At 37.4% G+C, this 65,156-nt stretch overlaps 1 protein-coding gene across 1 annotated transcript; it reads left to right on the top strand.

Annotated features, from left to right (window-relative positions):
* The first annotated feature begins 5,746 nt into the window (after positions 1-5,746).
* LOC141341248 (uncharacterized) lies at positions 5,747-33,712 on the top strand. Its single transcript, XM_073846397.1, has 24 exons — positions 5,747-7,101; positions 8,835-9,002; positions 10,290-10,427; positions 11,477-11,628; positions 12,279-12,382; positions 12,659-12,851; positions 21,161-21,292; positions 21,456-21,599; positions 21,927-22,065; positions 22,150-22,303; positions 22,432-22,568; positions 22,761-22,872; positions 23,915-23,978; positions 24,325-24,531; positions 24,669-24,814; positions 24,937-25,055; positions 25,896-26,020; positions 26,229-26,326; positions 27,052-27,188; positions 27,375-27,499; positions 27,659-27,804; positions 30,262-30,364; positions 30,557-30,693; positions 32,670-33,712. The coding sequence occupies exons 1-24, from the start codon at positions 6,972-6,974 to the stop codon at positions 32,785-32,787; spliced, it is 3,228 nt and encodes a 1,075-aa protein (XP_073702498.1). The 5' UTR covers positions 5,747-6,971; the 3' UTR covers positions 32,788-33,712.
* The last annotated feature ends 31,444 nt before the right edge of the window (positions 33,713-65,156 follow it).

Genomic DNA, 65,156 nt, shown 5'->3' with positions numbered 1-65,156 from the left:
GATGCTGCACACTGGTGATGGTTGAGGAGAGATCCCCATATGATTGTAAAGCGCTTTGGGTGTATGGCAATACACATTGAAAGCGCTATATAAATGCAACATTCATTCATTCATTCGAAGGAGGAGGGCGTAGGAAAGCCTCCAATCATTGGCTGTAATGTTATTCAGCAGCTGGTGACAAAGGGAATGGTCCCAGAAGTGGTAGGGGAAGCTTTCTCATTCGACCGGAAAAAAAACTGTACAGAACGGCGACCAAGTGGGAAAAGAGGGAATAGTGAAGGTTGGACGGATTACTACACTAGTGGGAGCAGGACAGACAAAAACGGTGAAGTGTAATGTGAGGGCTGGTCCGCTTGTTGCAAAACAGGAAGTCCTGTTTGAACCAGAAGATGTCCCACAGTGGCCGGAAGGACTGAATGTAGCTAGGATGGTAATTAGCCTCCAGAAGGGGAACTTTACAAAAGTCCACATCCCTGTGACCAACATCAGCAAGGTGGACATTATGCTTGCTCCCTGCACGATTCTAGGACGAGTACAGCATGTGAGAGCCATCTATCCAGCAGACACCCATCCGGCTAATGCAACATCAGACTGGAATTCTAGTAATGGTGGCGTGGTGGCAAGAATCGTGACCAAGGGGAATGGGGATGAGACTCATTTCTACAGCACTGATAATACAGGCCAGGAAGTTAACAAAAAGCTGTGGGACCCACCAGTGACAGTTGATCATCTTACACCCGAGCAGCAGAGGAGAGTGCAGCAAATGCTGAGGGAGGAGTGTGAGGCATTTGCGAAGGATGAGGATGATGTGGGGTGCATCCCATCACTCCAACTGAAGATCAGACTAAGCGACATGACTCCAGTAAAACGTACTTATGTCTCTGTGCCTAAACCACTACATAATGAGGTGAAAGGATATTTGGAAGACCTCCTGAATAAGGGATGGATTCAGAAGTCTCGTTCCCCTTATGCATCCCCAATAGTCTGTGTACGGAAGAAGGATGGCAGCTTACGCCTCTGCATAGACTATCGGGAGCTCAATCGCAAATCCATCCCAGACCGTCACCCCATCCCTCGGGTACAGGACATGCTGAACACTTTAAGTGGAAGTGCATGGTTCTCAGTACTGGATCAGGGTAAGGCGTATCATCAGGGGTTTGTGGAAGAGGGCAGCCGACCCTTTTCAGCTTTCATAACACCCTGGGGCCTTTATGAATGGGTCAGGATCCCCTTTGGGCTGTCCTCTGCCCCTGCTGAGTTCCAGCGCAGTATGGAAGAATTACTGGTACACAGTAAGACGTTTGAGGAACACCTCGCTGATGTTAGAGAAGTGCTACGCCGTTACCAGAGTCATGGAGTGAAGCTTACAGCCAAGAAATGTGAACTTTTCAAGGCCGAGGTGAAGTTCCTGGGAAAAATAGTCTCGAAAGGAGGCTACACGATGGACCCCAAGGAAATTGCACCTGTGTAAGCACTAAGGGACCGTAATCCTAAAACGGTGGGTGACCTGAGACAACTGCTGGGGTTCCTGTCATACTATCGCACATACATCCCTAGTTTTTCCCAGATGGCCAAACCTCTTTATGAACTTTTGTCAGTGGAAAAATCCCCAGAAAGGAGAGCAAGCCGTAAAATGGGCATCGGTAAGAAGGAAGAGGGAAAAGGGCGAAAAACTGCTCAACTTCATGCCAGGCAGCCTATATCATGGACAGAACAGCATCAAAAAGTCCTCAGCCAGTTACTTGAGTTCTTGCTACACCCTCCGATCCTAGGATACCCTGACTTTGAACAGGCCTTCATCTTGCAGTGTGATGCGTCACAAGATGGACTTGGTGCCGTACTATATCAAAGGCAGCAAGGGAAGTTGGTAGTCATTGGCTATGGGTCACGCACGTTAACAGCTCCAGAAAAGAATTATCATTTGCACTCTGGGAAACTGGAATTTCTGGCATTGAAATGGGCCATTTGTGAACGATTCCGTGAGTACTTGTATTACGCAACCTCCTTTGTGGTCTATACTGACAATAACCCTTTGACATATGTTTTGTCCACGACAAAGCTCAATGCCACCACTCACCGATGGATAGCAGAGTTGGCTGACTACAATTTTACCATCAAATACAGAGCAGGCCGCATACACCGGGATGCTGATGTACTATCAAGAATGCCTCTGGATATGGAGAGTTACAACATGCAGGCCTGTTCACAGGAGGCCAGTCCAAGAGTTATTACGGCCATCACGGATGCACTTCTCATGAAGCCGGAGGAAGGGGAGCCCTGGATGGGCCCTGTTACTTTAGCTACAATTTGTTCTGAAGCAGATCAGGGGCAAGGGGAACAACAGATGACAAAGGTAACATCTGAGGAACTGAAAGGGGCACAAGAAAGAGATCCAGTGCTTGGAAAAGTGCGTGAGTATGTGCTAGCCGATCGCTGGCCGAGGTTGGGGAGACGAGGCCGTAGCGATGAGGTGACTGTTCTGTACAGACAGAGACGAAAGTTATGTCTGGATGAGGAAGGAATCCTTTGTCGACAAGCAGCAGGACAAGCCCAGATAGTGCTGCCAAAAAAATACCTCCAGTTGGTGCTTAAAGAGCTCCATGAGGAAATGGGACACCAAGGAGTGGAGCACACCCTGAGCCTCATCCGGGAGAGGTTTTATTGGCCTTGCATGCGGGGAGATGTGGAACATTATGTTACCAAGGTGTGTAGCTGTCTGAAAAGGAAACGTCCAAACAAGATGACGAGAGCTCCCCTGGTAAACATAGTGACCTCTTACCCTTTCGCACTGGTGTCCATAGATTTTCTGCATCTGGAGGGCTGCAAGGGTGGCTACGAATACATTCTCGTATTAATGGACCACTTCACACGTTACGCCCAAGCGTAAGCCTGCAAAAATAAGTCTGCGAAAACCGCAGCAGAAAAGATCTTTGGCGACTTTGTTCTTAGGTATGGATTCCCTGCAAAACTCCACCATGATCAGGGAAAGGAATTTGAGAACAAGTTGTTCGCGCAGATAGAGGAACTGTGTGAAATCCAACGCTCCCACACAACTCCATATCACCCTTCTGGAAATGGGCAGGTGGAAAGATTTAATAGAACATTGCTGTCGATGCTCAGATCCCTGCCGAGTCAAGTCAAAGCAGACTGGAAAAATTCCCTAAACAAGGTAGTCCATGCATAACTGCACGCGGAGTGAAGTAACGGGATATGCTCCATACTACCTTTTGTATGGGAGACACCCAAGGCTGCCCATTGATTTAATGTTTGGCCTGAAGCCAAGGGAGTGTTGGACATCGTACAGTGATTATGTCGCCAAGTGGAAAAAGCGCATGGAGGAAGCATATGAATTGGCATCAAGAACAGTTCAAAAAGAGCAGAAAAGAGCAAAACAGGGCTATGATAAGAAATCGTACGGAGCAGATCTCCAGCCCGAAAACAGAGTGCTGGTAAAGAATTGTGGAGAAAGAGGTGGTCCAGGAAAACTCCGGTCATACTGGGAGGATCGAGTGTATGTCGTGACAGGAAGAAAGTATGAAGACGGCCCAGTGTATGTGGTAAAGCCGGAGCGTGGTCCAGGGGTAGCAAGGGTCTTACACAGAAACGTGTTACTGCCCTGTGACTTCCTACCCATAGACAACAGCTACCAGAAGGAGAGTAAAACGCAGTCAAAGCGGAAAAGGGACACATGTCAAGTGGACATAGTGACAGAAGAGGATTCAGAGGATGAGAATGACTGGAGAGGCCTGAAAACGCTGCCATCAAAAAAAAAACTTGCAGAGAGCACAAGCCAACTGAGACCAGAAGAGTATGATCTCCAGTTCGGAGTGGGGGATGAAGAATTCGACCAAGAACTGGATGACGACCAGGCATTGCCCACGGCGGAGACGTGATGGAGGTAAAGAAAACTCAGAAAAGGTAGCAGATGAAGCAGGGGATGAGAAAAAGATGGCGGAAGGGGGACAAGAGACATCATCAGATGAGGAAGATGATGGTAGCCCAGCAGTGACTCACCCGCCACAGAGAAAGTATCCTTTCAGACAAAAACATCCACCTACAATGCTTACATATGATACCTTAGGCAAACCTTCTATTGCACAGAGAGTTAGTTAATTTCATAGTTACTAGGTAAGGTAATGTGAACACAGTTCTTTGTTCATAAGTAAGAAACAGTTTATGAGGGACAGGAAAAAAAATGAACACGAAGGGTCGTGGAAGTTTGTTTTATTTAATATATAGTACCAGTAAACAGACATTGGCACATAGATGGCTGATATATGATGATACAGTCAGAACAGTTAATACGTGGGTCTGTGTTTAGTGCATGGAGCAAGTTGAAGGTTACTGCTTTTCAGTAGTTGATGTATGGTGGTGTCTACGACAGCGGATGACATGAAGTGGGAGATGGATGTTACGCGAAGACAGTTGCAAGACTAATTAGCATCAAGTATATAGACTGACTCCCTGACATGCTATTTTGCTCTAATGTTAAAGAACAGTGCTACTGGGAACTATGGGATGTCTAGGCTACGTTCGTTTTTGGAGGGGAGAGTGTGGGGCTTATAAGAACAGTATAAAAAGAGAACCCCCCCCCCCCTTAAGGGGTTTTATTTTAACAGTTCATTTTGATAGTTTGGTGTTCTAAAGTCATAATGGGTTTAATGTAATCTGATTTAAGGCAATGTTGGTGCAAATGCATAAAATTGCTTCATCTGCTGTGATTATTGCTCAAGAAGGCATGTTGTTTTGGCGATCTAACTGTAGGGGGCTCTAGCGGAAGAAATGTGCAAGCGTGGAAATGAAGCAGAAGCAGAAGTTGTTGTTGTTTTTTTGTGAAGTTGGTAAAACGGAGACAGAGCTTGATATATGTTGACAAATGAGCGCTCCTGTGTTGTAGTCAGAAAAAGAAACAGATTAAACAAACCCATCAAACTACGCACGCCTGGACTTTCATTCATTTAGGCATGCAACACATACATACATACATACACATACTCCCACATTATAAACATACCAATACATGTAAAGGTACATCTACCTCCAAACTTCTTACACATACACATTTTACATGTCCACACCAATCCCGTATACCCACAAATTCTTTAAGGCGTTGATTGTAAATGTGACTTTTAACCTATTATCATAACACTGTACAACTAAACAGCATGAGACACAATAGGGCACCAGTCCAGGTACAGTTGATAGACTGTGTCTCAACCATACCTCACTGACATACTCGCACGTTTCTCTAGATTATGAAAAGACCTTGCATTGCACAATGTCATAAAATATGTATATTTTTAGATCACACAGTAACGTTTGCAATGATATGTGTTAAGTTTAACAATCTTAAAAGAACAATACGATATTCATTGTGAAAGGGTCATGGTAAAATAAAAATCTCACCTTGGAAAAAAAAACTTTTGTCGATATCTGACACACAAATGTTCAATTTCCCAGGATTAAAGAGAACACTAATACCTGTGTGGAGCAAAAATCACGGCTCTGGATTTGCATGTTATTTAAGGTGTTTTAACTGTACACATGTCTCAAATGTAGTCTACCTATACTGTTCCAGTTCAAATTTGGTTTTGCTTTGCACCATCTAGTGATGTAGCCTACAGGAAAATAAAATACCCCCAAAACACCCCCCCCCCCCCATCTCTGATTAAATCTGTCAGGTTTTCTCTGTATTAGAGACATTTTAAAGGGGTCCTATTATGCTCTTTTACAAAGTCTTTATTTTGTTTTGGGGGTGCACTAGAACATGCTCTCATGCTTGGTGGTTTGAAAAAACGCATAATTTTTCACATAAATTACATTATTACTAAGGCTTTCTCCCCAGGCTAGCACAAATGGCTCGATTAGTTCCGGGTTCCACCTTCTGAAAAAACAAATGTATTGTGATTGGTTAGCAGTCCCACTGCGAACAGCTTAGCTGGGGTTTATTACATGTGAGGCACTTTTTATTATGGATCGACTTGTTTTGGACTGATGGAGAGAAACACTCATCTATGCCATTCAGTTCTAAAGCCAGGATTATTTTTAATATAACTACGATTGCATTCGTCTGAAAGAAGGAAGTTATATACACCTAGGATGCATAGAGGGTGAGTACATAATATGCTACAGTAGTATTGGTCCTACTGTCCATGCTACATCGCTAAAGTTAAGCGAATCTGGCACCCCGTCTACGATTCAAATTTCCGTAGGCAGGATTTACGTTGTGACCTCATAGCAAACGGAAAACAAACGCTGTCCAAATGAGCCATTCGTTGTAGTTCTTGAAATTTTAAACGAAATATGTCCCTTTGGAGTGGACTTTGAGTTTTGTAACTTTGTAGATGTTTTTTATACCCAAACATACACACCACACACTGGCTAAAATTCAAAAAGTGAAAAAGCATAATAGGACCTGTAAACTTACTATTTGAACACATTCGTTTACTGGATCCTTGGACTGTGAAGTTTACAGGGGTTCACTGATTTAAGAAATTTCTGATTGTAAAAACTTGCTTCTTTTTGTAAGGTATTGTTTTCGTTATTATGTACTAATTCAAATTACTGGGGTGCGGGAGACGGAGCGGACACAAGCACATCAGGCGCAATCATCAAATATATTTCAAAGCAAGTCGGCGCCACGGTCCTAACTGCATCATCACTGTATTTATTGGGTGTTTATATTTACATTACAGCGAATATTTACATTTATTCACATTTGACTGGATGTGGTGGACTGTCATGATTTTGGTTAATGCAGGACACTACTGAATGACAAAGCAGCCTGATAAAGAAGTGGGTATACACCGTATACCTGCGTATACCCTCCACTACACCACTGGCTATGACATTACATAATAATTCTTATGAAAACTGCTTATTTAGCCTATCCTTTTCACAAAAAGTTGTGAATGTTTTTGATATTTTGTAATTATAAATACTGATTTTTTTTTATATTTTGTGTTTTTCAGATGGAAAAAATATTCCAATTACTTAAGAAGTTCAGATTGGACAAGTACTACAAAAAATTCATTGATCTTGGGATTGAGGAAGAACTGGATTTTTTTGACAGCGTCAATGATAAGACCTTAAAAGACATGAGTATGAGTTTTATTCTTAAGTTTTTGTTTGGCTTATTAAAATCTGGGTCCCACTTTATATTTGGTGGCCTTAACTATGTACCTACATTAAAAAATAGGTACAATGTACTTATTGTGTTAATATTATATAGAAAATCACTTTTGCTGCTATTGAGGTATGATACAGGTAAGGTTAGGTCTAAGGGTGAGTTAAGGTGTAAGGGATACGGTGAGGAAAAAAATTATTTGCCCACTGACAAAGAAATTATCAGTCTATAATTTTAATGGTAGGTTTATTTTACCAGTGAGAGACAGAATAACAACAAAAAAAAATCCAGAAACACATTACAAAAAAGTTGCTGATGATGATTCAGAGAACTGGGTAAAAGTGTTGTGGTCAGATGGGACCAAAATGGAGCTCTTTGGCATCAACTTAACTCGCTGTGTTTGGAGAAGGAGGAATGATGCCTATGATCCCAAGAACACCATCCCCACTGTCAAACATGGAGGTGGAAACATTATGCTTTGGGGGTGTTTTTCTGCTAAGGGGACAGGACAACTGCACCGCATCAAAGGGACGACGGGCGGGGCAATGTACCGTTAAATCTTGGGTGAGAACCTTCCCTCGGCCAGGGCATTGAAAATGGGCCGTGGATGGGTATTCCAGCATGACAATGACCTAAAACACACAGCCAAGGCAAAAAGGAGTGGCTCAAGAATAATTGCAATAAGGTCCTGGAGTGGCCCAGCCAGTCTCCAGACTTTAACCCCATAGAAAATCTGTAGAGGGAGCTGAAGGTTCGAGTTTCCAAACGTCAGTCCTGCAGCATTAATGACTTGGAGAGGATCTGCAAAGAGGAGTTGGACAAAATCCCTCCTGAGATGTGTGCAACCCTGGTGGCCAACTACAAGAAACATCTGACCTCTGTGATTGCCAACAAGGGTTTTTACCACCAAGTACTAAGTCATGTTTTGTGAAGAGATCAAATACTTTAATTAATTTTATGGCAAATCAATTTATAATTTTTTTGAAATGTGTTTTTCTGGATTCTTTTGTTGTTATTCTGTCTCTCACTGTTCAAAAAACCTATTATTAAAATTATAGACTGGCAAACATGCAAAATCAGGAGGGGACCAAATAATTTTTTCCCTCACTGTAGGTCAACAGTGTAATTATAAATGTAATTACAGAAAGTAAATTACAGATGCAATTACATGCAGGTATTTTTTTAAATAAGTAAAATGTAAAAACTTGTATGTACACAATAAGTGCATTGTATCAAATGATAAATGTTAAAAGTACATATTTAAGGCCACCTAAAGTGGGACCAAAATCTGTTCTGCTAATATCTATTATTTTGATACCATACATCATAATGCTTAATGCAACAAAGACCATTTTATCATAGCACCAATGGCATATTAGGTGTATATTGCGGCCATGTCAATGGGTATGTTGAACCATCTGGGGTAAATGTAACAATTTGATTTTATCAAGGTAAAAAATGGAATAATTACAAATAAAGGGTTAAAACAATTATTTAAAAATGCACTATTCTATTCCTTTTTTTTTCAAAAAGTGAACAACATGAATCTTTCTTGCAGTATTGCGCAAAGTAGTATTTATGTCAAGGAGAATTACAGAGGGATTTATAGACAGTTAGCTAAATGGGAAGGTCCAACTTACAGTAGCAACTGGCATCTTAACCTGCATATTAAATACTAATAGTGATGTTCTTTTTATTCTGTTAAAAGATTTTTCACAAGCAGAGAGAAACCGGTATGACAAAATGATTGTTCACTTAAAAAGGATTGTCAGTCCACCGAATCCAGAGACACAAGGAATGCCTGTAACAAAGTCACTTAATTCATTCCATATATCCTACCGATTTCCAAAATGTCCTGGGATACAAAAGATCACAGGTAAATCTTTATAGTACACACTTTTTAAACAGTACAAATGTTTCATGCTTACAGACAGTTATGCAACCACAATAATAAGGCCACTGAGAGATGTCAATGTGAGATGCAAATACAGCTCTGGAAAAAGCTCCAGTTTTTCTACATCAGCATCTCCTCATTTATGGCAGCCATTCCAATCCGGTGTCTGTTGAATTTCAACACAGACACACCTCATTCTGCATAATGAAGTACTGATTAGGCGATCAATTCCATTTAATTCAGTTCAAGTTTATTTGTATAGCACTTTTCATGATGCAAATCGTTGTAAAGTGTCTACAACATATATTTAGTAGCTTACTAGTTGTGTCACGTTGATGTACATATGGCATAGATGTATGGTAAAATCAGTAATAACATAATCAAACAGACTATGAACACTATTAATGTCACATGTCTCCTTATGTTTCCTGTCTTTTGCCTTGTGTTTGCACTGTTGAGATTTGGTTTCTCCTTCTGTCTCCCCCTGTCAGTTTGTATGATTTGGTTTAGTCCTGTGATTAGTCCTTGTTAAGTCATTATCGTTTTCACCTGTGTAGCTTGATTTAGTTTGCCTTTAATAGTCAGTCTTTGAGTTCAGTCCTTGGTCGGTCATTTTTGATGTCAAATGTGTTCAGTGTGTGTGGAAATCCCCTGTCTCTTCCTTGGAAATCAAGATTAAAAGTATTCGTTATTTGACTTTGACTTTCGCCTCGTCAATCCGGCACTGGCCGTGACAATTAACAGTAATGGGATGTTAATCCATGTGGCAGAAACAGAGAAACAAACAGAGAAATAATTAGCATAGCTGCTGTTCCAACCAAGCAAAAATGATGTGTTCAGCCCAAGCTAAAGAATGTTAATGTGCATTTGATCAGATGTAACTGAAGTACAAGGTTATGAGATACATTATGTCAATGCTTGGCTAAAGAGATGCATCTTTAATCTGGATTTAAACATAGAGAGTGTGTCTGAACCCTGAACGTTATCAGGAAGGCTATTCCAGAGTTTGGTAGCCTCCGTTAGCTGATCTAAAATCATGGCTTCACAAAGCTTAAAGCATTAAGCATTTATAAAATGGTTACCACAGCACATATATCTTGTAAGTTTTCATAAAATAAACACAAGCAACAAGAAGTAATTTATTAATGTAATGGTATTACAGTTACATATTTATAGTATTTTACATGGCTTCAAATTCAGTTTAGCCAATCAAATTCACTGGCCAGATCTATCCATTTTGAAAACTTTTGTCCCATTATGATTGTACAGGTCTAGATTCCTCACAAAGTACAGTGGAGGATCTGATGCTGCGAATCTGCCATGAAAACAAGGTTGACAGAAACATGTCTGTATGCCTTTACACTGCTGATGGTATGCCTTTGACCGATGACCCCTTTTTCAACACATGTAAGTATTCCAATGTTTTTATCATATTAAAACATTGTTGTTTTTTGAAATCCAGAAACATTTCGTTCAAATGTAGTTTCCAGCTATTTTAATTCCAGCATATGGTATTTCAGAATATAGTGGCAAAAAATGTTTGTGAATCATTCGAAAATATCTGGATTTTTGTATTGATCACTAATGAAATTATTAGTCACAATTATTGACAAACAAAATATGACAATACTTTTGACATATAAACCATTGTTATCATTGCAGGGCAAGCTAGAAAAAGTAACTGAACCTCTCTGAACCAAAATAATTGCTAAAGAATTGTAGAGTCATGTGTTCATAAATCTACAAATGTAGAAAGGTGAGAAAGAATGGAGAAAGAACCCAAGGATCTCCAGTTATATAAAAACAAACTGTTCATGTGTCCACTATCAAAAAAGCACTGAACAAAATTAGGTGTGTATGAAAGGACAGCGCATAAGAAACCACTGCTGTTTTAAAAAGGTGAAGTTGATTGACCATCTGGAGGTTTCACAACAAAAGTTCAACTTTTTTGCCAGAAATGTGCAATGCTTTGTTTAGAAGTAAAAAGAAGCACTTCATACCAACATGAAAAACTCAACTTAACTGTTAAGGTGGATTGAGCATAATGGTTTAGTGCTGTTTTCCTGCCTCAGTTCCTGAAAACTTTGCAATCATTGAAGGAACAATGATTTCAAAGGTGTAGCAAGCCATTTTACAGGAAAATGTTATGAGAGCAGCTCTAAATTGAAGGGTTACTGCTACTGATTGATTAATTCAAATGACTAAATTCATAGGTTCACTTACTTTCTCCACTGTACTGTGGATGATTACATAATGTATAATATTCAATACAAATGTGAAAAAAAATATTTAGACAGATTGTGCTTGTCCATATAAGATCAGACCACCTTTAATTAGTAATCAGAGAAGAAAACCAGATCAAAGTGTTCACAAGCTTATTTTTGCCACTTTATGCCTTACTTGCATGTTTTCACTAAGTAAATGTATCTGCATGGTTTGTATCTTTATTTTAAAAGGGTCTTTGAATGACAGACATATTGCTAATGGGAGTGAACTGTATGCCATATTTACACCGAGTGAAAATTTGCCAGCATTAAAACAGACACAAGGGCAGGCTGACATCACAAATGAAGGATCAGGTGTTGTCCGTTGTCACATAATGTTACAGGTACTACTAATGTATGATACTTTAATATCTAATTAAGTCTACTGATAAAAAAATAGATTAGTTTCACATTTAGAAGGTAATATTGCTAGTATCAAATGTAATAAAATCCATTTTTGTTTAGCAGTGTAATATAACAAATTTAACCCTGTCATTTTCTGTCATTATTGACTAAATTAAAGATTTAGATTAAGCTGGAAATTTTCATTTTCAGGTCTATGCTCAAAAAATGGTTAACAGTTAATAAATGGATCATAACCATTCCATAAAACTAATTCAGTACCATAAAATAATAATATATAATATAATATACAAATTTAAAATATAGTACATTTATTTAATTGAAAAAGGGGTCATTTTTGACCGCCATGCAAACAGCACCAGAGGGTTAAACAGAAGAATCTATTTATCCATTTCTGTCATTTAATATGCATTAACTTGCTAAAAAATAATATCAAAGTCCTTTATATTTGTACAGACCTGAGAAGGATGGTGCTGCTTGTGTATGAAAGTAATTTCATCCTTGTGACTCATTTGCAAATGAGTTAACAATGTATCAAACTAACAGTGTTACAAATTATCCTGTGTTGCCAAAATCCCGTACTACTCTCCTCTATCAACATCAGACTTCTTTGTTTTTTCTTGTTCAATAGGGAGACTTTGAAATCAAAGTTGACTTTGAAAATGATACATTGAGAGATGTGAAACTTCGGCTTTCTGTGGAAAGTGGTATACCAGCACCAATTATTCAAATCAGGTCATTGAAACATAGCATGATTATGATTATGATTATGTGTGTGTGTGTGTGTGTGTGTGTGTGTGTGTGTGTGTGTGTGTGTGTGTGTGTGTGTGTGTGTGTGTGTGTGTGTGTGTGTGTGTGTGTGTGTGTGTGTGTGTGCATACAGTATATAGATACATAGATAATGTAATTCATTCTAATTATGTTTTCACTCATTATTTATTATATTGTTTTAAAGTACAGTGTTTTCCAAGACAACATAAGTACATTTTTATTATGTTTTTCTTTACACAGAAGTGAAGAGTATAATCATGTTGACAAACTAAGTAAACTTGGAATCACTGAGGATTCAGTTCTACAGTTCTTTCTGTCATCTCTTGATAGTGAGAAACCTAGTTCACAATTTTTCTTCCAAAAAGATTTCAGACCCTCAGTGATGCAAACCCCGAAAGGCCTAAGTGTTTTTCTGTCAACGCTGTATGCCATTGTATGTTAAAATATAATTTCTGTTTTTCATTGTTTGATGCTTGCTGGTCTAGAACCTGGGTCTCCTATAGCAGTGCAGACCCCTGCTCTGCACATTTTGCATGTCTCACTTATTTAACACACCTGATGGAGATCACCCGCTCATTAAGAGAGAGATCCATGAGCTGAACTAACGAGCTGATGATCTCAATCAGGTATGTTAAATAAGGGAGACATGCAAAATGCGCAGAGCGGGGTGGACCAGGATTGAGAGCCACTGTTCTATAGGGAAACACTTTAAGCATCATTAAGCGGACACTTTTATCCAAAGGGACTTACAAATGAGGACAATAGAAGCAATCAAAACCAACAAAAGAGCAATAATATGTAAGTGCTTTGACAAGTCTTGGTTAGCCTAATGTGCTACATGTAGCAAGTTTTTTTTTAATTAAAAAAAAATAGTAATAGAAAAAGAACAGGGAACGCTATTGTTACAGGCTCCATTTTAAATTAAAATAAAAAGTCAAAAGAATGGAAATGAAAAGAGAATGCAAGTGTTAGAGTCTAACAATGAAGAAGGCTCATAAGGCATCTACATCTGACAAAACACAGGAAAACAGGAAACACAGACATAGTATAATACATCCAACAATGACTGACAAACAAGGACTGAAACAGTCCTGAACACACTGAAACAGGGTGTGGTCAAGTTAGTGTCCTTGGCAAGGAAGCAGAGCAGCAGGGAAACATGAGGGAACTACAAACAAAAAGTCCAGTGGCTTCCAGATGCTCCTAAACAAGCATAGATTAAAGTCCAGGAGGGAGTTAGAGTTGAGGCAGAATGGGGGAGGGATGGAGGTCCAGGTCCATGTAAGGAAGGAGGACCTGGGGACTGAGCCAAGGCCAGCGGAGCAGGGAGCCAGGGTGAAGCAGGCAGTGCTGAAGAGCACCATGGCAGAATAGAAGACCACCAGGTGGAGCTGGAGACCACCATGGTGAAGCAGGAGACCACCACAGCTGAGCAGACATGTCCTGAGATCACCACAGTGGAACAGACGGCTCCAAAGATAGCAACGGTGGAGCAGACAACCACCAGGTTGGAGCTGATGCTGCAGGAGACCTTGGCAGATCTTGGGAAGAGGCTCTGAACTGGTGGGCATCTTGTGCAGAGGCCCTGGAATGGTGGTCATGATGGGACAAGACTCTGTAGTGGCGGCCATGTGGTGAACTGGCTCAGGTGAGGTAGTGAATTTAGGTAAAGGGGTGAAGAGCCAGTGGTGGGTTTGTAGGCAAACATCAATGCCTTGAATTTTATGCAAACAGCTATTGGTTGCCAGTGCAAACTGATGAACAGAGGTATGAAATGCATATTTGGCTCATTAAAGACCAATCTTGCAGTCACATGATGGATTAATTGTAGAGGTTTGATAGAAGACCTGCCAAGAGAGCATCGCAATAGTTCAGCCTGGACAAAACAAGAGCTTGAACAAGGAGCTGTGTAGCATGTTCCGAAAGAAGGGCTTGATATTCCTGATGTTAAAGCAAATCTGCAGGACCGGGCAGTTTTAGCAATGTGGTCTAAGAATTTCAGCTGATCATCAATCACAACTCCAAGGTTTCTGGCTGTCTTTGAAGGAGTTATGGTTGATGCTCCGAGCTGGATGGTGAATGAATTTGGATAGGTTTGTTGAAAGCACAAGCAGTTCTGTCTTGGCAAGGTTGAGTTGAAGGTGATGGTCCTTCATCCAGCAAGAAATATCTTTTAGCCATGCTGAGATGCAAGCAACTATCATTGGATCGTCAGGATGGAATGAGAGGTAGAGTCAAGTGTATTAGTATTATCAGTATAGAATTGACATGAAAAGTCATGTATTTGAATGACAGAACCTAGTGACCTAGTAATGTAGACAGAGAAGAGAAGTGGTCCGAGAACTGAGCCCTGAGGCACCCCAGTAGCAAAATGTTGCAACTTGGACACCTTACCCCTCCAAGATACCTTGAAGGACCTATTTGAGAGGTAAGACTCAAACCATTGGAGTACAGTTTCTGAGATGCCCTTTGCCAATAGGGTTGACAGGAAGATCTAAGGTGGCCGAGAGAGCTCAACACGCTGCAACTTAAGAAAACACATGCAAACAGATAAAAACGACAACAAATTAAAAAAAAAAACATCTTCATCAGTTTGACAACACAGGCGCTGCAAATCTTCGCAACGCAAACACAAATACGTAAACGCTACAAACACACAAAAAAAGCTGCAAACACAAAAAAAGCGCTGCAAATAGCACGGAGCACAACGGAAATGTTTCAGGGGACCTCAAAAAGTGACGAACCCATCTGGGATCTGATTATTTGTTCAGTGGCTGTTCCCCTCAACTGTATGGTAAAAAGGTTCATTACTCAAAGCTTTTCAACACGTTGCACACTAATGACATCTTGTGGTCAAAGGTGGAAAAAGTTGCTTTCGCGTCCCAGATCTCAAAGTGATTTTGGACAGTTTCATCAAATACATCAATTTGTGCTACGAAGCCATCAGAATAATAATAAAAAAAAGTGTCATTTTACTTGAATTACTTGCACCTTATGTATAGGCAGCTTGAAAAATCTACTTCAAAAAACAAACAAAAAAAAAAATTCTATTTATTCAATTCGGATAAATCCAACAAGATATAGTGTACAGTCTTTCCCATGTGAGTTCATTATCTGTAGCCGACCATTGTGCTTACACATAACCCAGAACATATATATATCTGAAGATATAATTTCACATGTAGGCTATATATATATATAAAAAAAAAATATATATATATATATATATATATATATATATATATATCAGACAAAGTATCAAGGCCACCCAGGCATAAACAAATATTCAAGCAATAAGCTCATTTGTTTTACCCACGAACAAAAATACGAAAAATCAAGCTATAATTTTCGTTTTTCTTCTCCTCAAACAAAGCGAAATAATAATAATAGGCTACTCTTATTGTTGTTGTTGTTGTTATTATTATTTATTATTATTATTGTTAGGCGTATTATTATTTTTTTTATAAAATCTCATTTAAGATGATCAAAACTATTAATTCTGAAAAATCGACTTTTGACTGATTTAACAGCAAATCGAAATACGAGCAGAAATAAATAAATAGATTTTACAATAAAACAATTTAATAATAGGCCCAATAATAATAATCATTATAATAATAGCTTGTTATTATTTCGTTTTGTTTGAGAAACGGAAAAACGAATATAAGCTAGATTAATTATAGGTTAGTTAATTTTTAAAATTTTCAAACAGAACAAAATCATCATCATCATCATAACAATCAAACCGCTTGTCATTTCTCTATTATTTCCTTCTGATCGTATTTCGATTTGCTGTAAATCAAATTTAAGTTATCCAAATAACATTCCAAGCCGATTATTAGGCTTTATTCCATGGAATGTCTGGATACTGGATTCTGATTGGCTGGCAGGTATGATGATGATGATTTTGTTCTGAAGGATTTAAAATGCACTTCGCGGAGGCAACCACCCTCCGCTTCACGTCGGACAGTTATTAGCCTCCACGTTGTGCATTTAAAATCCTTTAATGCACGGCAAACCGTTGATTTTATATATATATATATATATATATATATATATATATATATATATGTGTATGTATATATATCCTACATGTGAAATTATATCTTCAGAATCAAGCCGTCCATCGGGTGGTTGTTCTGGGTTATGTGTAAGCACAATGGTAGGCTACAGATAATGAACTCACTTGGGAAAGACTGTACACTACATCTTGTTGTATATATACGAACTGAATAAATACAATTTAGTTTTTGTTTTTTTTTGAAGTTGATTTTTCAAGCTGCCTATACATAAGGTGCGACAGCGCACCCTGTATTTTTACAAAAGCAATTTGTAACGTTTTGTTGTTATTGTGGAAATACAGAAAAATAAAGCAGACTTTTATATTTCTTTCCTCTGTATGTTATCGCGCTGTCACCGCTGACCCAATTAATGCAGTGTTGCGCTAATATGAGACTTGCAAAGAAACGTTATTGTGACTAATTTGCAGAGCGGTATATCAGACAAACATTTATTATGCATGATGGGACAGACAGTAGGCTGAGTTATTGTAGACAGATTGGAGATTAATCCTAATAAACATGACGCTACAATTGAAAACATTACATTAAAATGATTAAAACAGTGTATTTCTATATAACTTCAGCAGCGTGCATCCTCCTTTAGGTCAGGACTGTGGCGAAGGCAGCGCGGACAAACGCTTAGCTCGCTCACATAATATAATCATATCATCTGTAACAGGAACATCAGATCGTTTTTATGACATAATATGTCGTTATTATGAGAAAAAGATGTTGTTTTAACAAGAAAATTAAGTCGTTTTAACGAGATAATTATGTCGTTTTTACGAGAAAAGATGTTGTTTTATGCTGCCTTCATGTGCTATCGTAATTATGGTAAATACCAAAATCCGACATCGAAATTGCACATGAACACCCACTCACATTGTAATTTCCACTGGAAAGCTCGAAATTTTTTATGATACCCGAGCTGCCGAGATGGGATAAACTTTGACCTTTCAACATGGCGGACAGCAACGAAACTATACTGAATGATAAGCATTGCAATTGCATTATGTTAAAAGTTCTCTGCTGTTAAGTTGGTTAGTTTGTGGCATAAAGGATTTTAATAACGTCGCTATTTAAACGTAGTGTTGTCTTTAAATATACCGTTAAGAAAAGATGCTAGCTCGTCGTGGCTCGCCTCCAGTAGGGTGCTGTGCGGTACAGTGTTCTGAAGGAGGCAATTTTCTCATGTTATTTTATTTGGTCTGTTTTACCAAAGTAGCATGTGAGGACAAATTGCGAGTCCGCCATGTTTCTCTTCACTACGACAACAAAAGCACCTGAACACGACACACTGGTAATTTCCACTTCACAAGTGGAAAGCATCATCTTTCCCATTTCACATGAAGGCAGCATTAACGAGATAATTATGTTGTTTTTACGAGAAAAGATGTCGTTTTAACGACATAACATCTCGTTTTTACGAGAAAAGATGTCGTTTTAACCAGAAAAGTTCTCGTTATTACGAGAAAAGATCTCTTATAACGACATAGCTGAGTGGGAAAAAAAATATGTGTGTGGCAGCAATGCGTCACCGTAGAATTAATCTGTAAATAAACTTTTTTTATATAAAATTATACGTAATAAAAGTATAAGCATGGTTCATGTAGGCATATATGTTCAAAGTAAATTAAGAATACTGTTGACTAATATTATTATTAATTAGAAGTGCTTGTGAAGCAAGGATAACTGCAAAATGAACATGCACAAAACTACACATGTACATATTTATTCGTATTATGATTAATTCTTAACAAAAAGGGAATGACACGTGAAACCTGTGAAAGGGCTTTGTGTTATTTGAATCAGAATATGAAGCAGTCACGTGGTTGTGTGCGAAAACGAAGCTTCGGACGTCACAGGTCATGTGGTTATGGCAAAACGAATCAAGCTCCGGTACAGTGCTTCACTGTGAGAAGTTTCGTTTTTTTGATACAAGCTTCGGTGTCAAACATCACATCACTAGATAAACTATCACCTTTTAATTCACCGACAACACCTCTGCTCTGACCAACAGCCACTGAACAAATAATCAGATCCCAGATGGGTTCGTCAATTTTTGAGGTCCCCCTGAAACATTTCCGTTGTGCTCCGTGCTATTTGCAGCGCTTTTTTGTGTTTGCAGCGTTTTTTTTTTTGTTTTTTTTTGTGTGTGTGTTTGCAGCGTTTCCGTATTTGTGTTTGTGTTGCAAGGATTTGCAGCGCCTGTGTTGTCAAACTGATGAAGATGTTTTTTTTTATTTGTTGTTTTTTTCTGTTTGCATGTGTTTTCTTAAGTTGCAGCGCGTTGAGCTCTCTCGGTCACCGTAAAGATCTGGTGGTTAACCGTGTCAATACCAGTGGACAGATCCAGCAAGATAAGTATAGCAGATTCGGAAGCCGCTCTTGCCAGTCTTAGGGCTTTAACAACCGAGAGCAAGGCAGTCTTGATTGAATGTTCACTTCTTAAACCAGACTGGTTGCTGTTTTTTGTGTGAAAAAGGAAGAGACTTGGCTAAACACAACTCAAGTGTTTTTGCAATGAAAGGAAAAAGGGATACCGGTCTGTAATTCAATAAAAGAGCTAAGTTAAGAGTGGGTTTCTTAAGTACTGGGATTATGCAAGCCTGTTTAAATGCTAAAGGAAAAACACCAGTGTGAAGGGATGTGTTAATTATGTGAGTGAGTGCAGGTACAACTGTAGGAGAAATGTCTTAAAGGAAAGGAGATGGAATAGGATCAAGTGGACAAGTAGGATGATTGGAAAAGATATGTTTAAAGACTTCTGCCTCATGTTGAAGTTAAGAGTGAGGAGGAAGTGATCTGAGGTGTGCAGTGGGGTAAACCTGCACATGATCAGTGGAGCAGTGTCGTGTGTAAAAAAGGTCCAGTTGGTTGCCTGATTTGTGAGTAGCCATAGTTAACACTCACTTGAGATCAAAAGAGCCTGAGGTTTATCTACAGTCGTGGCCAAAAGTTTTGAGAATGACACAAATATTAGTTTTCACAAAGTTTGCTGTTAAACTGCTTTTAGATCTTTGTTTCAGTTGTTTCTGTGATGTAGTGAAATATAATTACAAGCACTCCATACATTTCAAAGGCTTTTATCGACAATTACATGACATTTATGCAAAGAGTCAGTATTTGCAGTGTTGGCCCTTCTTTTTCAGGACCTCTGCAATTCGACTGGGCATGCTCTCAATCAACTTCTGGGCCAAATCCTGACTGATAGCAACCCATTCTTTCATAATCACTTCTTGGAGTTTGTCAGAATTAGTGGGTTTTTGTTTGTCCACCCGCCTCTTGAGGATTGACCACAAGTTCTCAATGGGATTAAGATCTGGGGAGTTTCCAGGCCATGGACCCAAAATTTCAACGTTTTGGTCCCCGAGCCACTTAGTTATCACTTTTGCCTTATGGCACAGTGCTCCATCGTGCTGGAAAATGCATTGTTCTTCACCAAACTGTTGTTGGATTGTTGGAAGAAGTTGCTGTTGGAGGGTGTTTTGGTACCATTCTTTATTCATGGCTGTGTTTTTGGGCAAAATTGTGAGTGAGCCCACTCCCTTGGATGAGAAGCAACCCCACACATGAATGGTCTCAGGATGCTTTACTGTTGGCATGACACAGGACTGATGGTAGCGCTCACCTTTTTTTCTCCGGACAAGCCTTTTTCCAGATGCCCCAAACAAGTGCAGATGCGCTCACACCTGCCTGCTGATATCCCTGAGCAGGCTCTGCACTGGTGTCACTCCGATCCCGCAGCTGAATCCTCTTTAGGAGACGATCCTGGCGCTTGCTGGACTTTCTTGGACGCCCTGAAGCCTTCTTAACAAAAATTGAACCTCTTTCCTTGAAGTTCTTGATGATCCTATAAATTGTTGATTTAGGTGCAATCTTAGTAGCCACAATATCCTTGCCTGTGAAGCCATTTTTATGCAACGCAATGATGGCTGCACGCGTTTCTTTGCAGGTCACCATGGTTAACAATGGAAGAACAATGATTTCAAGCATCACCCTCCTTTTAACATGTCAAGTCTGCCATTCTAACCCAATCAGCCTGACATAATGATCTCCAGCCTTGTTTTCGTCAACATTCTCACCTGAGTTAACAAGACGATTACTGAAATGATCTCAGCAGGTCCTTTAATGACAGCAATGAAATGCAGTGGAAAGTTTTTTCGGGATTAAGTTAATTTTCATGGCAAAGAAGGACTATGCCATTCATCTGATCACTCTTCATAACATTCTGGAGTATATGCAAATTGCTATTATAAAAACTTAAGCAGCAACTTTTCCAATTTCCAATATTTATGTAATTCTCAAAACTTTTGGCCACGACTGTAGGTGGATGTTGAAGTCTCCAAGCATAACTAGAGGAGTACCATTCTTGAGAAAAGACACTCAAATCACTCTCTCTTGCGCCATCTAATGGTTAACATAGTAAATAGTCATTGGGTGAGTTTTGATGGCATTGGTGACATTCACAATAAGATGATAAAATGCTGGGGCTCAGATCTGCTTAGAATAGTGGGTCCAATCAATGCACAACACGTTATTAAGTAAACAAGCCGATAGTATCCAGCTATTTTGTGACACCAGTTTTAGACCAGCAGTGCTAAACTTTCTACTTTACATATTGCTTTATTTTTCAGTGCAACTATCAGTAAGATTTTTCGTTTGTTGTCCTATTCTTCAGAAACTTAGACACTGTGGAGAAGAATTTAAGAAAGTGGTTGCATGTATTCGCAAACTAAGTGGATGCAATGCCTTGGCTCAAAGTTTATTCCAAATGATCTGTGGGAACTTGCATGTAACTAGAACCCAAAAGGTAGGCAATATATTGTAATATAAAGCATGCAGAATGGGGTTGAGTTTTAAGAGCTATTTATATATTTCAAACATTGTTATAAAATTAATATTTAATAAATAATATTGCAATGAATATTTTAAGTCCAAATGTTAAATATAACAACACTATATTTTAATTTCAGATTGCTGTTGTCGAGGGTCTCTACTTTCTTTTCCGAGAGTTGTTACCAGGTCTCGGTGAAAGATCAGGCCCAAAGATAGTTGAAGACAGTGATGTTTTTGAATATGCAAATATCTGCTGGGCTTACTTGATTGCTCAGGGACAGGTATGTTTGCCATTTTTTTCCCCTGACACAGCACTTCATTAATCAGATCAGAAGCTGTTAAGGAACTATATACATATATATATATATATATATATATACATATATATATATATATATATATATATATATATACATACATATATATATATATATAGTAATCCATATTAATACTATTGTACAAAATGCTTAATCACTAAAGATATACAGTCTTGGTCTGTACTAGGTTTAATGTTACTAGATTTTGCAGTAATGGCAGCAGTCACTAAAAATTATATTTACCAAACTTGCTGATTGAAAACTTAGCTCCATTTTTCTCCATTCTACCAGAATGAGAATAACGATCTGGAGAACTATGCTAAAATTTCCTTGAAGGCTTATCCTACTGGCCAGCGGCTGTCTGAGCCAGTGAGAGTACCAGGGATATCAGAAGTTTTTGATAGGTCATACGTCCTGGAAAAAATCACAGGTAAAAGCTGGAACTGAGATGTTTGTTATACACTTATCAATTTATCACCACAAACATACTACTATGATAAAGCTTTTACATTAGATGGTGTAAAAATTCCAAATTGTGATGAGGTGAATCTGCTGGAGTCATCGATTCAAAGAGCTACAGATATCGAGAAAATTTTGCTTAGTCTTCCGGCATCATTTGATAGTTTTCCATTGTGGATCTCTCATAACTGCACCACACAAGGTTGCAAGTAAGTCATATTTAGAAATCTATATGTAAATACAAAAATTATTATATATAAAATTATGTATATAATTATATAATAATATGATATTGGATATGTAAAAAACATTTGCATACAAAATATATTTTTTATAGTTTTCAGATAGAACAAAAGAAAACATTTTCAGACATGTATGAGGATGTCAAACAGTACAGTCACTTGATTGTCACACCACCCCTGCAACTGGCAAATATGGGAATTGAGGGTCCTCTGCTGGTGTATCTCAGTGAAGGTCCAATTTTTATGTTTTGAATGTTGAAAGTTAGTTAAATGAACTGTTAAATGAACTGTCAAAGGTCAAGACAGTGAGACACACTTCCCCCATTCTCTTTGATGGGAAAGTGTGTCCAAACTTTTGACTGGTAGTGTATAAAGCAATTTAATATAGAAATTCATTCTGATCCAATATTATTTATCCATATAGATAATCTAGGTGTTTACTTGAGCAAAGACAAAGCACTCCCACAAGATATAAAGGTTTATGACTGTCTGGCTGGAAAAGAGACCACAAAAAATGTAAATGAGCTGGCTAAAATGTAAGTATGTCTGTAGCTCATAGGAGTTTAGGAGTCATAGGAGTCATAGGAGTTTTTTCCACACCACTTACATGTAACTCATTTTTAAAAAGATTACAGAGACAGATTTTATTTCCCAAACAAATAGGTTGCTTGCTGATGCAAATTTACAATGTGGTGAGATTAAGAGGCAACAATGAAGCATTTTACCAAACCCTAATCTGTTCACTTTAATGACTGTTCACTGCTACTTGCATTTTCATGCATTTACACAACAATTACAAAATTAGGGGCGAAGAACTGGCATAATTTAACTGAAATTGTTTTAAAAAAAGACATGTATTCTAAAGCTGACAGGTAAAAGTCTCTGCCTATCATACTCCTCTTAATGCAGATCCTTGATCCCCACCCTGTTCTGTTCCATACAAACTGATATAATAACCTTTAATAATTGTGAGAGTGAAATTGTGTAATAAAATTTTGTGGCAGAATCTGCTTAGTCAAATATAAACCTTTCACTTGAAAATGATCGCTTGTGAATTTACCATTCATGTCTGTGAGAGTGATGGGGGTCAAGAGTGAATCCAATAAATTAAAGAGGAACCGTGTAAAATTTTACATTAAAAATAACACTCTTCAAACCCCTAAACTTTGTAATGGCTAGACACTCAGTGCCAAAAACAATGCACTAGGTGCAATTTTCCCTTTGACATTCATTTCATAATGTACCATTTTCACAGAATGTGATGACACATTTTAACAGTTATTTAGTTTAGTTCTGCTGGTCACAGAGCAGAAATTTGTCTTTGACACTAGTGACACAAATATGTCCACATTTATACTTGACAGCACCATCACACATTAACAGCACAACATAAAATTACACACATCACACATTACTTTAAAAAACTGAAAATTATTTAAATTAAGAAACATTAAGAGGAAACCCATGATAAATTAGACTTTCACGTACTGATGTCCTAGCAGCTCTTTAAATATTTATATGGTTGGTTAACAGTACAAATTATTTAAATAACTTTCTTGTCCAATTTTACCCACTCAGGCTCAATGATACCAGAACTGACAACACCTTCAAAACCAGCAAAACCCCCAAAGAGGCAATTGTGGTAGGTATTGTAATCTAGAGAAGATTTTACTTTGATGTAATGTTCATTACACTTTTAGATGTCTGAAATGTGATACTGCAGTTTGGTTTGTACTATTTCATTTGATCACCAGATGACCACAATGTACACTGTGCTGAAATGTTTAAAATCCTTTGACATAAATTTGAAAGGAAACTTCACAAATCCAGAGAAATAGACTTATTTAACAGATATGAAATCATAATTTTGTATGTTCACTTATAAGGGTGAAGTTTTGAGTCATTTCATTTCCTCTAAGAAACTCTATAGCTGCATAAAATTATAATCATTTACAAGCTCATGCAAAATGAATTAATGCTTTTATCAGGTGCTCTTCGATTCAAGTTCTTCAATGAAGGGAGAATGCTACGACACTGCCTCTCAAATGAAGCGCATTGATGCTGTCAAGGAAATCTTTGACAGCTTTTCAAACCGAAGTATGGCATATGATTTTGAACATGTCATCTGCCTTGTGACGTTTAACAACAAAGTGAAAACTCTTCTGAAATTCACAGAAAATTTGGAAACTTTCAAGGTATTTTTGTCCTGATTATTATTACAATTAAAGAAAATAAGAACTACTAAGCATTTAGCAGTAAGGATAAATGCTAACTGTATACTCAGTTTTCATTTGATAATGTATTGCATGTTATTTTTTACATGCAAAAATAGGAGCAAGTGCGTGCTATTGAAGCATCAGGGTGCACTAGGTTATATGATGCACTTGTTCTTGGTATTTTGGAGCTTGACAATGTCAAGACAAGGTTTCCAGCTTGCAGATGTCGCATCTTGTGTTTGACAGATGGCAACGATTACAGGTGTGTGTCTTATGTGTATTCCTATACTATTTCGATTAATTAATTGATTATCACATTACAGTCTTAAAATGTTACTACGCACAATAAAATGACTATGGATAACTTTTATTGTCTATCTTCAGATCCAAAAATAATCCAGTCGCTGTTGCCAGCGAACTGCTAAACAAAAATATTGTGGTTGATGCTGTACTTGTTGGCAAGGCAGAAAACACTGTTTTACGTGGAATCAGCTATGTAACAGGTTTGTGCATTCATATTTTTCCCTTTTCTACTCATTTTTTAAGGCAGAAAATTAACATTAACATATGAAATCATTGTCCGTATGTGGGGATGTGTTATGATTTCCGAGTAATTAGTCTCATGGCATTTACAGCTCACATGAATGGCTTAAATAAACAAATGAATATACACACACACAGACACACACACACACACACACACACACACACACACACACACACACACACACACACACACACACACACACACACACACACACACACACGTTGGGTTTACATGTTTTATGGGGACATTCCATAGGCGTAATGGTTTTTATACTGTACAAACCGTACTTTCTATCGCCCTACACCTACCATATACCTAAACCTAGCCCTCACAGGAGATTGTGCACACTTTTACTTCCTCAAAAAAACTCATTGTGCATGATTTATAAGCCTGTTTCCTCATGGGGACCTGAGAGATGTCCCCACAAGGTCAAAATCTACTGGTATTCCTATCCTTGTGGATTCACCACAACGTGATGAATACCAGGTACACACACACACACACACACACACACACACACACACACACACACACAAACAAAATGTAGTGCCAGTAAGCAAAGGTTTGAAATGCTGGTTCCAGTCAAGCAACTGTCCTTGAGATAAATGTGAATGCTAATATATGCTCTTTTTAGTTGTTATTGACCTCCACTAGCCAGGTTGGAGTTAAATTGAAGGGATGTGCACTTGCTGATGACATCCATTTCACTGACTGAATTATTTGAAAGTGCTTAAATAAGTACTAAATAAGTTAAAAGTATTTGACAGATCATGGTGGCTCTCTCAATTGGCTTTAGGTGGATATTGTTTTAAGCCTGAAAATGCAAAGGCTGCCCTTAAACTTTTGGAGATGGAAACTGTCTTGTCCATGGAGCTAAGGGCAGAGAGAACAAGGGAACCTGCATCTTCCATAAAAACAGAGGTATGAAGTAAATGTCAGTGCCTGTTACTTACGGTTAACAGAAAATTACAGGTATTGATATTACTATTTCTACTATTTCATTTATAGATGAAAGTCTCTCTCTCTTTATATATAGCATATATAGCCTCAGTATACATTTAAATCTGTCAAAGAATCAAGGAATTCTGCAAATATCTGCTGTTTTTTTTTTTCAATTTGTTTTCAATAGGAAGACTTGACCAAACATTTTGCTACCCACGGCTATGATGAAAAACCAGAAAGGAAGCTTCCTCCTCAAATCACTGAGAAAGTGGCCAGGACAGAGAGGTACTGAGTGAACAATTCAAAGTTCACTTAGTCTGAAATGGACATTATTTAATTATTTAAATATGACACAAACCGGAGTGCAATATGTTAAGTCATTATGTATTTAATATTGTTTCTGGGTCCAAGTCTTTACTCTGCTTCATGTGAAAATATTAGGAGTGATTAGACCTAATATCCGACTGAACAACTGGCCATATGCATAAGGCCGCAAATGTAATAAGGCTGGAGCTGAAACAATGGCAGATGAAAAGTAGATCTATTTACATAAGGTTTTACTGAATAAAACAACACAAAAGCCAAAATAAAGAAACACAGAGAGCACAGGTAACAGGAACCATCTTCACAAAACCACTAAGAACACCTGACAAAGCACAAGAGAAACACAACAACTACAAATACACACAAACCAAGGAGTAGTGTTTTGCTAGTAATAGAAACAGAGTCTTAGTCATTCTGAAAGTCTGAAAGAAAAAGTATACTTAGTATAGAATAAATGCATAGTGTATAACTGAGGGAACCCATGGCAAATTAATCTTAAATTATCCCATTTCACCACTCTATACCAATGTAATGTGGTCACAGGTGCAGGTTTCTAGAGTAATTTAATTCAAATTTAGTTCAAATAACTTCTATCATGACTGGTCTGATGATTTTGTTATCACTTCTTAAATTAATTCTAGTAAATGTGAATTGAAAAGTATTCTACCTAATAATTTCTTCATTAGTGTACTAAAAAAGAAGATAAGGGAATCCAAGTCAGGCCGCTTCATGGAGAAAGATACACGGATCTTAGAAGAACTGAAGAGTCTTCACTGTGATCCCCATCCATACTGTTCTGTGTATCCCTCAGAAACTGACTTCAGTAAGCATGATTAAATCTGCTTTTATGTTGATGGTCAAAATAAGATGTTCATGCTATTTCTCCTGCTGTTTTTATGCATTAAGTGTATTAATAATTCCTAATCTGTTTATCAGTATTTGTCAATAATTTGATAAAAAAAAATATACAATTTTAAACTAAACTCGCTTGCTTGCATTCAAATTTCAGCTTTTTGGAGGATTGTCATGAAAGGACCTCCTGAAACCCCCTATGAGAATGGAACCTTTGAGCTGTATTGTCAGTTTGGTCGTGATTATCCAGTGAAACCACCTGTTGTTCGGTTCTACACACCTGTATCCTTTAGCTCTGGTAGTGTCACAGTAATTTTCAGAAACTGATTTCTGTTTTTGATTAATATTTAGAGCAGAGAAAGGAACACCCTATAGAAACACCCTAGCAGAAGTATTTCTTTATCATTTTGTACACTGTAAAAATCCTTAACTGCAGTATAGATTTACCATTGTAATATCAACAGTGTGGGAAGGATTTGCCACAACATTTTTGATCGAAACTACTCAGCTGATGTTACTATGAGAGAGATCTTGGATGCTGTTTATGGACTTCTGATACTCCCAGAGGCAGATGATCCACTAGACAGGTAACATCTTATTCTTCCTCTGGTGGTGTCACAGTTCTGTCTGTCTTGTCATTGGTTTTTCCCATTTGTCTTCCCCCTGTCATTTTGTTATCATTTGGTTTAGTCCTCGTCACCGTCATCTGTTTCACCTGTGTGTAATCAATCAGTTTGCTTTATAAGTCAGTCTCTGTTTTCAGTTCCCTGTCGGTCGTTAAACGTTGTATTCGGTTGTGGATTCTCTTGCCTGTTCCTGAGTGTTCCAGCCTGCTTATCTGAAGATTATATTAAATATTAATGTTTATTGTTTACCTCGTCTCTCGTCAGTCCAGCACGTACCATAACAGGAACGACCGACCGAAACAGTTTACCCGGCACTTTCCCCTGCGTTTATTTTCCCGTTTATTTTCCCTCAGTGTTTTGTTTATTTTTGTTTGATTCATTATGGACCCTACTGTTCGTCTCATCCTCCTGAGGCAGGAGGAACGCTCTCTTGAGGACCACACACGTGAGTTCATCTTCCTGGCAGAACATTCCCACTTCCCGGATAGCAGCCTATGTATCTACTACCACCTAGGACTGAATTCCACCACCAAGGCGCTGCTATCCGGGGAGGGTCCTCAAGAGAGCCTGCCGGACTACATCGAGTGGGTGTTGGCGTCCTGCCAATCTTCCTGGACTGTCGGCGTCGTCGAGGAGGACGTCAGCCCCACTCAGGACCCAGAACCCAGCCAATCATCACCCCGACATGCGGAGTTACAGCCCGAGCCCACCGACGATGGGGAGCCAGAGCCGAGAGCGACAGAGCCAGAGCCGGACCCATCAGACCAGGTGCGAGAGCCGACTGCAACATCCGCGACGGTGGAGTATGACGTGGAGCAAGAGAGGGCTACAGAGAGCCCTGCCCACTGCACCACCGCTGAGGGTGAGCTTGGACCCAATTCTGGGGATTTAATAGACTTCTTCTCGGATCTTGCCCAAGATAACTCATGTGACTTAATAGACTTTTTCTCTGAGCCACTGACCTGCATAGACTTCCCTCCCACCCGCCCTCGTCTGTCTGAATCTGCCTGGTCCCCGCTGGTTCCGCCCAGCCGTCCTGAGTCCCCGCTGGTTCCGCCCAGCCGTCCTGAGTCCCCGCTGGTTCCGCCCAGCTGCCCAAAGTCTCCCAGGTCAGCAGTCAGTCCCCCAGCTCACCCTCAGCCCACCACCTGTGCAGTGGGCTCGCCGCGGGACTGCCAGCTTCCATCGGCGTCTCGGCTGGAGGATCCCTCAGCTCCGCCTCCAGCCTCCGAGTCCAGGACTCCGCCTCGGCCCTTCGACCCCGCGGTTCCACCACGGCTCTCGACGCCCTCCTCTTCACCGTCGCCCGTCGATCCACCAGCTCCACCGGGCTCCATCGTCTTTCCTGCTCCGCCCTGGTCAGTCGTCACCCCATCGGCTCCTCAGGACTCTGCTCCTCCAGCTGTGCCTCGTCGCGCCGTCCCACCGGCTCCTTGGGACTCCTCCTTCCTGCGGGCACAGCCTCCATCCTCTGTCGCTCCGGCTCCGCCGCGGATCTCCGGGACTCCGCCTCCGCCGCCAGAGCCTGTTCCACCTTGGCCCTCCGGATCCTCGGCGTCACCCCGGATCATCGGCTCTCCGTCTCCGCCTCGGGCTCCTTCTCCATCTGCTCCGCCTCTGTCGGTCGGCCCCATGGAGTCGGCACGCCTTCGTCCACCATGGTTCCTCCCTCCGTCGGCTCCACAGTGGGCCGTCATCATGGCTGTGGTCTGGGTCTGTTCCTCCTGCCCTGGATTCCTCCTGTCTCCTCCCTGGCTCCTCCCTCCGTCGTCGCCCCCTTGGACTGTCTGTTCTGCCACCTGGACTTTTGTTTTGGTCCCCCTCCTGGCATCGCGTCCTCCGCCGAAGCCTCCTCCAGTGACTCTATTTTGTTTTCTTGCCCCTCTTGTTCATTTTTGTTTGTTCTTTCTACGGCGCGAGGACGCGCCTTTCCGGAGGGGGGCGTAATGTCACAGTTCTGTCTGTCTTGTCATTGGTTTTTCACATTTGTCTTCCCCCTGTCATTTTGTTATCATTTGGTTTAGTCCTCGTCACCGTCATCTGTTTCACCTGTGTGTAATCAATCAGTTTGCTTTATAAGTCAGTCTCTGTTTTCAGTTCCCTGTCGGTCGTTAAACGTTGTATTCGTGTGTGGATTCTCTTGCCTGTTCCTGAGTGTTCCAGCCTGCTTATCTGAAGATTATATTAAATATTAATGTTTATTGTTTACCTCGTCTCTCGTCAGTCCAGCACGTACCATAACAGGAGGTTTCACATTACCAAATTAAAACTAAGTTTTATTTAGTTTAATACCCTTCACAAATCTGCTATAAACATAGTATAAGCTGAGACATTATTTATTGCATTATTAAATTATTTATGACATTATTTTGCATTGAACTGTACATGTATGAAATTGTTCATTTTTTATGTGTTTAGTGTATTGGCAGAGGAATTCCATACTAACAAAGAAATCTACGATCAAGCAGCTAAAGATTACACTGCAACTAATGCATGTCAGTCTATTGAATCCATTGAAAAGGTAAAATCTTTTTCACTTTATTATTGCCAACATATGAAGCCCAGAGCTTTTGGTCATTAATTAATTTCTATTTTAAATATTTTATTTAGAATATGATTCTATGACAATGGTTACAAAATTGCATTACATTACATTACACTACACCATTGATTTTTGTTTGCTATTATTTTTGTGTTTCAAACTGTTTCTCAGCAATATATAGGAGAGATCAATGATGAAGTGCCTCCTCATCTGAAATGTCCCTTGTCAAAGAAGATGTTTATTGATCCAGTCAAGGCCAAAGGTGGATATGTGTATGAGCGAAGAGCCATTGAGGAACATCTTAAGATGTAAGTTTTAATTAAGTGAATTAGTCTCTGAGAAAGTACATTTGCATTACACTGGTATTTATTCATAAAAGTGGTTTCCATATGGTCAGTATTTTTGTATGGTCAGAGAGGCATTGTGTTCTGTGTCTTGTGTTTTTTGCTGTTCATGTGGAGTTTTACTTTTGAATGGTGATGATACAGTGGGGAAAATAATTATTTTACCCCCTGATGATTTTGTACGTTTGCCCACTGACAAAGAAATGATCAGTCTATAATTTTATTGGTAGGTTTATTTTAACAGTGAGAGACCGATTAACAACAACAACAACAACAACAACAACAACAACAAAAATAAAAAATTCAGAAAAACGCATTTCAAAAAAGTTGATTTGCAATCAGCAAGATCTCTGGCTCCCAAATGTGTTTTATACAGTTAACAAGCTGAGATTACTCTTTTAAAGGGAGTATAAAAGACACAGAAGCAATCAATCAATCAATCAGATTCCAATCAGATTTCCAACTCTCCACCATGAACAAGACCGAAGATCTGTCCAAGGATGTCTGGAACAAGACTGTTGACCTACACAAGACTTGAATGGGCTACAAGACCATCACCAAGCAGCTTGGTGAGAAGGTGACAACAGTTGGTGCGATTATTCGCAAATTAAGAAACACAAAATAACTGTCAATCTCCCTCGGTCTGGGGCTCCATGCAAGATCTCATCTTGTGGAGTTTCAATGATCATGAGAACGGTGAGGAATCAGCCCAGAACTACAAAGGAGGATCTTGTCAATAATCTCAAGGCAGCTGGGACCATAGTCACCAAGAGAACAATTGCTAACACACTACACCGTGAAGGACTGAAATCCTGCAGCGCCCGTAAGGTCTCCCTGCTCAAGAAAGCACATGTACAGCCCCGTCTGAAGTTTGCCAATAAACATCTGAATGATTCAGAGGAGAACTGGGAGAAAGTGTTGTGGTCAGATGAGACCAAAATCGAGTTTTTTGGCATCAACTCAACTCACCGTATTTGGAGGAGGAGGAATGCTGATTATGACCCCAAGAACACCACCCCCACTGTCAAACATGGAGGTGAAAACATTATGCTTTAGGGGTGTTTTTCTGCTAAGGGAACAGGATATCTGCACCGCATCAAAGGGATGATGGATGGGGTCATGTACTGTCAAATCTTGTGTGAGAACTCCTTCCCTCATTGAAAATGGGTCGTGGATGGGTATTCCAGCATTACACATGGCCAAGGCAACAAAGGAATGGCTCAAGAAGAAGCAAATTAAGGTCCTGGAGTAGCCTGGCCAGTCTCCAGACCTTAATCCCATAGAAAACCTGTGGAGGGAGCTGAAGGTTTGAGTTGCCAAACATCAGCCTCAAAACCTTAATGACTTGGAGAGGATCTGCAAAGAGGAGTGGGACAAAATCCTTCCTGAGATGTGTGCAAACCTGGTGGCCAACTACAAGAAACATCTTACCTCTGTGATTGCCAAGTAAAGTACTAAGTCATGTTTTGCGAAGGGGTCAAATACTTATTTCACTCATTAAAATGCAAATCAATTTATAACTTTTTTTTTAAAATGTTTTCTGGATTTTTTAAGTTGTTGTTCTGTTCAAATAAACCTACCATTAAAATTATAGATTGGTAATTTCTTTGCCAGTGGGCAAACGGACAAAATCAGTAAGGGATCAAATAATTTATTTTACCACTGTATCTCAAAGTGCTCTTTAGATAGGTTGTGATGATAGACAACAGTAACAGTGTTCCTTACTGGACAATGGCCCATGATTTTCCAAAATCCACAATACTGTCATAGTCACATTTTATGGTAATAAAATGCTATTAAAAAGGATGCTGGCTTTATTGATCAAATAGTGGGTCTGATTTATCTGTGGTGATCATCGAATTAAATTCTTGCTTTATTGTCTTCTATTTTGAGTATGTGGTAGGAAGATGATCTAACAGAATCGTATTTTATTGTTGCAGACACAAGCATGATCCAGCAGGAAAGGCGCTTAGTTGCACAGATCTTATTCAAGATAAGAACATAAAAAGGTCTGTTGTGGAGTATCGTACATCCCAGATAGAGGAAACTGATGTCTAAATGAAGAAGACACTATTTTGGAAGTGATTCATCTGCATTTTAAATCACAGAATACTCTTTATCTATCATATTCATTCTCTCTGATTTTGGGGCATAGTTTTTTAAATTATGTGTAGAAATGACAAAATTCCTCTATACATTGTTAATCTGATGATTTTGTGTGTCATTTATTTTTTACAATAATTGATTCCTGTATACATTGTAAAGTTATCCACCTTATTCTTCAACATATAAATAAGCCTATGGGTGAGACTTCCAGTTCATTATCCGCTATAGGGAAATAACGAGAAGAATAACAACGTGCAGTAAACAGCAAAACTGTTTGCTCTACAAATCAGTGTGTTTATATTTAATACAATACATTGAAATAATATGGTAAGACACACCAATTTGCAATATCAAGCAGCAAAATAAGATGTTTTGTACAGCTAAAAATAGCTGGTCGCGGATGAGAAATAAAAAGTTTTTACATTTTTCTTTCTGTGGTGGAAACAGGATTCAATAGGTTACTGCATATTGTTGGTTCTGTTTACAATACTTCATTAAACTGGTATGTTTATGAGGGGAAGCGTTGATGTTAAATTTCACAAATTAATGTATTTTTCATTCATTCATTTATAATCATTTATCATTTAATCATTTCATTATTCCAATTAAATCATATAACCATTTATAATGATCATTATAGCCATTTATATATTCATTTCATTGATTCATTTATTGATTAGTCATTTATATTATTGTTTTTTATTCTATTATTCCTTTCAAGTGCTCTATGTGTTAATATATAAGAGATACGGGGGAAATGTTTATGGAAACTCAAGGTTTATGGGATGTTGTGAATCAGTTTGGTATAACAGTACCTGTTGGATTTGTTTTTGTCTGAGCATATGCAACTAAGACTATTCAATAAACTCTGCTCCTTTTCACCATTATCATCTCCTGCTTCTGCTGAAATTCTGGCTTAAAAGTTACTTTTATTCAACCAGCAAGTTTTTTTTCGACCGGAAATGACACAGGCTTCTCCCAAAAGATAATAAGATGATGTACAAGAGGCATCATTGTGGAAAAAAAATATATATATTTCTCAGCTTTTATTTACATTTGAACAAAAAGGGGCATGTCCGAAATTATTCATACCCTTTGCAAACTGTCACAGTCTATGGGAAAATCCAAAGTTCTATACCATTCCAAATAGTCCAAGCTGTTCTAAAGCATCCTAATTACTCTGATTCATTGGGAACAGCTGTTTTAATCAACTCAACAGGTGAAAAACAGATTCAAAATTCTCAACAACAACACCAGGCAGTCTGCAGAGAAACTTGGCCTTGGACACCAGTGGACATTTCAGCATGACTACGACCCAAAACACACAGCAAAAGTAGTGAAGAAATGGTTAGCAGACAAAAACATTAAAGTTTTGCAGTGGCCCAGCCAGAGTCCAGGGCCCGTATTCACAAAACATTTTATCTTAGCACTAAGAGTTCTCCTAAATATCAGTAAAAGTTTTTAGCTAAGAGTTTTCTCTTAAAACATATTCCCAAAGCTGCTGAGACAAGCTTTTACTAAGGAATAGAGAGAAGTCTTAGGCTAAGAGTAAGGGCGGAGTTGACCTCATTGCTATGGATGATGTCAGCATGCTTACTAACTATGCACACTGTGATTGGCTGATAGGAGAAGGGTCTTTGTCAGAGATTTGTTCATAGAAATATTGTAGAGCATGATATTAAGTTGCCGTATTCGAATAAAGTTTTTTAAAAAAATCTTGCCATCAAGATTTTAAAATGCAGGCTAACTGTCACAAATTAAACAAGTATATGTTCAGCTGATTATCAGCCTATTACTTGTGTGCTTCTCATAAACAATTAGCTGATGTGCATATAAACAGCCTTTTTTATCTAACAGAATAGATTAATCATGGCTGATAAGATATGCAACTGTAAAAGAAAACCAAACTGGACGCAATAACAGCTGATGCCTCTTGCCCAACTTGTTAATGAAAACAAGTATATAATCAAAGGAAAATTTGGAGTTTGAACAACCTCCAAAACCAAAAAATTTGCACGGGAAAAAAACGTGTGCAAATAAATACAGAGTGTTTATAAAAAAAGTTTAAGTTCCGAGGCAGATTGCCAGCAACAGCCATTTTAGGATAGTTGGGATATGGTCTTAGTGACTTAGGAGTCCTCTTCACTGCTCCTAACATTTCACAGATTTAGGAGCTAGTTTTTTGTGCTAAAACGCTTTGTGAAATACTTTTAGAGCAAAAATTTAGGAGTCCTAAATTTAGGACTGACACGCCCACTGTTTTTAAGATTTTCTCCTAAATCGGCAAGTTATGAGCTACTTTTAGCCTTAAGATGTTTTGTGAATAGGGGCCCTGATTTAAATCCAATTAAGAATCTGTGGAGGGAGCTAAAGATCAGGGTGATGGCAAGGAGACCCTCCAACCTGAAAGAATAGGAGCTCATCGCTAAAGATGAATGGGCAAAAATACCAGTGGAGACATGCAAAAAGCTGGTCAGCACTTATAGGAAGCGTTTGATTGCTGTTATAGCCAATAAAGGCTTTTCTATTGATTACTGTTATGATTCGTGCTGGACGAGACGATAGACAATATTCAAACAATCAAGATATTTAATATTAATCTTCAAGAGGAACAAGGCAGGAACAGAGATCTTCACACACATAGATAACATTAAGGACCGACAAGAGACTGAAAACAAATGACTTATAAAGAGTGATTACAGACAGGTGAATGGATTCCGGGCAAACGAGGGGTAAACCAAATATCACAGAAAGACGGGGAGACAATAGAAGAAACCAAAAAACAGTTGACATAAACTGACATAACTGTGACATTACGCCCCCCTCTGAATAGGTGCGTCCTCGCGCCGTAGAAAACAAAAAAAAAAACAGAACAGAAAAGAGGGGCGGAAAACCAGAAAAGTAGAGTCCATAATGGAGGAGGCTTCGGTGGAGGATGCAACCCCAGGAGGGGGACCAAAACAAAAGTCCTAGTGGTAGACAAGACAGTCCAAGAGGGCGACGATGGTGGGAGGAGCCAGGGAGGAAACAGGAGGGGCCTGAAGCAGGAGGAACCCAGCAGGACCCAGATTGCAGCCATGATGATGGCCTACGGTGGAGCCGATGGAGGGAGGAGCCATGGTGGAGGAAGGACCGCCGACTCCATGGGGCCGACCGACAGAGGCGGAGCAGCTGGCAGAGGAGCCCGAGGCGGAGATGGAGAGCCGAAGATCCTGGGCGACACCGCGGATCCGGAGGGCCAAGGCGGAACTAGAGGCTCTGGCGACCGAGGCGGAGGAGGAGTTCCGGAGGTCCACGGCGGAGCCGGAGCGACAGAGGATAGAGGCTGTGCCGAAGGGAGGGAGGAATCCGTAGGAGCCGGAGGGACGGCGTGACGAGGCACAGCCGGAGTCCTGAGGTGACGAAGGGACGACGACTTACCAGGGCGGAGCCGGAGAGACGATGGAGCCCGGTGGAGCTGGTGGACTGATGGGTGACGGTGGAGATGAGGGCGCTGAGAGCCGTGGTGGAGCCGCAGGGTCGGAGGGCCGAGGTGGAGATCTGGGCTCTGAGGCTGGAGGCGGAGCTGAGGGATCCTCCAGCCATGACACCGATGGTAACTGGCAGCCCTGCGGCGAGCCCACTGCACCGGTGGTGGGCTTAGGGTGAGCAGAGGGGCTGTCAGGGGACAGCGGTGGCCAGGCATACAGAGACATGAGCAGCAGAGGGAGGGTGGGTGGGAATTCCGGACAGACAGGTTGAACATGACAGGTAGGTATTTCGGTATAGAAGTCTATTAAGTCACAAGAGTTGTCCTCCAGGACTTCGGAAAAAAAGTCAATCAAATCCTCAGACTTCAGATCCATCTCACCCCCAGCGGTGGTGCAGTGGGCAGGGCTCTCCATTTCCCTCACTTGCTCCACATCGCAATCCACCGTCGCGGATGTAGAGGCCGGCTCACGCACCTGATCAGCTTTGGAGGACTCTGGCTCTGTCGCTCGGGGCTTTAGTTCCTCCTCCGCGGTGCGCTCGGGCTCCAACTCCACGTGTCGGGGTGATGGTTGGTTAGTCTCTGGGTCATGAGTGGGGCTGGTGTCATCCTCCACGGTCAATGAAGCTCTGCTGGACACCAGCACCCACTCGATGTAATCGGCAATGCTCTCTCGAGGACCCTCCCCAGACAGCTGCGCCTTGATGGTGTTGTTGAGTCCCTTATTGAAAAAGGTGCACAGACAGCTGTCCGGGTAGTGCGTGTAAGGCACGAGGTGAACAAAGTGTCTGGTGTGGTCCTCGAGAGAGCGATCCCCTGCTCCAGCAGAATGATGAGGACGGCAGGGTCCATAAGGAAAAAATAAAAAAACACTGAGACAAAACGGAACGATTACACGCAGGGGAAAACGCTGTGAACTGTTTCGGTCGGTCCTTCTGTTATGAATTCTGCTGTACGAGACGAGACGATAGACAATATTCAACCAAACAAGATATTTAATATTAATCTTCAAGAGGAACAAGGCAGGAACAGAGATCTTCACACACGTAGATAACATTAAGGACCGACAAGAGACTCAAAGCAAAGACTGACTTATAAAGAGTGATTACTGATTACAGACAGGTGAATGGAATCCGGGCAAACAAGGGCTACAACCAAATATCACAGAAAGACAGGGGGAGACAATAGAAGAAACCAAAAACAGATGACATAAACTGATATAACTGTGACAATTACTGAGAAAGGTATGAATAATAACTTTTTGTTCAAATGTTGTACAACGTCTTATTATCTTCTGGGAGTTGTCTGTGTCATTTCTAATTAAAAAAAAACTTGCTGGTTTAATAAAAGTAACTTTAAGACAGAATTTGCCAGGGGTATGAATAATTTTGGGCTTGACTTTCTAACTTACAGATAAAGAATATAGCCTGTTATTCACTGGGGAAAACACAATGTCTCAGATGCATTAAACAACGCAAATATATTTGCTGTTTGCATGGTGGATCGATTTGATACATGATCAACATTAAAGGCTGACATTACCTTGACACACTGAACCTGGATCAAATTAATGAGATTTAGTCCCGAATGATTTGTTACGTTATTTCGTGGAAGAAGACCAAAGATGAAGGAATGAGAGAAGCTGTTAAAGCAGATGGGCAGAGAAGCCAAGCATTTGAAAAAGACAAAGGTCTTAGCACAGAGACATAAATACAACAATACTCACAGTGAGCAGTTATTTTCCTCAAGTTCACGCCATCTCCTCCAGTTCCATTAAAGAGTCTTTCAAAGTGTCCACTTCATACATCATATTGGTCTTCTCATTGTCTAGCTGTGCATTGGAGACCATGGCCTTACGGTATTTCTCCTCCACTTCCAAAGGGAAATCCTTCAAAAAGAGACACCATATTGAAAATTTCTGAAAGTGATAACCAGTATTTCAGCATTACATAAAATGGAAAACATGTAAGGCCAATAAACAGCAAAAACTCTTTGTACCAAAAACTCCTGGTAATGTATATTTATATTAGAAACTAGGGGTGGATGATTAGTATTTTTTGTTATTTTAATTTATATTTGTTATTAAAATTAAGAACTACAAACAATAGGACAAATACAACAAAACAAAGATACAAATGAAATAGAAGGAGTAGAGTTTTTTTAATTCTCTTTTAGTGAATGCATAAGATTTCCTGACCAAAATAAAGAAATTACTGTCAAAGATTTTTATTCACATATTTATTTTATAATAAATCCCAAGACACACACACACACACACATATATATATATATATATATATATATATATATATATATATATATATATATATAGGCCTCCTGAATGTTAACTGTTTTCTGTGAGATATACTGATAATAATCATTAAATATAATTATTATTTAGTTTTTTATTTGGTTATAACAATAATTTGCCCTACAAACAGTAAATAAAGAAAACATCTCTTGTTACGGTACAGATTTTATCCCTAAAATCAGAGTGAAATAATGGTTGAATAACAAGGGTGTATAAGCACCTAACTCTGGTTGTATTTTAATGTCATTCTAGGGCCAACATGGATATTGAAGCAGGAACACGTTCACCCTGGTGGTCAAAAATTACGGTTTTCAAGTGACAGCCTGAGCCATGGAATAAAAGAATTTTAAAAAAAGGCAAATGTGATTTTATATTTCAAAATTCTGACTTTATTCTCACAATTCCAAGATTATATCTCATAATTATGATAAGGAAAAACAACTCGTCATTCTTTCTTTTCTCCTTGGCTCAGAATATGTTTTATGTCCCACACTTCTGACTTTTTTCCATGAGAACTGACAAAGTTAAATCAAGTTATAAAGTCCAAATTATGAGATATAAACTTTTATTTGCGAGAAAAATGTCAGAATTATGAGTTAAAATAAATTAATGTTATTTAAAATGTTAATAGTAATAGGTTAAAATAATATTTCATGCTGTAATTCGCTAATACAATACGACCCTATGAACAGCATATGTAAATATTATGTAGACCTATTGTTTAAATTAAATTTATGCTTTAAAAGTAATCATAGCAGTTTTAGTTTAAGCTTCAAAAAAATATTTGCATTTGCATTTGCATTTTGACATCAAAAGGCACAAAAATATATATTTTTCTCTTATTCCATTAATTTTACTTGTTTACCTCCAATTGTTTTTTTTTTTTTTTTTTGCTTAAAGAGAACATACAAAATACCAAATAAACAACAACAAGAAAAATCTCAATACAATTCAAGAAGTCAAGTCAAGTCAAGTCAAGATTATTTATACAGCGCTTTTTACAATACAAGTTGTGTCAAAGCAACCTTACAGTATTAAAATAATAAAATAAAATGTCAATAATAATGCAACAAGAGTTCCATATTGCAACAAAGTCAAATTGGGGAGGACTCATCTGTCCAAGTCCAAATAGCAGCATAACAAAAATAAATATACATTAGAAAAATCCCCAAAAAATAAATACAAACATAAATATTTAAAAAAAAAAATAATAATAATAAAATACATTAGTAGGGTCTTTTCCGTCAAAAAATGGGAAAAAATGGAAAAAAAATGAAAAAAAAAAAAAATGGAAAAAAAAATGGGGGTGGGGGGGGGGGGTTAAAGAATCTGCATTTATGAATAAAGTAATTGGTCAAGCTTATAATATTATTAAGGTATTCAACATCAGAATTCTGAAAAATGGCAAATATTTTACAGTTTTAAAATCAAAATCAGGTATTACATATTTCAAACTTAACCAAGCATAGAGGTCATTCCAAAGTTTTTTTTAGAAAATTTACATAAATAAAACAAATGTTCCAATGACTCTATGTCTTCTTCACAAAAAGTGCACTCATTACAATCCATATTAAATCTGTGTCTGAGGAACTCATTACAGGGGTAAATATCATTAGTGATTTTAAACTGAACTTCTTTTACCTTTGGTAGAAGTAGAAAAGTGAGAAATCTTGTTCTAATTCGAACCAAACCAGCAGGGACAGCTTTCAACAACGTTATATATAATTTACAACTAATATTATATTTTGCACAAAAAACATCATAACTAATTGTTTTGTTACCAGTGTTTTTCTGCCACCACTATGCGCGCCGCTGCAAGTGACGTAACTGTGACGTCTAGGTTTTTTGAAGTCTACGAGAACCACGTGGCGATCGAGCATTGCCATTTCCAACTTCAGTTGTTGCAACGGCTCTGAGACGAACCAAACTATGTCAACTGCCTCGGAAAGTGTGCTCTACTCTTTTTGAGAAACTGGAACTTAAATTCTGAGTATATAAATTCTCCAGACGGTTTCATTTACATCAGCACCGTGGGATGTCTACTGACAAGGTAATAATGATTAAACTTTCCACTTCGCGTCGTGGCTGAGGCGACACACCTCTGGTGTGCATTATTTTCTAAAAATGTCCAATCGTCAATTATTCCACTTATATAGACCACATCTCAAGACGTCGATCAGATGATATATTTCAAGGCATTCGTCCGGCTTTTGTCCTTAAAACGCTATTGTGAGTTAGGACAATTTTTTAATGCTTTTTTACTGCTCATCCAACGCCCCCTTTGCTAATTCTAAAGGCCAAGCACTTGAGCTGTTGATAGCAGACTAAAGGCCCGTTCACACCAAAAGCAATAACGATAACTATAAATAGATATATAAATAGGTTTTATCGTTCATCAGCTGTAAAAAAAAAAATCGTTCTGAAAGTGATTCCAATGATATCTTTGCCCTGTATTGTTATCATTATAGTTGTGGTGTGAACTCTGCTTTTCTCTTAATGCAGTTAATAATTAAGTTATTAGAAAGACAGGCAGAGAGAAATTAAGCTCCCGAATTACCTCTCAGGTAACTTAATGTACGTTACGTTTCTTAGAAGTGATCTGCAGCAGCGTCTCTACTAACATGTGTGCAAACTGTATGTCTGTGCGTCTGTAAGGGAGAGAGAGTGGGAGAAATTGATGATGTGCTTTGCGTAAATAAAAAAATATTAATAAATGAAGTAAAATTTAATCTTGTGGAAAAAACATGGAAATAATCTGTCGTTTTTTTCCTATATAATGTATTTATTTGTGTGGCCAGTGTCCTTGTGGGTTGTATTAGTTTTGCTGTTTTAGGCTGTAAGGACCTTTGAAACAACAGAAATCATGTGGCGAAGTGATATGGTCATGTAACTTAATGCGGTCAAGAGGTGCCTTGTCTACGTTCGCCATGCGTTTCCCTGAAAATAATCGCACATTTAGACTGTTCGTCAGCTAATAAGATTAAAGCTTCCAACGCCCTGTATTACAGTAGCGAAACCTTTGAACAAAAGTTATGTTTTTGATATATTTTTTAACAAAAAGCATCCTTCTGATTTATATTTTGGATGTGTTTCAGATGGATAAAATATTCATCTTGCTTCAGAAGTTCAGACTGGATAAATACTACAAGAAATTCATTGATCTTGGGATTAAAGAAGAACTGGATTTCTTTGACAGCGTCAATGATATGACCTTAAAAGGCATGGGTATGAGCTCCATTCTTAAAAAAATGTTGTTTAACTTATCTGTTATTTTGATATATCATAATGCATGACAGTATACAAGATGGTGTCAACAAAGACTGTTTTATCTATTAGCAAAAAATTGCACCATGTTGAACCATACGGAGTAAATGCCTTGTCAAGTAAAAATATGTATTTGTATATCTATATTTTATATTTGATTGTAATAAAAGAAAATCTAAAATTATTGTACATGCATGTCTCTTCTCAAAGATAGTTACAGATAGGCACTCTCCTCTCATGAAACCAATCATCTCAGGATAGAATATTACAGGTGATTTTCTTTTTGTTCTGTTAAAAGATTTTTCACAAGCAGAGAGGAACCGGTATGACAATATGATTGCTTACCTACGAAGGATTGGCAATGCACCAACTCCAGAGATGCAAGGAATGCCTGTAATGAAGTCACTCAATTCATTTCATATATTCTACCGATTTCCAAAATGTCCTGGGATACAAGAGATCACAGGTAAATCTTTATAGTACACACTTCATAAACGTTACTAATGTTGTTTCTCATGCTAAAAGACCATTAAAAAAAATTAGGGCACTGAGAGATGTCTAAGAAGTAGTGTTAATTTCGTCACCTATTTTTTATTTAGTCTTAGTCTTAGTCTTGTGCCAAATGTCCTTGTTAGTTTTAGTCATATTTAGTCATTCACATATCTTTTTTTGTTAGTCAAGTTTTAGTCGACTAAAAGTCTTTTAATTTTAGTCTAGTTTTAGTCAAAAAAGAACTCAATATATTTTAGTCTAGGTTTAGTCAAAAAATTGTAGTCTTTTTTTTTAAATTACACATTATTACTGAGATTATTACTGATACACATTTCAGTAAAAAAAAGTGTTTCACAAATCTCAAAAATTGGTTAAATGTCATAATTACCTGACAAAATACACTTGTTGAATGATTTTTGTTGAATGCAAATGTTAAACGTGTCTGGTTTTCAATTTTTGATTTAGGGGACACATTCACAAATGATTAACCCTTTCAGTGGTGAGTTTAAAATATTTTAGCGGACCCCTGAGTGAGTTTTTTTTAAGCGACCGTTATTTTAGAACGTTCGTCCCAGAGCCATATAGAAAGATTTTTTTTATTATAGAAGTTTCTCTATGGCTCTGGTTCGTCCTTATTGTTTTCATGGCGACGCATCAAGCTTGTCATGTGACACAACACAGACACAATAACACTGTATGACAGATAGATCGCTTTTATTTCGTTTTTCCTTTTTTATCCAGAATACTCACACACTTGCTTACCATGCCATGAACTATCTAATATTCCGATTCACAAATATGTGTGAATTAGTATGTTTCGTCATTTAAAACCCTATATAAAAGATTTGGCTCAGCGCCAGCCAGCGCGCCAAAGCGCAGTTTGAATATTTTAAAGCCGTAACAGCTGATGAAAAAGCAGAGACGATTGTAGACGAAAATGAAGAGAGATTTTATCTTAGTTTTTATTTTATGCAAAACATTTTCGTCTCGTCTTTTTTCGTCAACAATATTGCATGTTAATTTAGTCTTAGTCAGCGTTTTTGGACAGTGGTGCAGTCTTGTCATCGTCTCGTCTTAGTCATGTAAAAAAAGGTCGTTGACGAACATATTTCGTCTCGTCTTGTCTGACAAAATTAACACTACTAAGAAGGTATCTTAGCTTTGATGCTCTAATGCAGTAGTTCTCAAACTTTCTTGGTCGCGCCCCCCTTTAAACCTTTGAAAATATCTTGCGCCCCCCCTCCCAAAAATACCTATCCCACCTAAGACTAATAAATGATTTTACTAAACTTAATGAAGAATTAATGTTTTCTTAGTTAAAAAAAAAAAAAAAATGCTACAGGAGAAAAAACATGCAACACTTGAAATATAAAAAAAAAATAGCACAGGCGGAATAACTGTTATTATTATAATTCTCTATGTTATTTATTTATATAATTTTTGTAGGTTTCATGCTGTCCTAAGGCTTAGCAGGGCTTGAAATTAACTTTTTTACAGTGCTACCACGTGCCGATCTTGATTCTTCATGGCTGATTCTGATTGCAGATGTTTTACAAGCAAATTGGCTGATTCTGAAAGCCTTTTTTATATCAGGGACAGGAATTAATGAAAATATGAGTACATGAACAAGATGTTTATTTTTTTCTATTATAAGTAAAGCCATTTAAATTAGTGGCAGTCGCTGCATTTTTAAAGAATCTACAGTATAAATAACAAAAAATAAACGACACAGTTCTTTCTTAGTCATGTAGGCAATAAATGCACAAAACCAGTCATAAGGTTAAATTTGACAAAACTGAGATTTATACTTCATATGAAAGCTCAATAAATAAGCTTTCTATTGATGTATGGTTTGTTAGGATAGGACAATATTTGGCCGAGATACATCTATTTGAAATCAGAAATCTGAGGATGCAAAAAAATCTAAATACTGAGAAAATCACCTTTAAAGTTGTCCAAATTAAGTTCTTAACAATGTATATTACTAATCAAAAGTTACATTTTGATAGGTTTACAGTAGGAATTTTACAAAAAATCTTAATGTGACATGATCTTTACTTAATTTCCTAATCATTTTTGACATAAAAGAAAAATCAATAATTTTGACCCATACAATGTATTTTTGGCTATTGCTACAAATATACCCCAGCGACTTAAGACTGGTTTTGTGGTCCAGGGTCACATATGAGACATCATACTTGGCTACACATCACTTCACTTTTACTTTACTCATTCAGGGATTTAAAAATATTTTGAGTTTTAATAGAGAAAAAATATTTTTTGTTTTAATATAAATAAAATTTGGTCAGATATATTGGCAAAATAGATGCAACAGAAAGACCAGCCACCAGAACTATCGTTTTACAATTTTATTTTTTTCTCCCATAACCATTGTACAGGTCTAGATCCCTCACAAAATACAGTGGAGGACCTGATGCTGCGAATCTGCCATGAAAACAAGGTTGACAAAAACATGTCTGTATGCCTTTACACAGCTGATGGTATGCCTTTGACCGATGACCCCTTTTTCAACACATGTAAGTATTCCAATGTTTTTAAAAATCATTTTCAAACATTGCATTATTTAGAATATAGAGACAATTGTTTCCAATGCCAGATGTGATGTCTTCTTTGTTAAAAGTCTATAAGCAGCTAAAGAAAATCAAGGAGTGATTACTCATTGATATACTCAGTACAAATCTGAAATTAGATTGAGATTTAGAATTAGATCAGGCAACATTTAAGTAATAATCAATATAGAAATCGAAATAAGAGTTCACAAACTTTTTCTTGACTCTTAAGACTTTTCTTGCTATTATCAGTTGTGCACGTTTTTCACTAGAAATAGAAATGCATGCTTTCTGTCTTTATTTTTGAAGGGTCTTTGAATGACAGGCATATAGCAAGTGGGAGTGAACTGTATGCCATATTTACACCGAAGGAAAATTTAACAGAGTTGCCATCAACCCAAAAACAGGCCAATATCAGAAATGAAGGACCAAGTATCATCCGCTGTCACATAATGCTACAGGTACCGCTACTGATGTATGATCAATTTAATCACAAATTGAAAATCCATTGATTCACCAGAACAAACCCATATATACTTGTACAATGACAGAATAAATAATAATAATAAGTTTCACATTTAGATGTAATGTTGTTAGTGTCAAGTGTATAAAAGACCAAGGATGGGTGTTTTGTGTTTGCTTTTTCCATGAATAGTGTAATACATCAATTTTAAACAGAATAATCTACTTATTACATTCTGTCATTTAACATGACACTGAATCAAATTATAACCCACAAGTCAAATCCTTTATATTTGTATAAATTACAGTGCCATCCACTTATACTGGCACCCTTGGAAAATATGAGCAAAGGTGGCTGTAAAAATAAATCTGCATTGTTTATCCTTTTGATCTTTCATTTAAACAATTATGAAATTATAACTTTTAATTGATGTAAAACAATGGAATATGGGGTGAAAATCTCATTATAAAATGAAGGTTTTTGTCTAGTTCACATAGCCACAGTTATTGGTACCCAGTTATTCCAACGTCATTTTTTTCCCAGGATAACAGTTCTTTAGAGAGTTTTGTCCTATAATGCCTGATGAGTTTGGAGAACTGACAAGAAATAAGAGACCATTCCTTCATCCAAAATCTCTCCAGAACCTTCAGAATACCAGCTCCATGTTGGTGCTTCTTCTCTTTAGTTTACCCCACTCATTTTCTACAGGGTGCAGGTCAGGGAACTGACACAGCCATGGCAGAAGCTTCATTTTGTGCTTAGTGTCACATTTTTGTGTTGATTTTGATGATTGTTTTGCATCATTGTCTTGATGGTAGATCTAAACATGGTCCAATATATAAAATTTCTTACAGAAGCAGGCAGGTTTAGATTTTTTTTTATCTGTAGGTATTTGATAGAATCCATGATGGCATGTATCTGAACAAGATGTCCAGGACTTCTGGCATTTAAGATCCAACAGTATATTTAACCGTGGACATGGGGTACTTTTTGTCCCTATTTGCACCAAACCCATCTGGTGAGTTTGCTGCGAAAATAAATTTTTTTTTTAATATATTTCATCTGACCATAGAAGCCAGTCTCATTTGAGGTCCAGTCGTGTCTGACAACTAAATATGCTGGAGTTTGTTTTTTGATGAGCCAGGAGTTTTTTTCTTGAAACCCGTTTAAACAACATGAGGTGATGTAGGGGTTGTTTGATATATGTATTGTTTTAGGCTTTTTGACCCCAAGATTTAACTAATCTCTTCAGTTCTCCAGCAGTTCTTCACCCTTGGACAGCCGTTGGCCACTCAAACTCTCTTTCTCAGTATGCGTTAAGATGATATAGACACCTTAGACGTCCCTTTCCAGGCAGATTTGTAGCTTCTTTAGATGATTGGAGCTTCTTAATTATTGCCCTGATGGTGGAAATTGGGATTTTCAGTGCTTAAGCTATTATCTTACACTTTCTATTTTGTGAATCTCAACAATCTTGTTCTGTACATCTGAATTATATTCTTTAGTTTTACTCCTTGTGATAGATGATTAAGGGAATTTGACCGTTTTGTTCCTTATATTTATAATCCTGTGGAACAGGAAGTCATAGCTGGACAATTTCAGTCACCCTGGTGTGCTACAAAATGCAAATGAGTAAAAATCTGAAGTACATGCATTCATAAGAATTATTAAGATGCCAATAATAGTAGCCAGCATGCATTGGAGAATGTGAGTTAGCCCCCACATTCAATTGTTTTACTTCAATGAAAGTTCAGAATTTTTTTTATTTTTTATGAAAGATCAAAAAGATAAATGATGCAGATTTATTTTCACAGCCACCTTTGCTCATATTTACCAAGGGTGTCAATATTAGTGGGCAGCAAGGTATATTTTCCTTCTCCAGTCACCTCAGGAGAATGGTGCTCATGCATGAAAGTCATTTCATCCTTGTGACTTATTTTTAAATGAGTTAAGCATACTTACCCTGTGTTACAACCATCTGAAATCTCCTCTACATCAACATCAGTCATCTTGTTCTTCTTATATTTGTTCTATAGGGAGACTTCGAAATCAAAGTTGACCTTGAAAGTGACACACTGAGAGATGTGACACAACGGCTTTCTCTCGAAAGTAGCATACCAGCACCAGTTCTTCACATCAGGTCACTGATCACATTGAGATTACATAATGTGACCCTGGACCTCAAAACCAGTCATAAGTTTAAATTTTACAAAACTGAGATGTACACAACATATGAAAGCTCAATAAATAAGCTTTCAATTGATGTATGTTTGTTAGGATAGGACAATATTCGGCTGAGATACATCTATTTGAAAATCTGGAATCTGAGGGTGCAAAAAAATCAAAATACTGAGAAAATTACCTTTAAAGTTCTCCAAATTAAGTTCTTAACAATGCATATTACTAATCAAAAATTATTTTGATATATTTATAGTAGGAATTTTACAAAAAAATCTTCATGGAACATGATCTTTACTTAATTTCCTAATGATTTTTGGCATAAAAGAAAAATCAATAATTTTGACCCATACAATGTATTTTTGGTTATTGCTACAAATATACCCCAGCGACTTAAAGACTGGTTTTGTGGTCCAGGATCACACATATATATATAGTATCAAAAATCCTTCAGTATTGTGTTTTCCCAGGTTAAATTTATTTTGTTTTGTTTTTTCACACAGAGGCGAACAGTATAATCATGTTGACAATCTAAGTGAACTTGGAATCACTGAGGATTCAGTTCTACAGTTCTCTCTGTCATCTTTTGATAGTGAGAAACCATGTCCAAGGGTTCTCTTCCAAAAAGATGTCAGACCCTCAGTGAAGCAAACAAAGAAAGGCCTAAGTGTTTTTCTGTCAACGCTGTATACCATTGTATGTTAAAATACTATCATTTATTTTTTTGTTAAGGTTTGATGCTTGCTGAGCTAGAAAATGGGTCACCTAGAATAGCTGAATCCAAACTGCAGACCAATCATAAATGCAGCTTCATCCGCAAACGCTAATTCAAAAAGTGGCAAATACCTATGTCATTATACTCAACCTATCAAAGAGTTTCATCTCAGTTTACACTGGAATATTGACACAATCAAAGAAGTGAGTCCAATGACATCATGACATTTGAAAAGATTAACTTACAGAGAATCTAGATTGTAGAATTTAAGCCTCGTTCAGACTGTCAGCCCAAATCCGATTTTGTCCATATCTGGATGGAATCGGATTTGAATAACTGACTGTCCACACAGTCATAACGCAACTGTTCAAATCCGATTTGTGTGTCCATAAGCGCTCTTTCGATTTACGGAATGTGCGTTGGTTTCTATGGCAATGCCGTTGCGTTATTATCAAAGACTAAGGACTTTGGTTATTATGTCAACGCTAAAAACAACAATAACAGCAATACAGTTTGCAATATAGATGCTGGCTTGCGCTAGGACAATGTTGCCATCGCGCTGGATTATATTTCGTCTTCTAAAGCAGCAGCAGAAACGCAGGAAGCTGGAATAGGAATTTTTATTCTGTGTTGCCGTCTCCGCTGGTTTCAAACTCAAAGAGGTGCGTATACTAGCTGTATATCGTCTTTTCCCGCAGTTCGCAACAACACAAGCTTGTTTCTGCAAAGACGTTTGTTATGTTTTCCACAAAAACATCTGACGGTTTTTACGTTTTACGTGGCATGAAAACGTGAAAAAGCAGAAATCCAATTTGAATAGGATTCCAAACCATACACGAATGTAGCTCAAAACGAATTTGTCCAAATAGGATTTCATGTAGTTTGCTGCTGTTCAGACTACCTAAATATGATCGGATTTCAATCGGATTTGCATACAAATCGGATTTGGGCTGACAGTGTGAACGAGGCTTTAGAGTTCTGGAATTCTGTTCATTCAGATCTGTTGTGCTGCAGTTTAGCTCAAACCTTTCAAAAATAAACTACTGTGGCCAATCATGTTAGTGTCATTTATATAGTAGAAGGTAGCTTTTGTTCATTTAAAATGCTATTTCATTATTTTACTTATTTAGTTACAGCTCCAAACTTCAGATAAAATATACTGCTTTATTTTTCAGTGCAACTATTGGTAAGTTTTTTTTTTCTGTATTTTGTCCTATTCTTCAGAAACTCAAACACTGTGGGGATGACTTTAAGAAAGTGGTTGCATATATTCGAAGACTGAGTGGATGCAATGCTTTGGCTCAGGGGTTACTCCAAATGATCTGTTGGAACCTGCATGTAACTAGAAACCAAAAGGTAGGATATATTGTATAATATAAACCATGCAACTTATTCAGAGAATATGTTCGAGTTTTACACACTGATATAAAGTCAATTATTTCAATATTATCTATGAAATATTTAAGTCCATTCATAAATCCTAAATTAACTTCTTTTTCAGATTGCTGTTGTCGAGGGTCTCTACTTTCTTTTCCGAGAGCTGTTACCAGGTCTTAATGAAAGATCAGGCCCAAAGGTCATTGAAGATGGTGATGTTTTTGAATATGCAAATATCTGCTGGGCTTACCTGCTTACTCAAGGACAGGTATGTTTGCAGTTTTTTTTCTTGACACAGCACTTCATAAATCAGATCAGAAGCTGTCTAGGAACTATTTTTCATTCTAGCAGCATGAAGTAAAAGTATTGCAGCCTATTTCCCAAAAACTCGACAGTAATGTTCATCTTAAATGACCACATGAACTTTTTTCATTTCACAAATTTGGATAACATTTGTCACAAATATTAAAGCAAAAAGAAAAGTTCTTTACCACACATAACATTTTTAAAAGAACAGTAACCAATTTCATATGTTTAATTGTTAATCTGATTGCACACAAACAAACAGACTCTTTACAGATTTGAAAGATGTAATGACTTTGTCACTTCATGTGCCTCTTCTCGTCATATAATTAATATTGTCAAAACTTTATACTACTTTATTTGTATCAGTCACTAAAATTTTTCTGATTGAAAATATAAAATTTTTTTTTGGGTTTGTTTCAATCCAGAATGAGAGTGATGATCTGGAGCACTATGCTACAATTTCCTTGAAGACCTGTCATGCTGGTCAGCGGCTGTCTGAGCCAGTGAGAGTACCAGGGACACCAGAAATATTTGATAGGTCATACATACTGGAAAAAATCACAGGTAAAAGCTGGAACTAAGATGTTTGTTATACCATCATCTCAATTCATCAATCGATAGTTTTCACGTGATGTCACACACATCAGTTATTTTTACGTAGATTGCATTAAGTAGTAATATAGTAAAACAGTGCAGGCAAGCAGGTGAACCCAGAATATAAACACAATGGGCAAAGTTTTACATTAAATAATTTCCCATAGAAAACCATTATAAGGAAAACACTGAACCATTAAGGGGGTTGCGTTCAAATTCCGACCTCATCTGCTTGCCTGTGTAAACTATGCATCATTAATATAGTTGATCTTTTTTAACATTACTGTTTTAAATATATTAAGGCCCTTACGTGTTTTTACAACATTTTGTCACATTGCTTAAAGATAGTTCACCCAAAAATGAAAATTTGATGTTTATCTGCTTACCCCCAGGGCATCCAAGATGTAGGTGACTTTGTTTCTTCAGTAGAACACAAACAGAGATTTTTATAACTCAACCCGTTGCAGACAACAAACACAGACAAAACCAAATTAAACCCTACGGCTCATGATGATACATTGAGGTCATGAGACGCATAACGATCGGTCTGTGCAAAAAAACTGAACCGTATTTATATCATTATTTACCTCTGATCTAACAGAATGTTCGTCTGTATGGAGTGCGTTCACAACAGCTGGTGCATGACGCATCAATGTGCTCTGGCAATGTGCAGTCGTGGCCAAACGTTTTGAGAATTACATAAATATTGGAAATTGGAAAAGTTGCTGCTTAAGTTTTTAAAATAACAATTTGCATATACTCCAGAATGTTATGAAGAGTGATCAGATGAATTGCATGGTCCTTCTTTGCCATGAAAATGAACTTAATCCCGAAAAAAACTTTCCACTGCATTTCATTGCTGTCATTAAAGGACCTGCTGAGATCATTTCAGTAATCGTCTTGTTAACTCAGGTGAGAATGTTGACGAAAACAAGGCTGGAGATCATTATGTCAGGCTGGTTGGGTTAGAATGGCAGACTTGACATGTTAAAAAGAAGGGTGATGCTTGAAATCATTGTTCTTCCATTGTTAACCATGGTGACCTGCAAAGAAACGTGTGCAGCCATCATTGCGTTGCATAAAAATGGCTTCACAGGAAAGGATATTGTGGCTACTAAGATTGCACCTAAATCAACAATTTATAGGATCATCAAGAACTTCAAGGTAAGAGGTTCAATTCTTGTTAAGAAGGCTTCAGGGCGTCCAAGAAAGTCCAGCAAGCGCCAGGATCGTCTCCTAAAGAGGATTCAGCTGCGGGATCGGAGTGCCACCAGTGCAGAGCTTGCTCAGGAATGGCAGCAGGCAGGTGTGAGCGCATCTGCACTTGTTTGGGGCATCTGGAAAAAGGCTTGTCCTGAGAAGAAAAGGTGAGCGCTACCATCAGTCCTGTGTCATGCCAACAGTAAAGCATCCTGAGACCATTCATGTGTGGGGTTGCTTCTCATCCAAGGGAGTGGGCTCACTCACAATTTTGCCCAAAAACACAGCCATGAATAAAGAATGGCACCAAAACACCCTCCAACAGCAACTTCTTCCAACAATCCAACAACAGTTTGGTGAAGAACAATGCATTTTCCAGCACGATGGAGCACCGTGCCATAAGGCAAAAGTGATAACTAAGTGGCTCGGGGACCAAAACGTTAAAATTTTGGGTCCATGGCCTGGAAACTCCCCAGATCTTAATCCCATTGAGAACTTGTGGTCAATCCTCAAGAGGCGGGTGGACAAACAAAAACCCACTAATTCCGACAAACTCCAAGAAGTGATTATGAAAGAATGGGTTGCTATCAGTCAGGATTTGGCCCAGAAGTTGATTGAGAGCATGCTCAGTCGAATTGCAGAGGTCCTGAAAAAGAAGGGCCAACACTGCAAATACTGACTCTTTGCATAAATGTCATGTAATTGTCGATAAAAGCCTTTGAAACGTATGAAGTGCTTGTAATTATATTTCAGTACATCACAGAAACAACTGAAACAAAGATCTAAAAGCAGTTTAGCAGCAAACTTTGTGAAAACTAATATTTGTTTCATTCTCAAAACTTTTGGCCATGACTGTAGTTGGTGAAAAGTAAACACTCCCAGATGAGTCGAGGAAACCTAATATTTTAGTTTGTAATCGGTTGCCAGAATCAGGATAAGCACAAGTAATTACCATTTTAAGAGGCCAATATGCACTATGTAAACAATGAGTGATGTATAGCAGATCATAGAATATGGCAGATCACGTTGATGCATCATGCGTGGGCTGTTGTGAACATCCTCAGGATAGTAGAACGTTGCAGTGGATCAGAGGTAAATAATTATATAAATACTGTTCAGTTTTTTGCACAGACCAATCGTTTTGTGTCATAAGACCTATGTATCATAAGACCTATGTATCATCACGAATTGCAGGGTGAAATTTGGTTTTGTCTGTGTATGTTGTTTTTTTTTGTTTTTGTTTTTTTACTCTTAAAGATTTGGTAACCATTGACTGCCATTATATGACTGACAGACTGCAATGGTTTGAGTTAAAAATCTTTGTGTTCTACTGAAGAAACAAAGTCACCTACATCTTGGATGCCCTGGGAGTAAGCAGATAAACATAAAATTTTCATTTTTGGGTGAACTATCCATTTAAAGAATGAAATATTGGCACAGGTGCTTACTATGGATTGCAAAAGGCCAACACTAGCATTTTGTTCACATACCTTTGTTTTATTTTTTTTGAGAGGCGATCTAAATATTTGTGGCTGTGAAACAGATGGAAAATTGACAGACTTGTGCTGCAGTTCTATGGACGTTTAGCCTTCCAGGTCTTTGAGCCGGTCACCTGTGAAGTTTTATTTCAGATGGTGTAAAAATTCCCAACTGTGATGAGGTGAATCTGCTGGAGTCATCGATTAAAAGAGCTACAGATATCGAGAAGATTTTGCTCAGTCTTCCGGCATCATTTGATAGGTTTCCACTGTGGATCTTTCATAACAGCACTCCACCAGGTTGCAAGTATGTCATATTTAGGATTCTTATAATTTGATAAATCTTATATTTTAATAATAATATCATACTGGATATGTCAAACAATATTACATTTTTATACAAAATGCATTTTTAAAGCTTTCAGATTGAACAGAAGAAAACATTTTCAGAAATGTTTGAGGATGTCAAACAGTACGGTCACTTGATTGTCACACCACCCCTGCAACTGGCAAAAATGGGAATAGAGGGTCCTCTGCTGGTGTATCTCAGTGAAGGTCCAACTTCTATATTGTTTGAATGCTAATTGCTAGACTGTTTAATCAATCAATCAATTATACTGTAAATATACAAGATAAACATCTGAGTGTTAAAATCCTAATAAGATTGTTTTTTCTTTTTTGTGTTTAGCAAAATGTTGACATTTGTTCCTATCTAACATTGTTTATCTATATAGATAATCTAGGTGTTTACTTGAACAAAGACAAGGGAAACCCGTTGAAGATTAGTATTTACGACTGTCTGTCTGGAAAAGACACCACAAAAAATGTGAATGATCTGGCTAAAATGTAAGTATTTCTTTTCCCCATAAATAAAATACAGGGGCTGTATAATTACAGTACCTTGATAAATGCTAATTCCACAGGAATAAACATTTAAGTTCAGTTTAAACGTTTACTAATAGAGTATTTTACCAATAGCGTTCTACAAACAAACTACAGCAAATAAATTGGATCAAAGATAGCAGATAAAAACATTTAAAACATTTTACGTGAGCTGATCAGTGTAAAGGTTTGTTTGTTTTATGTATTTGGGGTGTCCCCAACTAAGGATTTATATAGTTAAATCAGAATTGTTGAATCTTGCCTATAGTCGACTGATAGTCAAATCATGTGTTTGGGGGCAAAATACATAGAGATTCAATAGTCACAAATACAGACGTTAACACAGGGGAATTGTGCAATGGATGCCTCGCAGATGCAAACGTTGTAAATCATGTTTTATGTTTTGATTAATAGGTAGTTATCATTGGCTGGCTGCATATCATGTTGTGTATTACTTATCAGAGCTGATGAAACCAGAGATTTACACTAAATAAAACCAAAGAACCCACACATAAGATGCAAGGCGTATTGGATGAAGCCCATGTGGATGTTTGCCGTAACTGTTCGGAGGAAATTAACAAATTTTTCTGGCTTTGAAGCCTCCTGCCACAAAAAAACTCCATGCGATCGCCTAAACATGAGCTTCTGTGAAAACTGCTCAAATACGGCTAATTTTATCCAGGTCCGGTTCCAGAAATAAATACTGAGGGTGCTTCAGAAAGTGTGCTCTAGCCTCAAGTCACATAAATTTTCACATATATTTTTGTCCCGTCCATTGCTCTTTCGAGAGTGAATCCTATGTAAATATATAGATGTCATTCCCGAAACTTTGCAGCATGTATGTGGCCAAAAAAAAAAAGAGTTTTATACAAATTCTGATCTATCTAGCTAGCTGTCTATGAGCACTCCCATTATAATCACTGAAAAGCTGTCTTGTCTTGAGTTCATCTCATGAAGTTTTATTATAATGAAAAACTACGCAAGATTGCACCGGACTTAGCACTGGACAAAAATAAACCCTTTGGTTCTCTTGAGCGCAAACACAAGCATGCATTCGATAGTTTGTCAAATCTATTTTGTCAATATGATATTGAACAGAAAATATCTAGTTTCTCCGTGGTTGATCAAATCTGTTTCGCCAATATGATAGTGAATAGATATTATCTAAAATTTTTCTGTGGGTGCTCGAACTTAAATCACACACGTTAAAATTTTTTGTTAAAAGCTTCTTTCTTTTCTCATTCTTATTCACAGCATTATCATAATAGGCTGTATATTAACTTGTTGGAAGTAAACTGGTAGTTCTATGTGAAATCAGACATTGAGCACCCCCATATAGTGCTGTGAATATGTGACTGTGAGGTTGGTTGTCGAATCAGGCTATCAAAGCATCAAACCTTTTGACTATTCAGGGTCACCCCTAATGTGTATATTAAAAAAAAAAAAAAAAAAAAGGATTTTCACTAGTGGTGGGCATAGATTTTTTTTTTTTTATCTAGATTAATCTCACTGTAATCTTGGAATTAATCTAGATTAAAATGGCTAATTTGAATTCTGCGAAGGCATTCAGAATGTGTGTGCTACCCAAATAATGACTAAAAGTAAGTCTTTGAGAATGGGTTTCTCAAGCCAGGTGGCGCATTAGACCAGGGGCTCATGTCCTGTTTCCAAAATGCATCACAAACTGCTTGACAATTGCATTTACAACACAATTGGGTGGGTCTAGCAACGCACCTGCCCTGAAGAAAACCCGACGGCTTCATAGCTGCATCCATGTTAGCACGTCTCGTTTGATGTGGTAATTTCACAGTAGGCATACACACAGGTTCGAAGACTCGTTCTCGCCCCCTACAGTGTAATTCGGCTAGGTATACATCCGCGCTAAAATATCAAGGTGAAAGTCATCATAGCTTGCGTAGAATAGACCAAGCTCCCAACCCAACTTTGAGAATAGATTAACGGTGATATTTTTTTGTATCGCCCGATAAGAGTCTCACGTTAACTCAGCACGTTAACGCCGATAATGGCCCACCTCTAATTTTTACACATATGTATGGCTTATAGTACAAATTGTATAAATAACTTACTCCTTTTTCCAATTTTACTCCTTTAGACTCAATGATACCAGAACTGACAACACTGTTGAAGTCAGTAAACCCCCCAAAGAGGCAATTGTGGTAAGTACTAGAGAAGTTTTCGTAATGTTTACTACACTATAATCTCTAACTGTACCAGGACACAGCAGTTTGATACATGCTTACTTTCAATCACCAAATGCCCACAATGTACGTGCTGAAAAAGTAATGAATCCTTTCACTATACAGTTTACAAAGCTTCTTTTCCTTGCCAGTTCAAATAAAAGGTGTTTATAGACGTATTTTATCAGATATGAAATCATTATTTTTGTATGTTCACTTATAAGCAGGTAGTGTTGAATCTTTTTTAAGCTCTATAGTTTTATAAAGTAATTATACAACATCCATATATAACTTGGCCTGTTTGTCAATGTAAATGACGTACTCTCTAACGCAGTATTAATTCATTAATGCTCTTATCAGGTGCTGTTTGATTCGAGTTCTTCAATGATGGAAGAATGTTATGACTCTGCCAGTCAGATGAACCGCATTGATGCGGTCAAGCAAATCTTTGACAGCTTTTCAAACCGAAGCATGTCATATGATTTTCAACATGTCATCTGCCTTGTGATGTTTAACGACAAAGTGAAAACTCTTCTGACATTCACAGAAAATTTGGAAACCTTCAAGGTATTTTTATCCTAATTATTACACAGTTATCTCAATCAAAGAAAAGAAAAACCATTATGATAAATGCTGTTTGTATACTTTTTGAATCAATAATGTATTGAATATTCATTTTTACATGTAGAAGCAAGTGCATGCTATTGAAGCATCTGGGTACACTAGACTGTATGATGCACTTGTTCGTGGTATCGCAGAGCTGGACAATATCAAGAAAAGATTTCCAGCTTGCAGATGCCGCATCTTGTGTTTGACAGATGGCATTGATTTCAGGTTTGTGTCTTTGTGTATCTGTTCCTATACTTTTATTGATGGTCTTAAATGTTATCCATTATCATTTTAGTTGGTGTAGTAACATTTTATTATCTAATCTACAGTTCCATGAGTAATCCAGTCACCATTGCCAGAAAATTGGTGCACAGCAATATTGTGGTTGATGCAGTTATTGTTGGTGAGGCGGATAACACTGTTTTACATGGAATCAGCTACGTAACAGGTTTGTGTGTGTATATTAACATTTTTCTCTTTTACTAATTTTTACGGCACATGTTTTTCATTTTAATTATATTTTTTTATAAATATGTTTGGTCACGCTACTATCAAATAACAATAAATGCACAAAACAGACAACAGCACAATGCAGTAACAAATTAACTAAAATTGAGGGCAATAAAATAAAGTATGGCCAAATCCCATCTAGCGCTATGCAGATCTGTAAATTTAAGAAAATAAGTAGTATTAGTATTTATTTTATGTTAACATGCATATGCAAACTAAAATTTTACTTTACATTTTTCCAAGTATTATATTGCAAGTATTTTTAAGCATTATGATACCAAATTGATAGCATGGTGCTTAATTCTTTATTGAGATGTTTCCAGAGGACTCAGATTAGGCAAAGTATTCTGTAACAACCTTGTAACTGCAAGGTTAGAATCCATATGCAGAAGTTTATTGATAATCAAACACCAAACAGAATTGTGGTCAGGGTAATTAAGAGGCTGATAACACAACGAGACAGTCTGACAGCAAACGAATCCAAAACAGTAATCCAAATCCAGAACAGACAAGGTAAATCATTAACAGAAGGCAATCCAATAATCTTAAAACAAATGCTGGGTAAGGCCGTTAGTACTGGTAATGCTTTGCTGTGAGGGAGTGCAACAGCATGGCTTACTGTATATAAAATAAAAAAACAGGAAGTGAATGGTGGATATGGAGCCAGAAGTGCCTAGTATCCTGGTGATGATTTCCTATAGTGGCTGGGGGAATGAATCCTGGGCTGAGATGTTACATTTTGGGCCTTATAGGTCGCCTTGCACTAGCCAAATCTGAGTTTAGACTTGTAGTTAAAAACACACTTGTTGATGACATCCATTTTTAGTTGACAGATCATTGTGGCTTTTTCTGTTGGTTTTAGGTGGATATTGCTTTAAGCCTGAGAATGCAAAAGCTGCCCTTAAGCTATTTGAGATGGAAACAGTCTTGTCCATGGAGCTGAGGGCAGAGAGAACACGACTACCTGTTTCTTCCATAGAAACAGAGGTAAGAAATGAAAGCCATTACCTGTTACCTACGTTACATTACAGATAATAAATATTCCTATATTTTTAAATGAAAGTCCCTCTCTTTATATAGCCTTCCCTAGTAAAATATATACTAAAATGTACTTGAAATAAATGTATTTCATGCTAAGTAATGCTACAAGTAAATTTACATATTTATGTACATCATAAAAATACACTGCAATTATACTTTTATACTAAACTGGTGTACTTAAAGTCTGCTAAACTGAAACTACTGATTTTGTACTTAATGCACTTTAATTGTGCAGAAGTAATGTTGAAGTCCAACTAAAGATTACCTGACTATATTTGGTTGTGCTAAAGTGAAACTACTGCAAGTATACTTCAGGTACACTTTAAATATCTTGCTTTTAAAAACTTTGAATAATAGTGACATTAAAGCATATTTTAGGCTTAATATCAAGAAATGTCATGTGAATTGTGCACAACTAGTGCTCCAAATAAAGTTTGATTATAATTTTGATATCATTAAGTCTTGAGCTATATCTCAGTAAATTTATTTTAAATATATTGGTATACATGTACATCTGGTAAAGTTGCATTAATTCTGCTAAATGTCTATCATCAACAAGATTAGTAATTTAGATGTTTCTTTTTTCTTTAATTTGTTGTCAATAGGCGGACTTGACCAAGATTTTTGCAACCCATGGCTATGATGAAAGACCCGAAACGAAGCTTCCTGCTCAAATCACCAAGAAAGCAGCCAGGACAGAGAAGTATTATTGAGTGTCCACAAATTCAGACAACAAGTCCACTATTTATTTATTTTTAAATATTACATGAACAAGAGTTTGATATGGCTCTATCCACTTGTTAAGTCGTGACATCAAATACTGTTTCCAGGTCCAAGCCTTTACTCTGTTTCATTTGTGAATAGAGTACATTGAGACTAAAGGCTTATTTTTCTTTAAACCACTAGATGGCACAAAAATTTTGCTTAGCACTTTCCAAAACATTCAAGTGTATAAATGTGTCTGATCCTTGACACGATTGCAGGCAGCAGTGCAAAGTTGGTTCTGTGCTTGATCTAATATTTTATGTTCTTTAAAATGTTTGAGAATCCCTAAAATTATTAAATTACCATGCTTAGAATGAAACCATCATATTTACAAACATATTAATCATATAATAAAATATAATTTGTTGTTACTACTGTAAATCTATATTAAACTATAGGATCTCATTCAATGCTTTTAAAATCTTTACTTTCTGAAATGATTTCGTTACTGTATTTTAAAATGAATTTTTAATATTTTAATGACAGCATATTTATTGAACACGCATACTTTTTTATCTATCAAAATAAGCATAAGAAAACAGTACAAACTTTGCTAAAGGGATTGTTTTGAACAAGTATTACTTTTGATGTTATGAAAAAAAAAATATGTGCTGATGTGTGGGGTAAAACGCCCCCCTTGCCACCTCATAAATTTATAAGATTTTTAGACAAAATAATGTTTAAAAAAAAAAAAGCTTTTAAAAAGTTAGTGTGCATTTGAGATCTGAAATAGTGTTTGGACCCAGAAACTATGACACATGATATCTGACTTGACAAATGGCCATGATCACAGTTGTTGATATAGACTAGAGCCATATTGCTTATATTTTGTAACTTCTCTGTGGGCATCTTGAGTAAAAGAATCAGCCCTACAGTATATTTTAAGTGTCATGAAACCCTAAAACACATTTCTTTGAGATGTTAACATGTATGTACAGGTTCCCTCTTCACTCCAACTTTTCAACAGCTTTACATGCCCATTTCTTTTCAAGTCTTTTTCAAATCTAAGGTAAGAAAGACCAGTACTGAAACAAGGGGGTTTCAAGACACTTTAATGAAGCAAAACATCTGAACCAAAAGTGATGACAAAATTCTTTAGCGTTACCTATTTTCATACATGAATTCTAGTAAATATGAATTGATGTTTAAGTATTCTAGGAAAGTAATTTTAAAAAGAGAATTCCCAAAGTGCACAAACTTAACTTGCAGGGAATATCATGGTAGCCTAACTTTACACTACCTGCTAATATACAATTAATATCCTTATTAGTGTACTAAAAAAGAAGATACGAGAATCCAAGTCAGGCCGCTTCATGGAGAAAGAAAAACGGATCATAGAAGAGCTGAAAAGTCTTCACTGTGATCCCCATCCATTTTGTTCTGTGTATCCCTCAGAAACTGACTTCAGTAAGTATGATTAAATCTGCTTTTAAGTTGGTGGTCAAAATAAGATCATGTTCATGCTATTTCTTCTGCTGCTAAATTTCTTGATGCATGAAATGTACAAATAGTAATTGTGAATAATTTGATCAATAATTAAAAAATAATGAACAATACGAGTAACTGGGGGGCATACACTAAACTAGGTAGCTTACATGTCTTTACAGAACTGGCCTAATGTTTTTGACACCTGACTAATTGTAACAGTTAATTTGTCACTATACATTATGTAGTCTTAAATGTACATTCTCTCACCACCTTACACTTCCTGTTTGTGGGTAGAAGCTTCTTCGATGTATATTGCTTACACAAACAGCCATAATCCTCAAAAACCTGGTAACGCATTATTTGGTTTGCGTATTTGCCAATTAATCCTTGCTTCCTCTAATTAAATAAGGTAGTCAAAATTACACATAAGTAATGTGTACAATAAAGTTGTTGTCACTGTGCATTTAATTTGTTTTCAGCTTTTTGGAGAATCGTCATGAAAGGACCACCTGAAACCCCCTATGAGAATGGAACCTTTGAGCTGTATTGTCAGTTTGGTCGTGATTATCCAGTGAAACCACCTGTTGTTCGGTTCTACACTCCGGTATCCTATAGCCTCAGCAGTGTGACAATAATTTCAGAAACTGATATCTGTTTTTGATTAATATATTAAGAGTAGAGCGCAGAACACCTTGGCATTTTGTACTTTATAAAATCCTTAACTGCAGTATAGATTTACCATTGCAACATCAACAGTGTGGGAAGGATTTGCCACAACATATTTGATCGACACTACTCAGCTGATGTTACTATGAGAGAGATCTTGGATGCTGTATATGGACTTCTGATAGTCCCAGAGGCAGAAGACCCATTAGACAGGTAGCCTTTTTTTCTTTATCTGCTGTTTTTTTTTTTTTTTTACCACTTTAACTCTAAAAGTTTTTGTAATTAAATGGACTTAACAAATCTGATATAATCAGAACATACCACAGATTAAAACCTGTTTAAGTTGTAAAAAGCATTACATCATTTATTTAGCATTGATCTGATTCTAAATGAATAATGTAATAAATAGAAACTTAAGGAATATATCAATACAATATATCAGCGGTTTTCACTTCCAGAACAAAAATTTACAGTTAATTTACTCATCCCTTGTCAAGATGTTCATGTCTTTCTTTCTTCAGTCATAAACAAATAGTTTTTTGAGTAAAACATTTCAGAATTTCTCTCTATTGTGGACTTTTGTGGTGCCTGGGAGTTTGAACTTCCAAACTGCAGTTTAAATGCAGCTTCAAAGGGCTCTAAATGATTCCAGCCAAGGAAGAAGGGTCTTATCTAGTGAACTGATTGGTTAAATTTCAATTTCTATACTTTTTAACCTCAAATGCTTGTCTTGTCTAGCTCTGCGTGTACTCTGTGTATTCCGGTTAAAGACAGTTGGGGTATGTTAAAAAACTCCCATCTCATTTTCTCCTTCAAATTCAAAATCACCCTACATCGCTGTTTTACCTTTTTTTTGTAAAGGGTGTTTGATCTTTGCATGTTCACTTTGTAAACACTTGGTCGGTACTTCTGCAGCACTGTAGGACGATTTTGATGTTGAAGGAGAAAATGAGATGAGACATGCCCTAACTGTCTTGAACCGGAATACACAAAGTACACGCAGAGCTAGACAAGATGAGCGTTTGAGGTTAAAAAAATATATGAATGGCCTTTTTTTTTTTTAAAGAAAATCAGACCCTTCTTGGTATCGTTTAGAGCCTTTTGAAGCTGCATTTAAATGGCATTTTGCAAGTTCAAATTCATGGGCACCATAGAAGTCCACTATATGGAGAGAAATTCTGAAATGTTTTCCTCAAAAAACAATTTCTTTACAACTGAAGAAAGAAAGACATGAAAATCTTGGTTGACAAGGGGGTGAGTAAATGATCTGTAAGTTTTTGTTCAGGAAGTGAACTACTCCTTTGATGCTCTTTAAATAGAACATATACACTCCTGTGTCCACTTAAGTCAAATAGAACAAACGTCTGAAGTTTGGACTGGAGTTGAAAACCACTGCTATAATGAATGAATGCATGTATTTTTGTCCACTGTCTCTCATATCTGCAGCATATTAGCAGAGGAATTCCTGACTAGCAAAGACGTCTATGAGCAAGCAGCTAAAGATGCCACTGCAACAAACGCATGTCAGTCCATGGAATCCATTGAAAAGGTAAATTCTTGTTCATTTCATTATTACCAACAATCGTAGCTCAGGGCTTTTTGTCAAACTTGTGTTTTCACTTCTTAAGGACACTTAATTTCATTACTGGACAATCATTCATTTTTAAATGTCTTAAGCGTAAATAAAATATATTTTTGAAGTCTGTGAAAATGTGAGAATATGGAGTTCTTGAGCAGCCCTTTTCTTAATATTTCAACAGGTTAAAATTGTACACAAGTAATAATTTAACAATCTGAGCTCTGTACACTTGTAGTAAATGAAATTGTGAATAATATATTTTTTTTTATTCTTTGCATTTCAATCTGCTTTTTTTTAGCAATACATAGGTGAGAGCATGGTTCAAGTGCCTCCTCATCTGGTATGTCCCTTGACAGGGAAGATATTCATTGATCCAGTCAAAGCCAAAAGTGGATGTGTGTATGAGCGAAGAGCCATTGAGGACTATCTAAAGACGTAAGTTTCAGTGAAGAAGTCTTTGAAAAAGTACATTTGCATTACATTTACTTCATTTGTTAGTGCATTAAGAGTTCGGAGCTAGGTGCTCAAGAGTTGAATTGTGTTTTGTTTCTCTTGCTATTCATGTGGAGTTGGACCATTGAGGTACAGCAAACATCTGGGAAACTGATTTTACCATTTACTGTAAATGTTACGGTATATCAGGGTGCCATTCACCCACTTTCTAAATGAAATTAAAGTTGTTCACTTCCAGAACAAAAATGTACAGATAATTTACTCACCCCCTTGTCATTCAAGATGTTCATGTCTTTCTTTCTTCAGTTGTAAAGAAATTTTTTTTATTTTTTTTTTGGAGGAAAACATTGCAGGATTTCTCTCCATATCGTGGAGTAGTGGAATTTGAACTTCCAAAATGCAGTTTAAATGCAGCTTCAAAGGGCTGAGGGCAATCCCAGCCAAGGAAGAAGGGTCTAATCTAGCAAAACGATCAGATATATTCTTAAAAATTGACTATTTATATACTTTTAACCTTAAATGCTCATCTTGGATGCCAAGGGAGTCAGTAAATTATTTACAAATTTTTGTTCTGGAAGTGAATTTCTTCTTTAAGATTTGCAAAAAGAGGTGTGAGGCAGATGGGAATGATGAACATGAATAACAGCATTCCATATAGACAGAAACCCACGGACATGTTATTTTCCATGATCTTATCATAACAGCATAATGTGGTAATGAAATGCTTTTACAAAGGATGTTGTCTTGCATGCTCTGATAGGAGGTGTATGATCTACCTGATGTCTTGTTTTATTTTTGTCTTCTATATGGAGGTTTATATAGTAGGAAGATAATAATGTTTTTGTTGTTGCTGCTTTTCTCATTTATTTTTGCAGGAACAATAATGATCCAGTAACAGGGAAGCCACTCAGCTGCACAGATCTTATTCCAGATAAGAACATGAAGAAGTCTGTGGTGGAGTATCGTACATCCCAGATAGAGGAGACAGATCCCTAAATAAAGTAGATGTTGTTTTGGCAGTGGTTCAGCTGCACTATAAACATCACAGGATTTTTTTTTTTTTTAAATCTCATTTGATTGTGAGGCACAGCTTTTTACATGTGCAAAATTCCACTGTATATTATTACTTAGCTGTTCAGTGTATGTTGTTCATCTTTACTTATTTAAAGATTTATCTTATTTAGCATTTATACAAGTTCTACAAGAGATGTTCTAATTGAAGTTTGTTTCTACCACAAATAATAATAAAAAAACTTTGATCCAATATTTTTTTGTCTTTTTTTAAATAACTTTCAACATTACAAAATGGTAACAGACACACTGCCTCGTGTACAACGAAAGGGAATTTAAATATACATAAGATTACAAACAGAGCATTGTATCACAGATCAAAATGAACTGAAACTGAAAACTGATGAGAATACAAAAAATAAGGTTCCAACAGGGTTTTTGCAGTGATGCCATAAAAGAACCATTTTTGGTTCCCCAAAGCACCTTTCAGTTCCTGAAAGAACCATTTTTTTAAAGAACTTTTTTTTTTGTCTATTACAGGGTTTCCGCGGGGTCTTAAAAAGTCTAAAATTTAAAAATCTAAATTTTAGGCCTTAAAGTCTTAAATTCGCTGTTCTAGGTCTTAAATAATTTTACACAGGTCTTATTTTTCCGATGTCCATGTAACGCTACCTCTAATGCTCATCTAAATTCACTTTCTGTTGTTTCCGTGGTGTTGTAGTTCTTTATTTCACTATTCCAAATATAATTTGCTGAATTAAA

The sequence above is a fragment of the Garra rufa genome, chromosome 8 (assembly GCF_049309525.1).
Source record: "Garra rufa chromosome 8, GarRuf1.0, whole genome shotgun sequence".
Lineage (NCBI taxonomy): Eukaryota > Metazoa > Chordata > Actinopteri > Cypriniformes > Cyprinidae > Garra > Garra rufa.
The sequence above is the reverse complement of the archived record's forward strand: the minus strand, read 5'-3'. Positions and strand labels throughout refer to the sequence as shown.

Coding starts and splice junctions, on each gene's coding strand:
- LOC141341248 (XM_073846397.1), top strand. CDS start 6,972: ATGGAAAAAATATTCCAATTACTTAAGAAGTTCAGATTGGACAAGTAC. Junction 12,383..12,658: donor GCACCAATTATTCAAATCAG/GTCATTGAAACA, acceptor TTCTTTACACAG/AAGTGAAGAGTATAATCATG. Junction 27,500..27,658: donor TTGTTCGGTTCTACACACCT/GTATCCTTTAGC, acceptor ACTGCAGTATAG/ATTTACCATTGTAATATCAA.